The 72,089-nt window shown below is 33.2% G+C and overlaps 3 protein-coding genes across 9 annotated transcripts; 1 reads left to right on the top strand and 2 right to left on the bottom strand.

Annotated features, from left to right (window-relative positions):
* The first annotated feature begins 36,045 nt into the window (after positions 1 to 36,045).
* LOC132283896 (uncharacterized) lies at positions 36,046 to 40,404 on the top strand. The gene is made up of 3 exons (XM_059785934.1): positions 36,046 to 37,541; positions 39,195 to 39,737; positions 40,080 to 40,404. Exons 1-3 carry the CDS (start codon positions 36,636 to 36,638, stop codon positions 40,176 to 40,178), a joined length of 1,548 nt encoding a protein of 515 aa, XP_059641917.1. The 5' UTR covers positions 36,046 to 36,635; the 3' UTR covers positions 40,179 to 40,404.
* Positions 40,405 to 43,386: 2,982 nt separating this feature from the next.
* Positions 43,387 to 53,490, bottom strand: LOC132282273 (golgin candidate 6). Of its 6 annotated transcripts, XR_009471743.1 has the most exons (21): positions 53,365 to 53,486; positions 52,852 to 52,936; positions 52,639 to 52,691; positions 51,601 to 51,728; positions 51,462 to 51,514; positions 50,725 to 50,871; positions 50,548 to 50,621; positions 50,399 to 50,468; positions 49,959 to 50,012; positions 49,752 to 49,847; positions 49,202 to 49,252; positions 49,041 to 49,127; positions 48,778 to 48,891; positions 48,613 to 48,684; positions 47,246 to 47,431; positions 46,967 to 47,070; positions 46,751 to 46,799; positions 46,287 to 46,352; positions 45,350 to 46,117; positions 43,933 to 44,550; positions 43,387 to 43,635 (listed from the first exon to the last, which is right to left on the bottom strand). XR_009471743.1 is itself a non-coding variant. In XM_059783880.1 (20 exons), exons 2-20 carry the CDS (start codon positions 52,873 to 52,875, stop codon positions 43,999 to 44,001), a joined length of 2,748 nt encoding a protein of 915 aa, XP_059639863.1. In that variant the 5' UTR covers positions 52,876 to 52,936; positions 53,384 to 53,490; the 3' UTR covers positions 43,827 to 43,998. The 6 variants fall into 6 exon arrangements, 5 of the variants coding, with proteins under 5 accessions (XP_059639863.1, XP_059639864.1, XP_059639866.1 ...); XM_059783880.1 differs by lacking the exon at positions 43,387 to 43,635 and having other exon boundaries at positions 43,827 to 44,550; positions 53,384 to 53,490; XM_059783881.1 differs by lacking the exons at positions 43,387 to 43,635; positions 53,365 to 53,486 and adding an exon at positions 53,163 to 53,317 and having other exon boundaries at positions 43,827 to 44,550.
* Positions 53,491 to 57,216: 3,726 nt separating this feature from the next.
* LOC132286983 (homeobox protein BEL1 homolog) lies at positions 57,217 to 61,756 on the bottom strand. Of its 2 annotated transcripts, none has more exons than XM_059789432.1 (5): positions 61,326 to 61,756; positions 60,229 to 61,245; positions 59,241 to 59,623; positions 58,514 to 58,574; positions 57,217 to 58,294 (listed from the first exon to the last, which is right to left on the bottom strand). In XM_059789432.1, the coding sequence occupies exons 2-5, from the start codon at positions 61,093 to 61,095 to the stop codon at positions 57,611 to 57,613; spliced, it is 1,995 nt and encodes a 664-aa protein (XP_059645415.1). In that variant the 5' UTR covers positions 61,096 to 61,245; positions 61,326 to 61,756; the 3' UTR covers positions 57,217 to 57,610. The 2 variants fall into 2 exon arrangements, with proteins under 2 accessions (XP_059645415.1, XP_059645416.1); XM_059789433.1 differs by having other exon boundaries at positions 61,406 to 61,756.
* Between the last annotated feature and the right edge of the window lie 10,333 nt (positions 61,757 to 72,089).

The following is a 72,089-nucleotide window of genomic DNA, read 5'->3' as shown; positions in this document are numbered from 1 at the left end:
TAGCATATTGATTGTATTGTATGATAAATTAGTAGGTGATCATACTTTTGGACCAATCAGAAAATAACATTAAACTAAAAAGTTGAATAAGTTAATATATTTTTAATGAGAAATGATAGGTTTTTCGACCTTAATTATATATTCTTTCTCCAAATACAACGTGGTTGGATCCCGTTAAAACTCTTACAAAATTTCCGTAAACATCTCTTTCTCTTCGACTCATTTCTAACTACGTTATATTCGGAGAAAGAGTCGACAATTAAGGTCAAAAGATCTATCACTTCTTATTTTTAATTGTATGACATTTGATCGAAACTACCTGATTTCGAATATTTCACCCCTAATGCATTATGTACGGTCAAATATTGGCATTTTATATATGGGATTTATGAATACATGGTTATTAGGATTCAGAAATGGTGCTACCTTTCATTCATGTATGAGATACATATTCTGGTAAACATTTTAGTATCTCTTAAACTGAAAGCAAAATCTTCTATAAGAGTGATAGAATGATTTGAAGAAAAGGAAGAAGATGCTAAATACCGCACCAATAAGGCTATCAGAACCAAAAAAATAAAAAATAAAAAATAATAACAATAACAACAATAATAATAATAATAATAATAATAATAATTAAAAGTTTGTATGAATCAAGGGCTCCTGATTATCTTGGTGCCCACCCTAATAAAATTGGACTTGGTGGTGGAGTGTGAGCATCTATTAGGGGCAAAGGAGAGCACAGATAAAAGTGAGTGAAACGCCTTTGCTGCTATCCTCAGTTTAATTTGGCCTCTTTTTGGGAGAGACCGTCCTCGTTCAGAGCTTGTGTCAAATGCAGTAGCAGCGGCAACTTCAGAATCATTTACCTTGTTCTTCTTCATCTGGGAAATTTAATAGCACGCTAATTAATTGCTTTCTTCTGTCAAAGTGTTTGAACACTTGTGCTGATGGCAGTGCCTCGAGCCCATAGTGTTTTGATTTTGGAGCTTATATAGTAGTAGCACAATGAGGTGATGAGAAATAGAGTATGGCTTGTAGTATAGGTAGGACCAAGTTGTTTCACTAGGCATGGGGGTGGAGAGGCATGCCAGCTAAAATGTTTTGACCATATTTGATTCCTTAAGACAGCATAAATGAATTTTAATTTGTTTTATTATTTGGCAAATTGATTATATTATTAGAGTAAGCACAGCCTATACTAATTTATTTATAAATATGTGTGTGTGTGTGTGTGTGAAGGCTGCTCGTGAACTTGTATGTAGATAGACATTGCAACTCATGCATATATATATATATATATATATATATATGAAGGCTGCTCCTTGAAACCTGCACATTTTCATTTAAACTAATGAAACTACATGTCCGAATCTAGCAAAAACAAATCAATTAATCCTAGCAATAAATTTGTATGTAGCCACCCACAAATCATGGTCCTCGTCCACTTTACCAAGAATCCAAAGACCAACCTTGGAAATCAACAGGAGAGCTTCCCTATATACCTGTTCTAAAAATCAGAATGCATATAAACTATGGACTACACCTAGTTCTATCAACCACTTACTAAATCAATTAATCCCTAGCAATAAATTTGAATGTAGCCACCCACAAATCATGGTCCTCATCCACTTTACCAAGAATCCAAGTACCAACCTTGGAAATCCACAGGAAAGCTTCCCTATATACCTGTTCAAAAAACCATAATGCATATAAACTATGGACTACACCTAGTAATTCTATCAGCCACTTACTAAACCATCCCATGAAATTGAAGTTGTCTCAAGTTGGGCACAAGGGAATCGTGTACAGCCAGACAATTAAGCTGGCATGTCCCCCAATCGCCGCCAATCATGAATAAGAAATCCAAATCCCTTCTCTCCCAGATCAACCTTTCCCTCTCCACTGGTATTACAAAGACTCATACTTGTGCTATATAAACACCCAAACACCCCAAAGTCCCCAAACCAGAGCAATCCAGTGCTGATATACATTTCAATAAGAAGCTGATTTTCCTTCTTGTTGCCACCATGAAGAGTACTACCATCAGTGACGTCCTTGCAGCAGTAAACAGTGGATGTTCCGGCAGAAGAAGGCCTCTGCCAAAGAGAGGACAGATAAAATCAAGGATAGCAGCAAATGCATTTCATTCCATTGTTTCTGTGCTCTCCACAGCCTCTTCACATCTCCACCATTCTAACACGATCACAAAACGTTAGTCTAAATCAATCACTGTGTAATTGCTGTCTTCTTGATGATTTTAGTTTGAATCTTGTAATTTTAGTTTGATCAGTGGAATGGTTTATATGACCTTTTTTTCAATACACTCTTGACTTATTGCTTGCAGTCATCCAGACAGACACATGTTTCTTTTGCAAGCGAAGTGACTCTAATGAGGCATGCCTGGGAAATGTTTTGATTCTATGTATATTCCTTCAAAAATCAGAGTTTTAATTTGAAAAAAAAAAAAAAGGGCAATGATTCAAAGTTATCAGGATTATATGGCCACTGTACGTTTAATTGAATAAATGATTCATAATATTATGTGAATGGTAGTTTTAGCTTAATTAATTGTCACACGATCAACAAACTCATGGGGCTTGTATTATGGTAGTTTTAGCTTGTCCCATGATCAACAACTGATGGGACTTGTATTATATTACGCAAATTGCTGCAACTGCACATGGTTGAATCGAGCAAAAAAGAGCTATTTATGGTTTTTTCGCAAACTAAAACAATTTCCCAAAAAAAAAAAGAGAGAGCTATATAAGGTTGTGGATAAAGAAAAAAATTAGTAATTGAAAATAGAGAGAGGAGGACATCAAGTTTGTCAAACCAGCAATGGGTCTGTAAACTAACTCAAATCAGGGCAAGAAGACAAATTTGCATTACGAGAAGGCAGGTCAGAATCACTACATGAGTTGGGAGTTGTCATTGTTTGTGAAAATGGCTTTACAAAACCAATGAATTGTGAACAATCACAAGATGTGACTCAGAATAGAGGTTTCTATCAACGTAGTAGGAAAAGCAATATAATTATGGATAATGCTTGGATCCCCTCCTGCCCTATGAGGACAAGTTTGATCCTGCAATCTGATGTGGCCCTATCACAATTTGACACTTGTCATAATCTGATATAATATTATATGAAAAAAAAAAAAAAAGCAATTTGGATCAACTCGTTACAAACGGGCCTTTCTTCCCTCACTGGTCAACACGCACAGGCTCCATGGAAGAATAACCATCAAACGGGGCAGACGAAGCACCAGTATTCAATCTAAGCATCGCTTTCACTCATAGACTATTCGAAGAGGATTTCTCAGTTCCAAACTTTGCCTGGTAATAAAACAACAATACCAACTATGATTTGTGTTCTTAAATGGGTATTTTATAAAAATTTCAGAGAAAGTAGAGAGAGAGAGAGATATGTTTCAGTGGCAGAATGACAGAGACTTAGGAACTAGGAGAGGAAACAGAGAGAAAGTGGGAGAAAAACTCTGTAATCCATCAGAAAAAAAATGTTAGGTTTTTCAGCAAATTGAGGATTTTGTTGAGTATGATGTTGCAACGAAAAGGTTGGATTTTATTTGCTTGTTTAGCGAGCGAGAAACCCACCAAGGACAGCCATCGCCGGAAAAAACGATGACGAAGAAGAAGCGCGTGGGCGCGAGTGAGATCTACTCACAGGAGCCAAACAGTTCCTCTGGATGGGATAAATTGCTTCCTCAGTAATTGAACCAAAATTACTCAACTTGAAGCATGAGCCAGGGAAGGATCGCAACTGTTTGTGACAGTCGTTCCATTCGGCATAGAAACAAGGAATGATTTCCTTAAAAGATAAGCTTGAGACTCTTACACAGATCATATACGATTGATCCAAATGTTAAAAAAAGGGAAAGCCAAGAAGAGAGAGAGAGAGAAAAAAAAAAAATAAAAAAAATGAGTTTCTAATTGAATTCTATCAGGTACCGGGCTGATCCAAATTGTTATTTTTTTTTAAAAATATTATTTCCACTTATGACAGGTGTCAAATTGTGATAGGGCCAGGTCAGATTACAAGAACAAAACATGTCTTCATAGAACAAGAACCAAGCATTATCCAAATATGATGCGTTATCACTGTCGCCATCAACACCATCATCTCTCGCAATATATATGTATTTCTGTAAATATATACGTTTATGATTGTCATCCTGGGGAACAAGCTAGTGTGCTGAAGATCGAATCAAAGAGTACAAACATTTATTATAAATGAAGATGGCATCGAATGGGGACAATATATAACAAAACCAATAATTAACATTCCCAAGGAACCCTTCCTGGAACACATGAATAGAAAGAAATATAATATGAGCAATTGGTTCCTGAAACGTTCCCAAGTTGTAATTAAACTAATAACAAATCTAGCTGTCAAAAAAGAAACAAATTAATTTGAAGCACTACTAGGTCTTACCAGCTACTTAAAAATTTATGTATCTATCCACTTAATCTACACCAAAAACTCAGATAGCAGTCCCAAGTTTCTCAGGAGAGTTTCCATTTTCAACAATGTAGTCAAACCTGCAAAAACCATTGCAACATATACATTATAAGCTATGGATTGTATAATTGTATCAATCGGTCACAAAATCAACCGTTGGATTCAATTTGTCTCGAGTTGGGCTGAAAGGAAAGGAAACTTGGACAGCGTCATTTCGCTGGCATGCCCCCTCTCTATGATTAATCTTCCACGCCAACTGCTATCCACATTGTTGTGCTATATATAAACTCCCACACTATAATACTAGATAGCCTAAACAAAAACCAATTTGAGCAGTTTGAGTCATATATAATTTTTTTTTTTTTTTTTTTGGGTCTACATCAAAGAAAAAATCTTATATTGACATTATAAAAAGAAGGTGATTTTGCTTCAACCATGAGCTAGCAACAAGATCAGTGAAAGCTTAATTACGACTAACGAAAGCCTTTGTTTCTGTGTTCTCAAGCGCCTCTTCAAATCACCAAAGTTACATCAAACTTTGTCTGATATAATATTTCCTTTTCTATTCCTCTTCTCTTGTCCTTTTCATCTTGTAAATTCACTTGAATGGACTGGTTTTAGTCAGCCAGATTATATTAGAGCAGGTTTTTATAACCATATCTATTTACTCTATAAAAGTGTATTTTATTTCTATTTTTTATATACACTTTTTGTGTTATTGTACACTTAAAGATTTGACTTTTAAAAAAAGAAACCCATTCGTTTTATTTTTTAAATTCCAAAAAAACAAAACAGATTCCCTTTCTGTTCCCCTTCTTTTTTAAAAAAAAAATATTAAACAGTTTTAACCCTTTATTTAAAGACATTGTCACTTAGTTTTATTTAAAAAATTATAAGAAAATTAAACAGCTTCCCTTAAGTTCCTCTTCTTTTAAAAAAATAATAATAATAATAAAATAAAAATCAAATAGTTTATGAAAAACAAAGAAACAAACAAACACGTTTTCCTTTTTCACGTTTACACGGCGGTTGGTGTATGAAGTGTTGGAATTTATATATCCTGGTATAGCAAATTCTTATTTGGATTAAAGTGATATATATTCTTGACATATCTGAAATATTTATAATTTATATAATTGGTGAATTCAATGTATTGTGTTTCGATTCATTATATAATTGATAGTGTCCTCTTGATTACAAGAAATATTTATATATGTATGAGATGGCGATCAATACATTAATATAAATAGTAATCATAAATTGTTCATAGTCGGTAATTATGGATGGAATCATAATTAATTAAGACTTAGACTGAATCCGCTTTAGGTTGAGATATATTGCGAGAGCCGTCGTATGCAATTGCTCCCTATTACCGTCATGGCATTTGACTCTTAAGTATGAGAGAAGTATAGATTTTTTTGTTAATTAATAATTACTTTGATTTGTTCGGCGGATTCTTCGGGATCCTTAGACCGACACTTTGGGTAGTTATGTAATTAATAGTTAGAGGGTTATATTTTCAATATTTGCATCATTGCTACTTGTATTTATTTTGTATTGATTATGATTGATCACAAAGTAAATTCGAAGGCCTTCGTATGTTTTTAGACAAAATGATTTATTATATATTTATTTAAATTATTATTTTTTTGTCAAACAAATGTTTTATTGTGATCAAGCCAGAAATAATCAAAGGTACCAAAATAAATATATTAATTAAGTAGTCGGATTGATGGTATTATTTATCCGATAACTAATTATGCATAGAGGGATCAAAGTACAACATTGACTTAGAGGTCATTTATTATTTAATTGGAGTTTAATTAATTTCTTTTAGTGGAGTAGAAATTAATTTATGAATTAATTTAATTGGATCCATGGACCGGGCCAATTATTAATTCATTATAGCCAATAAAAATAATAAGCCCAAAGGATTCTCACTCATAACCCAACTTGATATTGGAATCATATTAGATTTGAGATATGTGAATTAGAGATTGAGAAGGATTTATAGTTTCCTTTTCCTTATCTTTATGTTGCTTATATATATACATGGTCTATGTATATTTTAGGTGTGATTTTTATGAGAAGGAAAAAGGAATAAATTTTCTCTCTCTAGAAAATTAGGGTTAGTGTTCTCATCTAATGGAGGCTCCCACAAGCCTAATTTTCCAAGGTCATTCATGGAGGCTTATGAGTGATTCCTAAAGGTAAGACCATTACCAAGAAGATGGATATCCATGGAAAAGGTGTCTAGCAAAAGGGATCTACAATAAGTGAGAACATTCACTTTAGAGGAGAGATCTAAGGTTTACTCAAACCTTGATGTAAGTATTCAATCCATTAATTGAATAATAAATCATATTTTTATTTTTGCATAAAACTTGTCTCAATGTGATGAATCAAGATCTATGAATCAAAATCCCTCGAAAAGTTTTTAAAACTAGCACGTTTCCCAATAGTGGTATCAGAGTATGATTTGATTCATTACTAGAAATCATGTTTTTATCAAAATTCATCATTCATGGATCCAAAATTATATTCATATATATATTTTTTATTGATGTATGTTGATGTATGATTTAATATGTTGATATATATTGATAGATAATGATGTATGTATAATTGTGAATGGATGATGATTTGTATTTGGGCCATGGATGAAGCTTATAGGTTCATTGAATGTAATTTTATCTTTGGATGAATGCAATTAAGACTTTGATTTAGCCGTTTGAAAGTTCAATGATGTAATTTATTTTTTCCATTATATTTCAAGTTGTAAATATTTTTAAAGTTATGTAATATTCATCAAATGATGCTATGAAGCTTCAAGAAGGTCCAAAAGGGTTAAATTATGCTTCAGTAATTTTCTGGAATTTTTTTGAATTTTTCTGGAATTTTTTGAGACTTAATTTAATTTTCTAGGAATTTTTATGATTTTTCTGGAATTTTTCGGCGTTTTTCCGGTGGCCGGAGCATCGCCGACAGCGAGAAGAGGCGTCGGAGGAGGCTGGAATCAGATGTGGTGCATAGAGGGTGAGCCTGGTGCGTGAGGAACACGCGCCAGGAGATGGCATTTGCATCACATGTTGGCGCGTGCATTGCACATGCTGGCGCGTGCATTGCACGCGCCAGCCAAAGTTGTATTACCTCCACGCGCGTGAAGGCGCGTGGAGGCGCGTCCCACGCGCCCCAAGCGCGTGCCAGCGCGTGGGGGCGCGTGCCTTCACCTGCTGCATGTCCCAGGCTCGTGTGGGCCCTTTCGGGCGCGTTCCAAACGCTGTTTTGCTTCTCCAAACGCGTACCAACTTCCTAAAGGTGTTTACAAGTGGTTGGAGTACGTCCGTACAATACTTAGAGTAATTAAATGTTAAAAGCATAATCCATTGGTCATTTAAATTGCTTTTGTCTATGGTTTATTTATTTTTCTGATTCATGGAATAATTAATTGTTGATAATTATTGTTCATGCATTGAATCCATGATATTTTATTAAATGACTTGATTTATATTAATTAAATTATAAAAATTAATTGGATTTGATTACTAATTAATTTGAGGGCACTTATTGGGAAACGAAAAATTATTTTTGAAAATTATTTTTTAAAAAAATGTGCCTCAAATTAAATATTAGTGAATCATTTAAAGTCCAAATATTTTCTAAATTTAATTAGATTAAAATCAAGACGTTTTACATGCATTATATCATGTAAATGAATAAAATGAAAACCCTAATTATGAATGATTAAAAATTGAGTGGGAGCGGGGATTTTTATACATTACCCCATGGCTTTCGTTATTAACACCATTGTAATTAGGTCTTCAAAAATAAGGCCCCACGCATGATTTGAAGAGTCTTAAAATTATAAGAATGGTTATCTCATGAAAATAATAAATTAAATGTTCATTATAATTAGATTTTTAAAAATAAGGCCCTACGTATGATTTAAAGAGTCTAGAATATAATGACAAGATATTTAATATTTTATTTTTCATTAGAGCATTAATAACGTTATATACTCAATCTAAAATTAATAATGTTAGTTCCCCAATGGAGTGGTCTACATTAGGTGATTTTAGAAAGGCTAAACATAATCGGGAATCATTTCATATATATAGACAAGGCATTTTCTTAAGGGATATGGAGATGATGAGATTTGCCCGCCAATAGCAATAATGAACTTCGCCAACCGAATAAGTTATTGGCGCATTGGTTATTCGATTTTTCATGCAATGGTTAAGGGACCCACATACTATTTTAATGGAAGTGTTCGCCTAATAGTAAATGAATCTCAACAATAGTAATAATGAACTCCTCCAACAGGATAAGTTATTGACATATTGATTGGTTTATTTATTATGCTACAGAGTTGAGGGACCCGCATTAATTAAAAGGGATTGTTTACCAATAATGATAATGATCTCTTGTTCGATTGAGATTTATTATATTATGTGGTTAACAAACTCATTTTAATTTTAAATATGCATGACAGTATTAATAATTCACCTTGCATATTGTATGAATGCATTTATATTCAGATTAATTATGTCTAATCCAGTTTATCTGCTTGCTTACATATTCAATGTAACTGAACCTCATTAATATTGACTGGGAAAGGAACTTAGATATTTTATTCACAACGTAAGGGTACAAATGTATTTACTACTCCTAAACCTAATTCTTTTACTTTAAGATACCCAAGAGAACATTAATACTTTGAATAAGTGAAATAAGGCAAATGAGATGAATTGGTGCAATATTTTAGAATTTACCTCGAATACGCTCCAAAGCTAACATTTACATTATTTTATTTTCTTCAAGCATCATGTTAGATGTCAATAAGATGTTTTGGTGAGATTAGATAGAGAGTATGCCAAAGTACTATATCAGACTTGAATAGCATCAAGATAGCCTAAGGAACTCCAGTATGAAATTGAATTTTAGAAAATGATTGTTTATTATTTAAAAATTAGCTGGAGATCAAAAGGGCTGACTTGAGTGGTAAGTTTCAAGTTGACATGATTATTGCCTTGTTACCAAACTCATTCGATTTTGTTAGAGTGAACTAAATAAGGAATCAGTTTGAGTTCACACTCGTTGATATTCTTATAGAATTGGTAACAGATGAAGGGATAATCAAGAGTATGGGCGTTCCTATGAATCTAACCTAGTCTATACCATCTTCTTCTAGGCCCAAGTGGACGGGCAAAACAAAGAAGAAAGATGATAATAGGACTAGGCTAGCACAAAATATAGGTATCTAAAAGGTTAAAGGGAATAAGGCAGTGTATGTTGAGGGCGAATGAAACTGTTTCTTTTGCTACTAACTAAAACACTATAGGACGAACTGTCTAAGCAATGACGTGGCATAGGAAAATAAATATTTAATCATTGAGCCATGTTATGTGTTGCATCTATTAATTCCTGATGGATAGATTCTGGAACCACTAAACATGTTTGCAATTCATCGTAAGGATTTCAGGAATCCAGAAGCCTTGATGATATGAATATATATTTATCTTTTGACCTGACGCCAAGGTTGTAGTTAGGTCAATGGGAGTATTACATCTGAAATTAGAGAGTATGAGGATATTAGTATTAGAGAACTATCTTTATGCACAGAAGTTAGACGCAATTTAATTTTTGTTTCACTTGTGGTTTATAAAAACTGTGTTGTTATTTTGTAAAACTGGTTTTATAAAATTGAATAGATATGCGATTGCTTCTGGTGCATTGAAAAATGGTTAATATACTATAATCATAAACTCTTAAGATTTGCAGGATATAGAAACTAATGCAGCATCTTCTAGATTGAATGTTAACAGAAAAATTGTTATTCTTGACTCATTGTATTTTTAATGTCTATTTTTGGGTTGTTATCAATCAAAATGAGATTCAAAGATTGGTCAAAGAAGATTAATTACCTAGTGAGGCAGGGGAGCCTAAACCAAAATTGTGAACCCTGTTTTGAATGATAGATAACTCTTAGGGCTTAATCAGCCAGATGAAATAGACATAAAGGACAATTAGAGTCAGTACACACTGACACGTGTGGTCTTATGAACATCCAAGCAAGATTACTCCCGTTTTGGATAAGTTTATCTGATGCAACACAAGTCTTAAACTCTTGGTATATTCTGAGAAGGTTAAGACTGATGTGGAGCACATATTAGGTAAACTTATCAAGACACTTCGATCTGATCGAGGATATGAGTATTTCTTGGGATAGTGCAAAGACTATATAGTCAATGAGGGTATTATATACCAGTTTTCTGCAATTGACGCTAAATGCATTTAGGTGTCAAATAGGAATAACAGAATTCCACTTAACATGGTTAGATCTATGATCAGTTATGCCACATTATCTCTTTCATTTAAGAGTTTAGCGTTAATGACATCGATGCACATTATGAACTGCATTCCATCTTAGTCTATCTCAAGGATACCGTTGAGCTGTGTTTTTGACTAAATCTTAGTTTGAATCACATGCACGTATGGGGTAGTCTTGCACATGTACGTTTGATATGGACAAGTAAGTTGGAAGCAGATCATAGGCATGCTAGATTTGATAGCTACTCTAAAGTCACTAGGATAGATTATTTTATGATCTCAAAGATAAAAGTTGATTGTTTTCACTCACTGTTTATTTATAGGAGAATCATATTATGAATCACATACCTAGTAGCATAATGTTAGAGAATTTGGTATGAGTACCAGATGTACCACATGTGAACACACTTATTATAGAGATTGAGAATAATATATGAATTCCCTATTGATGCGTTAGCATCATCTAGTACACAGATTCTTGCATCGGTACATTGATGTAGTGGGAGGATTATCATCCAATCCGACAGAATCATGTTTTTAGGTGAGACCATTATGGATATCCCTATTAAACATGAGTTGGACCCAGTAAGCTACACGGAAGCGTGAACCGATATGGATACAGATCGTTTTGGCAAGTTACTATGAAATCAGAGTTGGAATCTATGTATTCTAATAAATTCTGGAATCTTGTAAAACTTTCTAGTAGAGTGATACCTATGGAAGACAAGTTAATCTACAAAAAGACACCAGAAGATTTCTTAGTGAATAAATCATGAGTGTACAAGGGAATGTCATTATTTTTCTAATTCTATATATATTGATGACATCCTACTCATTTAAGATGATGTGGAAGTTTTGTCATCAATAAATAGGTAGTTGTTCAATTACTTTGAAATGGAGGATCTTCAAGATGTAAGCTATATTCCGAGGATCAAGCTTTTGCAAGATCAGGTTAAAAGGAAAATAGGCTTATCTTAATAATCCTACATTGATAAAGTTTTGACCAGGTTTGGTATGCATAACTCAAAGAATGAGTTCTTTCTTTATTGATATGGATTGCTCTCTCTAGTAAGTAGTTTTCCAAGACTAGCAGAGGAGATTGAGCAAATGAGACTGGAACTATATGCTTTGGCATATGGAAGTCTCATATATGCCATGGTCTATACCAAATAGGACATCCGCTACATAGTAGGGATAGTTAAAAGATATCAATCCAATTCTGGACTTAATAACTGGACTGTTGTGAAAAATATCATTAAGTACCTAAGGAGGACCAAGGATATCATACTCATTTATGGATGCGATGATATGGCCCTAGTCAGGTATGCTAGTTCTGATTTTCTATCAGAAGTAGATACTATGAGGTTCATAACTTAGTGTATGTTCACTTAATGGAAGGGAAATCAGTTGGTAGATTGTTAAGCAGATTTCAACTGCTGACTCAAACCTGCAGGTGGAATATATTGCAGCCTTAAAGGCGGCAAAGGAAGCCTATTGGTTTGATCTAACTGATTTAGAGGTTGTGGAGTATACTAGCCTGCCTATTGAGCTATGTTGTGACAATAGTGCAGAAGTAATCCAAACCAATGACCCAAGGTTCCATAGAGGAACAAGGTACACTGGGAGGAAAGTATCATGTCCTACATGATATTGTTTGGTAAGAATATGTACTCATGGCTATGACATTGCATTGGAGCACAACTTTGTTAATCCATTTACAAAGGTGTCATCGATCAATAGTTTTGATCAACACTTGGATAACATTGGAGTTAGATGTAATTTGAATTAGCTCTGAGGGCAAGTGGGAGCTGTTGGGATTTATATGCCCTGGCATAGCAAATTCCTATTTGGATTAAAATGACATATATTCCTGACATATCTGAAATATTTATAATTTATATAATTAGTGAATTCAATGTATTGTGTTTCGATTCATTATAGAATTAATAGTGTTCTCTTGATTAGAAGAAATATTTATATATGTATGAGATGGCGATCAATACATTAATATAAATAGTAATCATAAATTGTTCATAGTCGGTAATTATGGATGGAATCATAATTAATTAAGACTTAGACTGAATCCGCTTTAGGTTGAGATATATTGCGAGAGCCGTCGTATGCAATTGCTCCCTATTACCGTCATGGCATTTGACTCTTAAGTATGAGAAAAGTATAGATTTTTTTGTTAATTAATAATTACTTTGATTTGTTCGGCGGATTCTTCGGGATCCTTAGACCGACACTTTGGGTAGTTATGTAATTAATAGTTAGAGGGTTATATTTTCAATATTTGCATCATTGCTACTTGTATTTATTTTGTATTGATTATGGTTGATCACAAAGTAAATTCGAAGGCCTTTGTATGTTTTTAGACAAAATGATTTATTATATATTTATTTAAATTATTATTTTTTTGTCAAACAAATGTTTTATTGTGATCAAGCCAGAAATAATCAAAGGTACCAAAATAAATATATTAATTAAGTAGTCGGATTGATGGTATTATTTATCCGATAACTAATTATGCATAGAGGGGTCAAAGTACAACATTGACTTAGAGGTTATTTATTATTTAATTGGAGTTCAATTAATTTCTTTTAGTGGAGTAGAAATTAATTTATGAATTAATTTAATTGGATCCATGGACCGGGCCAATTATTAATTCATTATAGCCAATCAAAATAATAAGCCCAAAGGATTCTCACTCATAACCCAACTTGATATTGGAATCATATTAGATTTGAGATATGTGAATTAGAGATTGAGAAGGATTTATAGTTTCCTTTTCCTTATCTTTATGTTGCTTAAATATATACATGGTCTATGTATATTTTAGGTGTGATTTTTATGAGAAGGAAAAAGGAATAAATTTTCTCTTTCTAGAAAATTAGGGTTAGTGTTCTCATCTAATGGAGGCTCCCACAAGCCTAATTTTCCAAGGTCATTCATGGAGGCTTATGAGTGATTCCTAAAGGCAAGACCATTACCAAGAAGATGGAAATCCATGGAAAATGTGTCTAGCAAAAGGGATCTACAATAAGTGAACATTCACTTTAGAGGAGAGATCTAAGGTTTACTCAAACCTTGATGTAAGTATTCAATCCATTAATTGAATGATAAATCATATTTTTATTTTTGTATAAAACTTGTCTCAATGTGATGAATCAAGATCTATGAATCAAAATCCCTCGAAAAGTTTTTAAAACTAGCACGTTTCCCAATATGAAGAACATTATATAATCCGCTGGGATCTTGCCTCTCTCATCCTCTATCATTCTATCTCTTCTTTCAACATTTTCTTTTGTCATCTAACTCAACTTCAAAGCGTACCAAGAAAGTCAGTATTTGATTTATGTAGAGAACTTTAAGCTTATTTTGACTTAAGGTATGTTGTAATTATATTTTATATTACTTATATTTTTGCTTTTGATAATACAGAAAAAGTTTTTCGAGTCAGAATTATTCATCATGGTGTTCTCAATATGCTTATTGTTTAATATATTTATAGATATAAATATATGCTATAATATCTGACGAGCTTAGCACATAGTATGAATTAGTAGTTATTTATATATATATATATATATATATTATGTATACAAAATCAACTTCAATGGTGACATTATTACGTGGATCTTTCTTAGAATCAAACTCTGATTCCTATTTTAGTTCACGCTTGAGCATAAATTGCTTTATATTTTAGTAGTTATCTATATTTTTGTTTTTGGTTTGCTTATCTACTTGATTTGGATTGTTGCAGTATATCTGATTGTTTATTTTATTGAATATATATTTTATTGTACTTATAAAACATAATTGATTGATTGTTTCTTTTAATACGTTATTGTTGTGTTTAGAATAACTAAATAATAGTTCTATTTGCATAAACGGTTTCCAGTTTGATTAATTATTTAGTTGGTCATTTTAAATTAGAAAAAAATTGTGCTTTGATTTATTTTTTGAAGATATCTCATTCTGAAAATTAAACAGTATTTTCAGTATTATTCTTAAATAGAAAATTCATACCATGGTTTTTCTCTTTTTTTTCTCCCCTTTTAATTGTTATTCACTCTATCCCAATTACTTCAAACTATTCTTTTTAAATTGAAAAAATTACATTCTAGTAGGATTCATATAATGATTTTCTTTTTTTCTTTTTTTTTTTTGCCTTTATTACTGTTAGTAATTGAAATTCCTATCATTTGAAGCTTTCCATAATTGATTCACTCCATCCCAATTATTCTAAAATGTTCTTTTTAAATATAAAAAAAATACGTTTCAATAGGACTCATACATGGATATTTTTTTTTTCCCTTCTTTAATGATTAATCGATTTTTTTAAGTCATATCTTATAAGATAATTAACATTTCATTTAATAATATTAGGTAATCATGTATACATTAAAAGTCGTGTCTTTTAAAATAACTAATACAACTTTTTTATTTGAATTATATCGGCTTAGATGAAAACCAGTCATTTTATTTAGGAAAACGTGTTATACTATAATTATACAACTTTCAGTATGAATCACGTTCAAGTAAAAACACTAAAAACACTTAAATCGTCAATGCAATATTTAAAAACTAAAAATCTATTTTACCTTTTAATTTTTAACCATCCAAGCCCAACTAAAGCCCATCCTTACTTTAAACCCTTTTAAGGAAATATTATATATATAAATCACTTTAAAACACAAAGACGTTGAATTGGAGACAAATTTGGTTTTTCCTCAAAATAAAAAAAAAATTGTTCTTTTAAAAGTTAATTCCTTGTTCCTTTCTAATCGTTGAGATAGATTATACAATTTAAAACAATTTTAAATTGTCAGAAGAGTTCAGTACCAATTAGGAAAAAAAAAAAAATAAATAAATAATTAATTTAATTAAAAATCATTTTAATAAATAACCATTTTCCCTTTTTGATGAAAAATGACCAATTTTAAATTAGTTCATTCTTTCTCTCTAAACCTTTAACTTTCTCTCTTTATCTTTTCTTAAAAGCATTTATATCTTCCTCCATAAACTAAAAAAAATCTAACACGATGCACTTGGAATGGTTATTATATATTATAATAATAAAAGGTCAAAAATGTATGAAAAGTCAACGTTAGTTATTTATTTTATTGATTTATTATTACTATATATATTTGTTTTCACTTTTCTTTATATATAAATAACTTTAAAATAACCTAAATATTAATCATGTTAGTGGATATTAGCCTATTGAATGTTACTGTAATACTATCATAATGCATCATGTTTTTATTTCTTTTTTTTTTTTTTTGGTCACTCTTTTACAAAATTAGCCATTTATTAAAATTTATAAAAAGTATCATACCTCATTTCAATCAACTAAATCATTTATATATTCCTGATTTTTGAATTTTGTGGGTCATTGAATACAATATTTAAGTGGTACAAATTTATCACCTATTTTTATTTTTGAGAGTTTTGAATTCATTTTCCTAATTTCTGCTTATCATGTTCTTTTCCGTATCATTAATGATAACTTTGGCCTTTTTTTCCTAGAATTTTCATCATCTTAAATTACCTTATGCTTACTTATTATGTGGAACAATTCAATGATACACGAATATGCATGAAACATAAATCTATTTTTTTTTTACTTTTTAACATGCTAACCTAATTATGTTTATATCCTTGATGAGTACACTACTAATTTCAAATAAAAGGGGATAAAAATTACAAGTGAGTGAAAAATTTATACTTTACAATTTAATTTTTTTATCTCGTAGTTAATAAAAATCTTCTATTATGTTGACTTATGTGTACTTTTTTTGTGCATTAAATAATAAAGCATTTATTAAGGTCTAGAATAGTTTATTAATTCTTATTGTTAAAACCATTTTCTTATTTTATTTCAATAAATATATAAAGTATAGAAAAATTTGTAAGTAGAAAAATATCATCATCTTTGTAAGGTAGACCGTTTAATTAGACACCGATTTTATATGAAACACCAACTTAATTTACATTATATTTTCTATTATTAGATTATTAAATGTAACTGGACCATTCAATTAGACACATAAATTTCACATGAAAACAACATCTTTATTTACTTTATATTTTCTATTATTAGGTGGAACAATTCAATGAAACACGATATTATAGAAATAGTTATATACTTTATGTTATGAAAAGAGACAACTATATTCGGAATGTAAGAAATTTAATAAAGAAATGAAATCGAGTGGCAATTGATATATTATGTATAAGGACGATAAACTTCGTGACCATGATTTTAAGTCAATATTAAATAACAAATGTATAATTGTTTGCAATACCTTTAATCCACTTATTTATTTATTTATATTTATTAGCTTTAATTACGTGCAACTGCACGTACTAATTTCTAGTATATATATATATATATATATACCAATAATTTATTTTACAGGCCCGTGTTACTGATATTACAGGAATAATAATAACTCCAAACAAAACAAAAAAATCTATGCTGAGCCACTTTCTGTTATATAAGGATATACAAAGCCAATTTCCAGGGAAATATAGTGAAAAAAAAAAAAAAAAAAAAAAAAAAAATTAACGTTCCATTTAGGAGCACCCAATTTCAAATAAAATAAAATAAAAGATTATAAACTTTTCATTTATACTGCTAGCTAGATAATTGATATGAAATTCTTATGATAACACCAGTTACAAAAATTTATAAAGTGGAGTCGTTTCACACATCAAGATATTGTCAAGTTTTATTTTTAATTAATGAAGCGGAGTAATTTCATCTCAATTCAATGTGTTATTTTTTTAATCAATGAATTCTAATTCAATCATTTAATGTGTTTTCTTTTCATCAACCGATCAATATACTATTGAAATTTATGTTTATCAAACAAGTGATTAATCAGTTAAAATCATATCCTTTCAATGCACATGAAAGTAAGCAAAGATAATTTTTTTTATAAAAAAAAAAAAAAATCCATATTCAACGTGTTTATTCTTTTGTTGTATCTTGGAGAACGGATTGCCTATTTTGAATTAAAATTGAAAAAAAAAAATATATATATATATATATATATATAAAAGCTAGTAATCTACATTTTAGAGAATTGAATCAACACTTAAAAATTTGAAATTGAAGAAAAAATTTAATGCAAAATTTTATTTTTTTCAAAAAAAATATTTAATTTGATATTAACATTGAAAAGATTTAGAAAAAGTAGAGTTTGGACTGCAAGAGTTACACTAATTCAATTATTAATAATATATTACATTTTCTGTATTTTTTTTTTTTAATTATGTGAATTTACAGTTGTTCTTCATTTATTATTGAACACTTAAAGCTCTGGATGCATTAAAGAAATCCGATTTTTTTTTTTTTTTTAATTTTTATAATTGAAGGAATGAATATGCTCCTTATAATCAAAGAACCCCAAAACTAACAACATAAGATTAACTAACATCAACTTCTGCTAAAAATTATGAAAAAAAAAAAAAAAAATCAAAATAAGACACCTTATATATATATATATATAAATGTTAAGTACATAGTGGGCCTAGGCCAAAACAAACCCAAACTGGGACTACAACAAAGGCCTAATGGGGCATACAAAGGGAAAACCCTTAATCAAAGCCACTAATAGCCACAATTAACAGATGATTAACCGTTAATGGAGGGAGGGTATCATAGCTCCAGTCCGGCGAGCCCCATTAGCAGTGATCCAACGACTTGGCCAGAGCAGTTTCAGTCCAGAGGTCTTTGAGGAGGTCGGCAACATGAAGGCAATAGTACTTATTCCTTTTCACACCCACACGATGTGATAACCTGTTCCCAATGTACGAGAGAAATTATCCGGTAGTACTGTTAATCAGAAAATAAAATGCAACGTAACTAAAAGTAACGCAATGTAACTAAAAAGTTGAAAAGTTGCATAACATCTCTTGATTGACCTCGGCACATATTGTGATAAACATTTTAGTATCTCTTTAGCTGAAAGCAAAATCTTCTAAAGAAAAATATTATATATTATTAATAGTTAAATGAATTGATATTCCAACCAAATACATAATTATAATAAAAGAACCTAACACTATAAAATTTACCAGCATAACAAAACTCACAGCATAATCAACTAGCACGAGACTAAAAAAATAAAATAACACACCTAACTAGTAAAAAAAAAAATTAAAATTATAACTTTATTTGATTAGCATATTGATGGTATTGCATGAAAAATTATTAAGTGTCAAAGATCATATACTTTTCGACCAATCAGAAAATAACATTCAACTAAAAAGTTGAATAAGTTTAACATATTTTTAATTGCATGACATTTCGTGATTGATCGAAACTACTTGATTCCGAATATTTCACCCCTATTGTATTATGTGCAGTCAAATATTGGCATTTTATATATATGGGATTTATGAATACATGGTTATTAGGATTCAGAAATGGTGCTAGCTACCTTTCATTCATGTATGAGATATATATTCTGGTAAACATTTTAGTATCTCTCAAACTGAAAGCAAAATCTTCTGTAAGAGTGATAGAATGATTTGAAGAACAGGAAGAAGATGCTAAATACTGCGCCAATAAGGCTATCAGAACCAACAACAACAACGACAACAAAAATTGTATGAATCAAGGGCTCCTGATTATCTTGGTGCCCACCCTAATAAAATTGGACTTGGTGGTGGAGCGTGAGCATCTATTAGGGGCAAAGGAGAGCACAGATAAAAGTGAGTGAAACGCCTTCGCTGCTATCCTCAGTTTAATTTGGCCTCTTTTTGGGAGAGGCCGTCTTCGTTCAGAGCTTGTGTCAAATGCAGTAGCAGCAGCAACTTCAGAATCATTTACCTTGTTCTTCTTCATCTGGGAAATTTAATAGCGCGCTAATTAATTGCTTTCTTGTGCTGATGGCAGTGCCTTGAGCCCATAGTGTTATGATTTTGGAGCTTATATAGTAGTAGCACAATGAGGTGATGAGAAATAGAGTATGGCTTGTAGTATAGGTAGGATCAAGTTGTTTCACTAGGCAAGGGTGGAGAGCCATGCCAGCTAAATGGTTTGACCATAATTGATTCCTTAAGACAACTCAAATGAATTTTAATTTGTTTTATTATTTGGCAAATTGATTGTTAGAGTAAGCACAGCCTATACTAATTTATTTATGTGTGTGTGTGTGAAGACTGCTCATGAACTTATGTCATTTGCATTTAAATTAGTAAATCTGTATGTCTAAATGTAGCAAAAACAAATCACTAGATCAAAGCAGTGAATGATTTATGTATCCACCCACTGGCTACTGTCCTAAGCCACATTACCAATAAAACCAAAACTTAACCTTGAAAGCCCGAGCTTCCTTGTATACCTGTCAAATTTGCATGGATGCATGGTCAAAGGAGCTCAAAATCATGAAGCTAGCACATTAAAGTATTAAACACCTACTTCTATCAATCACTCACTAGATCATCTTAAGAATTCAATTTGTCTCATGTTGGGTAGAAAGGAATCTTGTAGAGTGAGACAATTAAGCTGGCATGTCACCCCAATGACCACCGATTTTAGCCAATTTTGCACCATTAGTCATAAGAAAAACAACCAATTTTATTACATTAATTCGATGTTTGATTTAATGTGTTACTCCTGAAATAAGTTGTTGACAACATCACATTGAAATTGTTTCAAGACGTCAACACCTTAAATTCAATCTGAAAATAATATAATCTATCGAATTAAGTTATTCAACATGTTATAATTGTTGGGAAACGTGCAATATTTAAGAACTTTTCGAGGGATTTTAATTCATAAATCTTGATTCATTACACAGACAAGTTTTATGTAAAAATAAAACATGATGTATCATTCAATTAAAAGATTGAATATTTATATCAAGGTTTGAGTAAACCTTAGATCTCTCCTCTAAAGTGAATGTTCTCACTTATTGTAGATCCCTTTTGCTAGATACCTTTTCCATGGATCTCCATCTTCTTGGTAACGGTCTTACCTTTAGGAATCACTCATAAGCCTCCATGAATGACCTTGGAAAACTAGGCTTGTGAGAGCCTCCATTAGATGAGAACACTAACCTTAATTTTCTACAGAGAAAAAAATTATTCCTTTTTTCTTCTTTTCAAAAATCACCCAAAATATACATAAACCATGTATATTTATAGGCAACATAAAAATAAAGAAAAGGAAATAACAAATCCTTCTCAATTTCTTATTCATATGTCTCAAATCTAATATGATTCCAATATCAAGTTAGGCTATGAGTGAGAATCCATTGGGCCTATTATTTTATTGGCTACAATGAATTAATAATTGGCCCGGTCCATGGACCCAATTTAATTAATTCATAAATTAATTTCTACTCCACTAAAAGAAATTAATTGAACTCCAATTAAATAATAAATAACCTATAAGTCAATATTGCACTTTGACCCCTCTATACTTAATTAGTTATCGGATAAATAAAGCCATCAATCCGACTACTTAATTAATATATTTATTTTGATACCATTGATTATTTCTGGCTCGATCACAATAAAACATTTGTTGGACAAAAATAATAATTTAAATAAATAAATATATAATAAATCATTTTGTCTAAAAACATACGAAGGCCTTCGAATTTACTTTGTGATCAACCATAATCAATACAAAATAAATACAAGTAGTAATGATGCAAATATTGAAAATATAACCCTCTAACTATTAATTACATGACTACCCAAAGTGTCGGTCTAAGGATCCCGAAGAATCCGCCGAACAAATCAAAGTAATTATTAATTAATAAAAGAGTCTATAATTTTCTCATGCTTAAGAGTCAAATGCCATGACAGTGATAGGGAGCAATTGCATATGACGGCTCTCGCAATATATCTCAACCTAACGCGGATCCAGTTCAAGTCTTAATTAATTATGAGTCTATCCATAATTACCGACTATGAAAAATTTATGATTACTATTTATATACATGTATTGATTACCATCACTTACATATATAAATATCTCTTGTAATCAAATGGACACTATCAATTCCATAGTGAATCGAAACATAATACATTGAATTCACCAATTGTATAAAGTATAAATATTTCAGAATGTCACTATAATCCAGATAGGAATTTGCTATGCCAGGGCATATAAATCCCAACAGCTCCCACTTGCCCTCATAGCCAATTCAAATTGTATCTAACTTTAATGTTATCCAGGTGTTGATCAAAATTATTGATCAATGACACCTTTGATAATGGATCAACAAAGTTGTGTTCCAATGCAATGTTTAAGCTACAAGTACATTTTCTTGCCGGATAATATCATGTTGAACATGATACTTCCTCTCAGTGTATGTTGTTCTTCTATAGAACCTTGGGTCATTGGTTTGGACTACTTCTGCACTATTGTCGCAACATAGCTCAATAGGCAGGCTAGTATACTCCACAACCTCTAAATCAGTGAGATCAAACCAATAGGCTTCCTTTGCCGCCTTTAAGGCTACAAAGTATTCCACCTGCAGGTTTGAGTCAGCAGTTGAAATCTGCTTAACAATCTACCAACTGATTTCCCTTCCATTAAGTGAACATACACTAAGTCATGAACCTCATAATATCTACTTCTGATTGAAAATCAGAACTAGCATACCTGACTAGGACTATATTATCACATCCATAAATGAGTACGATATCCTTGGTCCTCCTTAGATACTTAATGATATTTTTCACAACAGACCAGTTATCAAGTCCAGGATTGGATTGATATCTTCTGACTATCCCTACTATGTAGTGGATGTCCTATTTGGTATAGACCATGGCATATATGAGACTTCCATATGCCAAAGCATATAGTTCCAGTCTCATTAACTCAATCTCTTCTGCTAGTCTTGGAAAACTACTTACTAGAGAGAGCCATCCATATCAATAAAGCAAGAACTCATTCTTTGAGTTATGCATACCAAATCTGGTCAAAACTTTATCAATGTAGGATTATTAAGATAAGCCTATTTTCCTTTTAACCTGATCTTGCAAAAGCTTGATCCTAGGAATATAGCTTACATCTTAAAAATTCTTCATTTAAAAGTAATTGAACAACTACCTCTTTATTGATGACAAAACTTCCACATCATTCTAAATGAGTAGGATGTCATCAATATATATAGAATAAGAAAAATAATGACATTCCCTTGTACACTCATGATTTATTCACTAAGAAATCTTCTAGTATCTTTTTGTAGATTAACTTGCCTTTCATAGGTATCACCCTACTAAAAAGTTCTACAAGATCTCAGAATTTATTAGAATACATAGATTCCAACTCTGATTTCATAGTAACTCGCCAAAACGATCTGAATCCATATCGGTTCACGCTTCCGTGTAGCTTACTGGGTCCAACTCATGTTTAACAGGGATATCCATAACGGTCTTACCTAAAAACATGATTTTGTCGGATTGGATAATTATCCTCCCACTACATCAATGTACCGATGAAGAAATCTGTGTACTAGATGATGCTGACGCATCAATAGGGAATTCATCTATAATTCTAAATCTCTGTACTAAGTGTATTCATATGTGGTATATCTGGTACTCATACCATATTCTCTAACACTATGCTACTAGGTATGTGATTCATAATATGATTCTCCTATAGATAAAAAGTGAGTGTAAACAATCAACTTTTATCATTGAGATCATAAAATAATCCGTCCTAGTAACTTTTAGAGTAGCTATCAAATCTATCATGCGTATGATCTGTTTCCAACTTACTTGTCCATATCAAGTGCACATGTGCAAGACTACCCATATGTGCATGTGATTCAAACTAAGATTTAGTCAAAAATATAGCTCAACGGTACCCTTGAGACAGACTAAGATGGAATGCAGTCCATAATGCGCATCGATGTCATTAACGCTAAACTCTTAAATGAAAGAGATAATGTGGCATAACTGATCATAGATCTAACCATGTTAAGTGGAATTCTGTTATTCCTATTTGACACCTAAATGCATTTAGCATCAATTGCGGAAAACTGGTACACAACACCCTCATTGACCATATAGTCTTTCCACTATCCCAAGAAATACTCATATCCTCGATCAGATCGAAGTGTCTTGATAAGTTTACCTAATATGTGTTCCACATCAGTCTTGACTTTCTTAGAATATACCAAGAGTTTAAGACTTGTGTTGCATCAGATAAACTTATCCAAAACATGAGTAATCTTGCTTGGATGTTCATAAGACCACACGTATCAGTGTGTACCGACTCCAATTGTTCTTTATGTCTATTTCATCTGGCTGATTAAGCCCTTCGAGTTATCTATCATTCAAAACAGAGTTCACAAGTTTGGTTTAGGCTCCTCTGCCTCACTAGGTAATTAACCTTCTTTAACCAATCTTTGAATCTCATTTTGACTTATTACAACCTAAAAATAGACACTAAAAATACAATGAGTTAGGAATAACAATTTTTCTCTTAAAATTCAATTTAAAAGATGCAACATTAGTTTCTACATCCTGCAAATCTTAAGAGTTTGTGATTATAGTATATTAACTATCTTTCAATGCACCAGAAGCAATCGCATATCTATTTAATTTTATAAAACCAATTTTACAAAATAACAACACAATTTTTATAAACCACAAGTGAAACAAGAATAAGATAGTGTCTAACTTCTGTTCATAAAGATAGTTCTCTAATACTAATATCCTCATACTCTCTAATTTCAAATGTAAAACTTCCACTGACTTAGCTACAACCTTGACATCAGGTCAGGTACAAATATATTATATATCATCGAGGCTTCTGGATTCCTGAAATCCTTACAACGAATTGCAAAAATATTTAGTGGCTCCAGAATCTATCCATCAAGAATTAATAGATACAACCACATAATATGGCTCAATGATTAAATATATATTTTCCTATGCCACGTCATTGCTTAGACAGTTCGTCCTTTAGTGTCTTCGTTAGCAGCAAAAGAAACAATTTAATTTGCCCTCAACATATACTGCCTTATTCCCTTTAACCTTTTGGATACCCATGTTTTGTGCTAGCCTAGTCCTATTATCATCCTTCTTCTTTGTTTTGCCCGTCCACTTGGGCCTAGAAGAAGACGGTATAGACTAGGTTAGTGTAATACCCCGTAATTTTAAAGAGTGTATTTAAATTAATTTTGTGTTAGGTTAATTTTCTTTTAATGTGTAGATTTAATCACCTTGTAATTATATATGTTAGATTAGTTAATTAATTTTATTTATTTGTGCATGTAATATTGATTTATGTTCTATATAGTATAATGATTAGTTTTGAAATTTTTATTGGTTATGTTTTAGATTAATTATTATTATTTAATTAAAGTATTTAATTTGTATATAATAATAATAAAATAATAATTATTATAAAGGTTTATTAATAATAATAATAGTATTAAACCAATGTCATGATGAAATTAGAGATTAGGATAGGATTTCATCAATGTTTATGGGTGGAATTGAAGCCATATGGTTGGGAAGGTGGTTAGTAAATGTAAAAATGAGATATTTGTAATATTTATATTATATAATTTGTATATAAATTAGCTAGCCTACCTTAGAAGGAAGGAAAGGGAGTTAAACACAAATTATAAATTCTAGTGAGCCATTGTAAGAGTGTGGAAAGGAAGAGAGAGAAAGAAAGGAGCTTGGACCGGTGTAGGGAATTTACCCGACTACGCGCAACCGGCGGATTTATTTTAAATCCATAAGGCAAGTTATTATCTATTTTTCCCCTTTGAATCTATAAATTAATTGTTTAAATTATTTAGATTATGATGGAGCATTGAGAGCATGCTTAGATTTTAATAAATGATTTTTTTTAGTTTATTAAATTAATGAATTTTTAATTATTTAGGATGGTAGATAATTAGTTATTATCCTATGAAGTTTAAAATAGCTAAAATATTTCCTTAAGGTGTTAGGGATTTTTTTTAGAATTTTTAGGAATTTTTCGGGCATTTTCTGCAATTTTCGGCGAGCCTCCGGCGAGGTTTCCGGCCACCGGCAGTGAAGAAGATGACCGGAGTGATCCGGTGTGATGCGGCGCATGGTAGGTTAGTGCGCGCGTGCATCCTGGCCATTAGTAGAGTTTGATTGATCCGGTGTATCGCGGTCCATGTTACCGCGATACACCCGGATCCGTGAGCGTTGGATGGAGGGAAGGTAGGTGGATCAATCCAGTGTAGCGCGCCCACATAGAAACGGTACAACCGACCAACCAGCATACGCCGCGTCATCAGGATGCATTAGTGCGCGCGTGGCAGCGCGTGCGCGCGCGTGGGAGGTTCTAGAGGCGCTTGAAGGCGCGTGTAAGCGCGTGCGCGTGTGGGAATAGTTGAGGCGCGTGTGGGAAGCTCTGGGAGGCGCGTGGGGGCGCGTGAGGGATCCCTACAGCTACTGGAAAAGTCTAGAATACCCCTAGGGACTGTTTTGTAAATTCTAGAATCTTAAACTTGGATTTTTAGGTACTGTGTTGGTATTTACGGGTTTAACGGGCCACGAAATTATTATTTTAATACCCATTAATTATTCTTATGGCCAATTAATCTCTTCTAAGCATCTATTGGCTCGTTTACGGTACGGATATTAATGTGATTTATTTAATGACATTGTTAAATATAAATAGTGTTAATATCTTACTAAATGGTATCAAACATTACTGTTAAATTAAATAATGCCATGTTTTAGTCATATAAATTATCCAATATATATTATGGGATATTTATACTGTTAATCATATATCAACCATGATTATTATGCTGTGTGCATTTAAGGAAATAAATGGACTGTTTAAATTATGTCGCATTTATATTATATGGATGTGTTGCCATATAGAACCATGTGAGCTGGCTAATAAGTTTAGACTCATTTATACCTTATGCATTCGTTGCGATAGACAGATGTGTGGTTGTCGGGGTATGTGGTTTAATATTATTGGCATGTGTTGCCTAATTGACACACTCGGTATATTTATTAATATTGTTGGCATGTGTTGCCTAATTTATATGCTCAGTATATTCATCAGTACTTTGCGAGGTGTTATCACTATGTAGTTCGTTATAGTCTGTGTTGTCAGTACCGTGCACCATGTATAATAGCTGATTTCCCGGGTAGGGAAAGGCGACACTTAACCACCTAGTGTGAGTCTAAGTGATCACCGTCTATTCTGGTTGAGGTCATGTTATACATGGGATAGTTCCCTTAGGATGTATATAGATATAGTACTCAACCGATTCATAATGATTAATTTATTTGATTCTCTGATTTGGGTCATAGTAGAGAGAACTTGCTCGTGGGGTTGACCCACCATTGTTGTTATTTCAGGATACGGTCAGTACCCGTTCCAAGGTTGAGGTTAGCAGTGTGGGACCACCATCCGAACTCATCTACTCTTACGATCTAGTTCAGGGTAGAAGTTTTATGTATTACTTCAGTTTCAGTTTTTATTTACTTTTGACGTTGAACTCTCAGGGTTATATTTAGGGATCCTTGACATAGGATTTCCAAGTTGTAATGAAGTACGGTATTAAATAAAGGATGGATGGATGTTGTATTATTTAGTGTTCCTTTCCTGTCTAAATTCTTTTATTATCATCATTTTGTATTCCATGCTTGTATATTGCCAATTGTTTTTGATATCCCTCGTTTTTCGTGTATAAGCCTGATCAACTTATGCGTGGAAAATGTGGGGGTGTTACAGTTAGATTGATAGGAACGCCCATACTCTTGATTATCCATTCATCTGTTACCAATTCTATAAGAATATCAGCGAGTGTGAACTCAAACTGATTCCTTATTTAGTTCACTCTAACAGAGTCGAACGAGTTTGGTAATAAGGCAATAATTGTCAACTTGAAACTTACCACCCAAGTCAGCCCTATTAATCTCCAGCTAATTTTTAAATAATAAACAATCATTTTCTAAAATTCCATTTCATACTGGAGTTCCTTAGGCTATCTTGATACTATTCAAGTCTGACATTGTACTTTGGCATACTCTCTATCTAATCTCACCAAAACATCTTATTGACATTTAACATGATGCTTCAAGAAAATAAAATAATGTAAATGTTAGCTTTGGAGCGTATTCGAGGTAAACTCTAGAATATTACACCAAGTCATCTCATTTGCCATATTTCACTTATTCAAAGTATTAATGTTCTCTTGAGTATCTTAAAGTAAAAGGATTAGGTTTAGGAGTAATAAATACATTTGTACCCTTACGTTGTGAATAAAATATCTAAGTTCCTTTCCCAGTCAATATTAATGAGGTTCAGTTACATTGAATATGTAAGCAAGCAGATAAATTGGATTAGACATAATTAATCTTAATATAAATGCATTCATACAATATGCAAGGTGAATTATTAATACTGTCATGCATATTTAAAATTAAAATGAGTTTGTTAACCACATAATATAATAAATCTTATCGAACAAGAAATCATTATCATTATTGGTGAACAATCCCTTTTAATTAATGCAGGTCCTTCAACTATGTAGTATAATAAATCAATCAATCAATATGTCAATAACTTATCCTGTTGGAGGAGTTCATTATTACTATGTTGAGATTCATTTACTATTAGGTGAGCACTTCCATTAAAATAGTATGTGGGTCCCTTAACCACTGCATGAAAAATCAGATAACCAATACGCCAATAACTTATTCGGTTGGCGAAGTTTATTATTACTATTGGCGGGCAAATCCCATCATTTCCATATCTATTAAGACAATGCCTTGTCTATTTATATGAAATGATTCCCGATTATGTTTAGCCTTTCTAAAATCACCTAGCGTAGACCACTCCGTTAAGGAGCTAACACTATTGATTTTAGATTGAGTGTATAACGCTATTAAAGCTCTAATGAAAAATAAAATATTAAATATCTTGTCATTATAATCTAGATTCTTTAAATCATGCGTAGGGCCTTATTTTTAAAGATCTAATTACAATGAACATTTAATATTTTTATTTTCATGAGACAACCATTCTTGTAATATTAAAACTCTTCAAATCATGCGTGGGGCCTTATTTTTGAAGATCTAATTACAATGTTTTTAATAACGAAGGCCATGGGGTAATGTATAAAAATTCCCGCTCCCACTCAATTTTTTTAATTATTCATAATTAGGGTTTTTAATTTATTCATTTACATGATATGATGCATGCAAAACGCCTTGATTTTAATCCAATTAAATTTAGAAAATAACTGGACTTGTAAATGATTCACTAATATTTAATTTGAAGTACACTTTAAAAATAATTTATAAAAATAATTTTTCGTTTCTCAATAAGTGCCCTCAAATTAATTAGTATTTACATCCAATTAATTTTCATAATTTAATTAATATAAATCAAGTCATTTAAATAAATATCATGGATCCAATGCATGAACAATAATTAATTAATAATTATTTATTCTATGCATTTCATACATCACATAAATAAATAAATGATAGACAAAAGCAAATAAAATGGCCAATGGAATCAGCTTTTAACATTTAAATACTATTCTAGTTGTTCTGGCGACTATCAACGGCTTGTATATACCTGTAGGGAGCTTGAACGCACTAGGAGAAGCAAAACAGCACTTGGAATCCGCCCGGAGGACCCCACATGCGCTGGCACTCACCTGGGGGTACAACAGCACGTGGCACGTTCCCTCACGCGCTCGCACGCGCCTGGAAAGCGCTGCGGCACGTGTGGACGCGCCAACACGCGCGCGTGGAGGTTAAAGCTTGTTCTGGCGCGTGTACATCACGCGCGCGTGGAGGTTAAAGCTTGTTCTGGCGCGTGTACATCACGCGCCAGCAAGCCACTAGTTTCTGGCGTGTGAGAACGCGCCGGATAGTTTTTCAATTCTGTTGCTTTGGCGCGTGACCATCAAGTGCCCCTCGATTGGATACTCTTGGAGCACACCCTTGCCGCGTCGCATGGGATAATTTCCCTTTTTAGTGCTGATCCATTGGTTGTATAACCTGTTGCATGGAATGTTGGTGCACCTCATTACACCGGATCAGCAACCTTACTCCGGCACTGCCCTCATCGCCGGCACTCTCCTGTCACCGGAAAAACTCCGAAAATTCCAGAAAATATTTAAAAAATTCCAGAAAATATAAATTAAGCCCAAAAAATTCCAGAAAAATTCTGAAAAATTCCTGAAGCCTAATTTAACCCTTTTGGACCTTCTTGAAGCTTCACAGCACTCTTTGATGAATATTACATAGCTTTAAATAAATTTACAATTTGAAATACAATGGAAAAAATTAAATTACATCATTAAATTTTCAAACGGCTAAATCAAAGCCTTAATTACATTCATCCAAAGATAAAATTACATTCAATAAACCTATAAACTTCATCCATGGCCCAAACACACATCATCATCCATTCACAATTATGCATACATCATCATATATCAATATATTAAATCATACATCAATATATATATATATAATTTGGATCCATGATGATGATTTTCATAAAAACATGATCTCTAGTAATGAATCAAACCATGCTCTGATATTACTGTTGGGAAACGTGCAATATTTAAAAAAATTCAAGGGATTTTAATTCATAGATCTTGATTTATCACATAGAGACAAGTTTTATGAAAAACAAAACATGATGTATCATTCAATTAAAAGATTGAATACTTACATCAAGGTTTGAGTAAACCTTAGATCTCTCATCTAAAGTGAATGTTCTCACTTATTGTAGATCCCTTTTGCTAGACACCTTTTCCATGGATCTCCATCTTCTTAGTAATGGTCTTGCCTTTAGGAATCACTCATAAGCCTCCATGAATGACCTTGAAAAATTAGGCTTGTGGGAGCCTCCATTAGATGAGAACACTAACCCTAATTTTCTAGAGAGAAAAAAATTATTCATTTTTTCTTCTTTCCAAAAATCACCCCAAAATATACATAAACCATATATATTTATAGGCAACATAAAAATAAAGAAAAGGAAACAACAAATCCTTCTCAATCTCTAATTCATATGTCTCAAATCTAATATGATTTCAATATCAAGTTGGGCTATGAGTGAGAATCCATTGGGCCTATTGTTTTATTGGCTACAATGAATTAATAATTGGCCCGGTCCATGGACCCAATTTAATTAATTCATAAATTAATTTCTACTCCACTAAAAGAAATTAATTGAACTTCAATTAAATAATAAATAACATCTAAGTCAATATTGCACTTTGACCCCTCTATACTTAATTAGTTATCGGATTAATAAAGCCATCAATCCGACTACTTAATTAATATATTTATTTTGATACCATTGATTATTTCTGGCTTGATCATAATAAAACATTTGTTTGACAAAAATAATAATTTAAATAAATAAATATATAATAAATCATTTTGTCTAAAAACACACGAAGACATTCGAATTTACTTTGTGATCAACCATAATCAATACAAAATAAATACAAGTAGTAATGATGCAAATATTGAAAATATAACTCTCTAACTATTAATTACATAACTACCCAAAGTGTCGGTCTAAGAATCCCAAAGAATCCGCCGAACAAATCAAAATAATTATTAATTAATAAAAGAGTTTATAATTTTCTCATGCTTAAGAATCAAATGCCATGACAGTGATAGGGAGCAATTGCATACGACGGCTCTCGCAATATATCTCAACCTAACGCGAATCCAGTTCAAGTCTTAATTAATTATGAGTCCATCCATAATTACCAATTATGAACAATTTATGATTACTATTTATATACATGTATTGATTACCATCACTTATATATATAAATATCTCTTGTAATCAAATGGACACTATCAATTCCATAGTGAATCGAAACATAATATATTGAATTCACCAATTGTATAAAGTATAAATATTTCAGAATATCACTATAATTCAGATAGAAATTTGCTATGCCAGGACATATAAATTCCAACAATAATACCGTGCTTTGTACCCAAAATGCACTGCAGATGATTCTCTTTCTGAGAAATAAGTTATTTGATCGTGTGCTGCAGCATCAAATGTATAAATATATTATGGAACAAGGTTGCTTGGTCCATAGACAATGACACAGCCATTTGGCATTCCCAAGGAAGTCTTCCTGAAAGCATAGATAGACATTGCAACACATGCATATATATATATATGAAGGCTGCTCCTTGAAACCTGCACAATTTTCATTTAAACTAATGAAACTACATTTGTTCAAATGTAGCAAAAACAAATCAATTAATCCTAGCAATAAATTTGTATGTAGCCACCCACAAATCATGGTCCTCAACCTCATCCACTTTATCAAGAATCCAAATACCAACCTTGGAAGTCCACATGAGAGCTTCCCTATATACCTGTTCTACAAACCATAACGCATATAAACTATGGACTACACCTAGTTCTATCAACCACTTACTAAATCATCTCATGAAATTGAAGTTGTCTCAAGTTGGGCTCAAGGGAATCTTGTACAGCCAGACAATTAAGCTGGCATGTCCCCCAATCGCTGCCAATCATGAATAAGAAATCCAAATCTCTAATCTCCCAGATCAACCTTTCCCTCTCCCCTGGTATTAGAAAGACTAATACTTGTGCTATATAAACACCCAAACACCCCGAAGTCCCCAAACCAGAGCAATTGAGTACTCATATACATTTCAATATTATATCAGTTGAAAGAGTCTGCGAAAGAAGCTGATTTTCCTTGTTGTTGCCACCATGAAGAGTACTACCATCAGTGATGTCCCTGCAGCAGTAAACAGTGGATGTTCCGGCAGAAGAAGGCCTCTGCCAAAGAGAGGACAGATAAAATCAAGGATAGCAGCAAATGCATTACATTCCATTGTTTCTGTGCTCTCAACAGCCTCTTCACATCACCACCATTCTAACACGATCACAAAACGTTAGTCTAAATCAATCACTGTGTAATTGATGTCTTCTTGATGATTTTAGTTTGAATCTTGTAATTTTAGTTTGATCAGTGGAATGGTTTATATGACCTTTTTTTCAATACACTCTGACTGCAGTCATCCAGACAGACATGTTTCTTTTGCAAGGGAAGTGACTCTAATCAGGCATGCCTGGGAAATGTTTTGATTCTATGTACGTATATTCCTTCAAAAATCAGAGTTTTAATTTGAAAAAAAAAAAAAGAGGCAATGATTCAAAGTTATCAGGATTATATGACCACTGTACGTTTAATTGAATAAATGATTCATAATATTATGTGAAAGGTAGTTTTAGCTTAATTGTCACACGATCAACAAACTCATGGGACTTCTATTATGGTAGTTTTAGCTTGTCACATTATCAACAACTCATGGGACTTCTATTATATTACGCAAATTGCTGCAACTGCACATGGTTGAATAGAGCAAAAAAGAGAGCTATTTATGGTTTTTTCGCAAATTAAAACAATTTCCAACAAAAAAGAGAGAGAGCTATATAAGGTTGTGGATAAAGAAAAAAATTAGTAATTGAAAATAGAGAGAGGAGGACATCAAGTTTGTCAAACCAGCAATGGCCTGTAAACTAACTCAAATCTGGGGCAAGAAGACAAATTTGCATTACGAGAAGGCAAGTCAGAATCACTACATGAGTTGGGAGTTGTCATTGTTTGTGAAAATGGAGGTTAGAATCACTACATGAGTCAGAAGCATTTCAAGAATAGAGGTTTCTATCAATGTAGTAGGAAAAGCAATATAATTATGATGCGTTACCACTGTCGTCATCAACATCATCGTCTCTCACAATATATATGTATTTCGATCTGTAAATATATATGTTTATGATTGTCATCCTAGGGAACAAGCTAGGTAACCATGTGCTGAAGATCGAATCAAAGAGTACAAACATATATTATAAATGAAGATGGCATCGAATGGGGACAATATATAACAAAACCATTAATTATCATTCCCAATGAAGCCTTCCTGGAACACATGAATAGAAAGAAATATAATATGAGCAATTGGTTCCTGAAATGTTCCCAAATTGTAATTAAACTAATAACTGTCAAAAAAGAAACAAATTTGAAGCACTACTAGGTCTTATATATATATATATATATATATATATATATATATTTGTCGTCTACATCAAAGAAAAAATCTTATATTGACATTATTAAAAGAAGGTGGTTTTGCTTCAACCATAAGCAACAAGATCAGTGAAAGCTTAATTAGGACTACAAGAAAGCCTTTGTTTCTGTGCTCTCAAGAGCCTCTTCAAATCACCAAAGTTACATCAAACTTAATTTGTCTGATATAATATTTCCTTTTCCATTCCTCTTCTCTTGTCCTTTTCATCTTGTAAATTCACTTGAATGGACTGGTTTTAGTCAGCCAGATTATATTAGAGCAGGTTTTTATAAACCATATATATATATATATATATATATATCAATAATTTATTTTACTGGCCGGTGATACTGATATTACAGGAATACTAACTCCAAAAAAAATCTATGCTGAGCCACTTTCTGTTATATAAGGATATACAAAGCCAATTTCCAGAGAAATATAGTGAAAAAATAATAATAATAACGTTCCATTTAGGAGCACCCAATTTCAAATAAAATAAAATAAAAGATTATAAACTTTCCATTTATACTGCTTGCTAGATAATTAATATGAAATTCTTATGATAACACCAATTACAAAAATTTATAAAGTGGAGTAGTTTCACACATCAAGGTATCGTCAAATTTCATTTTTATTTAATGAAGCAGAGTAATTTCATCTCAATTCAATGCGTTGTCTTTTTCATAAATGAATTCTAATTCAATCATTTAATGTGTTTTCTTTTCATCAACCGATCAATATACTATTGAAATTTATGTTTATCAAACAAGTGGTTAACCAGTTAAAATCATATACAAGTGGATGGAATCTTAATTCCACAAGTCTCCTTTCAATGCAAATGAAAATAAGCAAAGTTAATTTTTTTTATAAAAAAAAAAATCCACATTCAACGAGTTTATTCTTTTGTTGTATCTTGGAGAACGGATTGCCTATTTTGAATTAAAATTGAAAATATATATATATATATAAGCTAGTAAGCTACATTTTAGAGAATTGAATCAACAAATTTTGAAATTGAAGAAAAAATTTAATGCAAAATTTTATTTTTTTCAAAAAAATATTAAATACAAAATTTGTACTATTTTTTTTTTTCAATTTTAAATCCAAATCACTTATTCACGGTTCAAAAACAATACTAGAATGCATGACATAACTACACGTGTTATAAAAATAAAAGCATCAACTACACTTCTGACTTCTTTTTGTTTCCTATTTACCCACAAAAAGAAAATAAATTAGAGATATATATATCGATATACAAAAAGTATATGAACTTTGCGAAACATTCACGTGCATGTTTATATTCCAGCGGCTCCATAGGTGCAATTAAGTGCAGCAAAAGCAAATGAGGGTGAAAAATCACGGTTTTCTAGACTTTTTCAATCACATAATCTATAAAGAATTACTACGCATTTTCTAGAATTGATTGCACTGAGATTACTACAGTAGTCTGTCACGTGGACTGGTTTTATGTTGGGCCCATCTACCGACAAAGCCACCAGCTATGCCACCCAGCTTTTTATTGTTTCTTGGGCTGCTCTTTGGCATCCACTCGGGGACTCTCTTTTATTGTTTGGGCCAGGCCTAACAAAGATTAGGACTTGGCCCTATGTGGGATTAATTTAAGACGAATTGAATTCATAAAATATACAGTAATTGAAAATAGTACCAATCTATTTATTTTTTCATTTGTATTTATTTATATTCACAAATCTCAGTATCATTCTCAATTTAACAAATAACTGGCCGTAATTTCTTGATAGAATTACTCATTTGAATTACCATCCTATATACTTCTTCTTTTTTTCATTTTCTTGTTCCTATTTTTATTATTCAATCAGTGACTGAGTACAAAACACTCTTTATTAAATCATTTTAGAGAACTATCTCAAATGTAAAATTGAAAGAATTAAATTATACTTGTATTTTAAGCCATCCAATCTATTAAAACTAAATAAATAAAAGTAGATAAAAAGAAAAAAAGCCTTCATGTTGAATGGCTCCTATCAATATCATTTTTGTGAACTTAATAAATAAATAAAATTCAAATCCACATTTCATACACTGAATACAAAATATGTGAAGTGGGTGAGACCTAGCGAATTCTTATCTCTAACCCAATACACCATCTACAATCTAGATACCTCTCTCGATTTTAGACTATACTTGGGTCTATCCCATTCTCCAATCCCACGCTCATTACATCATTTTACACCAACTTTGCATCACTTTATTTGCTTTGAGACGTACACATTTGTCTTGTATTTCCCTGCTAAACTTTAACTGCATTTCACTTTCTTATAGATGTATCTTACTTCTGATGTGGGAAATTCTAATTGTCTCTAATTCAATTCATAACAATCAAATATTACAAAAAAAAATTTATTTAATTTTAAAATTTTTATACATAAAATAAAAGAAAGATACAGGTAACTTCTTCCTGTGACAAAAATGCATGCCCTCACTTTCTTTCCCAAATCTCTCCTTTCCCACCCTCCAATTATCGGAGCATCCCGATACATAACCTTTTATTGGGTCATCTAAATCCACCTTCATCTTCTTCTCTCCAACATATCCTTTTGAATCACACATTGAAGAAAACACTCGCATAGATCTACTGTTTTTTGGGTCTCTCCGAAACACCAAACCTTTCTCAAAAAGCCTAAAACCAGTTTGAAATTCATTTTCCTAATCTTGTTATTGTTGCTTCACAGTTCACACCATGAAAGTCACTACCCAGAAAGATTCAGAAAAAGTAATTTGGGATCAAATGAAAAGCCCATCAAGCACACACATATCACAGAACAGAGCACTACCCAAACTCATGGTCTTTCTCATACTCTTCGTCTCACTCACCTACCTCGTCTACACTTTCAAGCTCATCTCCTCTCCGCCAAATTGCCACGAAGACAACATCTTCACTACTCTGCATTTATCATCAGCAAAACCCAATTTCAAGTACCAATCAAACCCATCAATCCATAATCAGCCGACCCATTTGGCAGCGCCGGAGGAGGAAGCAACCCACAGGAGAACGGAGCTCGAGCACATCGTCTTCGGCATTGCGGCGTCCGCGAAGCTCTGGGAACAGAGGAAAAAATACATCAAGCTATGGTACAACCCGATCCGAATGAGGGGCATAGTCTGGCTAGACAATCCGGTGGAGACCCATTCGGATTCGGACCTACCGCAGGTGAGAATCTCCGGCAACACGACGAAATTCAAGTACAAGAACCGGCAGGGGCACCGGTCGGCGATTCGGATATCGCGGATCGTGACGGAGACGCTCCGGCAAGGGATGGAGGACGTGAGGTGGTTCGTGATGGGCGACGACGACACGGTGTTCGTCGCCGATAATCTTATTAGGGTTTTGAGAAAGTACGATCACACCCAGATGTATTATATTGGGAGTTTGTCGGAGAGTCACTTGCAGAATATATATTTCTCGTATGGAATGGCTTATGGTGGTGGTGGGTTTGCGATTAGCTACCCATTGGCGAAAGCACTGGCGAGAATGCAAGATAAGTGTATTCAGAGGTACCCGGGATTGTACGGGTCGGATGATCGGATGCAAGCTTGTATGGCTGAACTCGGTGTGCCACTCACCAAAGAACTCGGCTTCCACCAGGTCTGTGTTTTCTCTCTCTCTACTTTACTCATTTTGCATTGCTTTGATTTTTTTTTTTTTTTAATTTGTTTTGGGTGTTTTTGTTTTCTTGTTTTGGTTCTTTAGTGTTTTTTATTTTTATTTTTTATATTTTCTCTCCCCCTCTGGGTCAGTTATTTGATTTTTTTTCTTACTTGGTTTAGTTTGAGTACAATTTTTTATTTCTAAAGAATAAAAAATCAGAAAATTGAACAAAAAATGGCTTGATAGTATTTTATTTATTTATTTATTTATTTATTTTGTGGTTTTTGGGCGTTTTTGCTTTTTATGTTTTGGGTAATTTTTCCATTATGTATTGTTTCGCCGAAAATGCATTTTTTGAACAGATAATTTGGCCCATACTGACAAAGCTGTGTCAAGTAAAGTTTTGGAACATTCTCGTTATCAGTGGCATTTTCTCTATTCACACGACTCTTCTTGTTAAATGTTTTCAATATTTTGTTTCGGGTGTTTTTGTTTTTTTGTTTTGGGTAATATTTTCATTTTCTATTGTTCTGCCGAAATTCATGCTGATACAGACAAAGTGCTTTGTGTCGATTGGGTTTAGCCTTTTAGGGAGCAAATTTTTGGGCCATTCTCGTTATCAAAAACATCTAACAGAGTTATTACTAATAAGTAGTAATTATATGTAAGAATAAAATTTGACCTGTAAATACAAACATATAACATACTCACGCGCGTGTGTGTGTTTTTTATTCTATTTTTTGGTACTAGTTACTTTGCATTAACTTCTACAAGAACAAACTTTTACCAGCATTATCTAGTAGCAGTAAATTAATGGTACAAGTTACTAGAATAGTATGTAAAGAATAGAATAAGTCTGTTAAGAACTAGTTAATATTAAATATTATAGGTAATATTATATGTGTGTGGGCATTTATGCTCGTTCGATTTCTGAAGAGAAATATATACCATTTTGAGCTAAATTATTGGTGATTACTTTTGTATCGAGTATAACCTGTTACAAACCATTGTGCACTAGTATTAATGGAACATAACTTTTTGTTGAGGATTGGGTTGCTAAGGTCAATTCTTTGTGAATTGTTGGCCCCCCAAATAGAAAGTTATAAAAGTTTAATGCAGACTTTTAGAAATTTCCAGTAATATTGTTCCTTGATGATGGTAATCTATTCTATAAAGTCACTACTGGGCCACAACTTGATGGTCTGAGGCTCTGAGCTCATTCTGGCCCGCGTTCAATGCGGTCTAGTTGTTCAACCGTACCTATTTATTGACACAATAAGATCGATATGGATCCTCTTAATAGAGATCGGTTGACACGTGTTCAAAAGTAAAAATCTTAACTCTCTCTTTTTTAATATTTAAAATTTCATAAGAAAATATGAGTGTCTCACATGGAGTAACACTCCATTACTTGGATTCTTGACCAAAAGGTTGTGGTGGTATGATTTTTCCCTTTTTTTTTCTAGAAAATGATGCTTGGTCAGAATTGGGACCATGTGTGGTGGTATGAGTGCCGGCTTCTTTTTTGTTTTTTTAAAGAAAAAAGTGAAGCTGAATATTTGATAATGTCATTGTGCATGATCATAGTCATGAAAGCTTGTGACTGAATTCTAACAGTGATCAGTCTCTTCTTGGTGGATGGCAATTCAGTATGATGTGTATGGGAACCTATTTGGACTCCTCGCGGCACACCCGGTGACACCATTGGTGTCATTGCACCACCTTGATGTGGTGGAACCAATATTCCCCAATATGACCCAGGTGCAAGCCCTTCAACAGCTTATGATTCCAATGAAGCTTGATTCAGCAGGTCTCATGCAACAGTCCATTTGCTATGACAAAGCAAAGAAGTGGACCGTTTCAGTGTCGTGGGGCTTTGCAGTTCAAATTTTTAGGGGTGTCCTATCGCCACGAGAGATAGAAATGCCCTCAAGGACATTCTTGAATTGGTATAGAAGAGCAGATTACACGGCCTACGCATTCAACACACGTCCAGTTAGCCGGAACCTGTGTCAGAAGCCCTTTGTCTTTTACTTTTCAAAGGCGGGATTAAATTCTTTAGGGAATCAAACGGTGACTCAGTATGATCGGCATCAAGTTCCTCATCCAGAGTGCAGATGGAAGATGGCGGATCCTGCTGAACTTGACAGAGTCGAGGTTCATAAGAAACCCGACCCACATTTATGGGATAGGGTAAGCACCATATCTGTTTTTTACATTGTTTACTTTGAATTTCTATTAACATTCTGCATTACAACAAAACCTAATTTTAGTGCGAAAACTCAATTCAATTTGGTTTTGCAATCACTGGATGGCCATATATAAGCCAAGAGAATTTATGACAGTTGTCTTCGAATGCAAAATATAGTTTTTGTGTGATGGGTAAATTCGTTGCTTATATTTTAATTAATCCCTGACATTGTGAGTAATATAATCACACGCGAAACCATATAACATATAATACACACTTTTAGTTGGTATATATATCTTGTAATGTGAGTTTCATTGGCTTTTTTTTCGATTGCTTTTGTGCAGTCTCCGAGGAGAAACTGTTGCAGGATCTTGGAATCTAAGAGAAGAAGCATGGTGGTGGATGTGGGTATATGTAGGGAAGGTGAGATAAGTCAAATTTAATCATAACCCAAAGCATTAGAGCTTCTTTTTCTTTGTGTTCTATCTTTCTTCATGTTGATTATTAGCTTTAATCCTTTGTTGTAAATTTATGCCTTCAGAATTCTTGCAAAGGTCTCCTCTTGGGTTAGAAAATAGGTAGGTTAGTATTAAAAAAATGGAATTCACACTTTTATATCATACAATGATTAATCACAATGTAGTTTCTAATTAAATAATTTCTTATCTATTTGGGGCTATTTAGGTGTGTGCATGTGTGGTGTTGGGGGTGAGAATTGTTAAGTAGCGTTCCTTCAACGGCAGCATGTGCTCCACTTAACTTAGATGCTCAAAGACATGGTTAGAACTTGAGGATTTTTCTCGTATGGAACACATGCTATGAAAAATGCTTAATAGTACAAGAATCAAATTTATTTATTGGGAGAGCATGTGATTTGAGAACGCCATTGACCCTAGATCGAAAAGGAATTTATAGTGTGTGGATCACAAACTTAAATTGAAAATACTCTAATAAGATACATCAAGGTGACCGGCAATGGCATATCTATTTCGTGTTTGTGACAATTTGCAATTTCTATGGACAATTTTGACTTCAACATGCATTAGCTTATATTGCAGCCTGAAGCTTACTCTTAATATGTAGCAAATCTTGTTAAACCTGCACATATGTTTGAGACTATTATCAAACCAAAGTGTAGTCTTTGTCTTGTGAACCTTAACAAATTGATCATGGTAGGTAACCAAAATCAATCTATATGTGGACGAATGTTGAAGTTTGTATTCGACCGACCCTTTTGGATTTATGGAATATAAGGTTTGGTGGTTTATGTCGGTTGGGCGACAAATTTCATTTTTATTATGGCTCTATCATGACCATGTGTGTTTAATATAAATGCATGATGTTTCTTTAGTTTTAATCAAAATGTGGCCAAGGTGACACAAGATTTATTAGTCGAAACAGGCCTACTTAAACAGGTTTAAGTTTATTGATTGTTTCTTGGTGGTTTCAAATGCCCTTTTTTTTGGTTTAGGAAGCAACTACTCATGTCTGATTACTTTTTAGGCTTTTCGTTTCGGCATGATTCTGTTCAACCTATATGGCATAATATATGATTAGGATGGCTTACACCGACATTATTTTTGTTATGTTTTCATTAAATTAGGGACTCTTTTTTCTGTCATTTAGGTGTGGATGGTCCGGTCCCTTCATTTTTTACATGGCCAAATTGAGTCATTCAAGAGCATTGTAGTTTTTCACTCCACCTTTTGGATGAGTGACTATATCGATAATGATTAATGTTACGTACCAGGCAAAAAGCAGTGGATAGAAAATATTAAAGATTTTTTTTTTCAAAAAAAAAAAAAGAAAAAAAACACACTCAACACCCACTTTTGTCGGACTTGAACCATTGAAGGGCGAGTAAGTATCTAAGGCTCCAAGGCCCTGGTAAAAGTAAAATAAAAAACAAGACAAAAACTAAGAAGTTTTTTTTATATTTTCATTCTAATTTATCATATCTTTCCTTACTAATTTTATTAAAATGAGAAATAGAAGAATGATATGGGTAAAGTGGAAGTCTGTGAAGGTGATGAAAATAGCAAGTCTATATGTTATGATGGTGTTTTGACTCTTCTCAGAGTCTTTTTGTATGTATGGTGTGAGTTCACAACTTCACATTAGAGTGTTAATTATGCGTGCAATATCATGGATAGCTACACGTGGCTTCACAACTTTCCATTGCCAGTTAATGGGAGAAGAATGAGGTGTCTTCATCCCATCCAGGGATGGAGGAAGCTAAAGTGGATTTTATTGGTGATGTTACAATGCTTATGGTTAGGGATGATAAATTCTCCAACTCCGTTGGAACCCCGTCCCGTCCCTCCTTCCCGTTTATAGCGGAGATGGGAACCTTTTTATGTAAATGGGGATAAATTTTAAAAATTTGCAGGGGCAAGGATGGGATAAACTCGCCCTTTTTAGATATTAAATTACTAATATATTCTTACATTTAATAATTTATTGTTAAATTAGATTTATTATATATATAAAAATAAGAAAAATTATATTTTTTAAAAAAAATAATATATATTAATCGGGACTGGGACTGAGGATAAGAGGTCGGGGGCGGGTATGGAGGTGGTGGTAAAATTTTAAGCGAAAATAAAAACGAAGATGGAAATTAAAAAATTCAGTGACGACCCCGCCCCGCCCCCATTACCATCCCCACTTATGATCCACCACTATCACACCTTCCAATTTCCAATTTTTAGGAGTGGGGCAGTTGGCCGACTACATTCATCTACCACACCACTATGATTTGTTGGAGACAAATTAAACCCTGAAATAAAATTTGTGGAAGAGAAGTTTTACACATGTCACAATGATTGTGGATTCAGCCGTTCAACGGCCACATGTGAACGTTGACACATGATGCACCAGCTAGGGCCGGCCCTAAGTTACAAGTAAGCTGGGTTGATTGGATTGTATGGGCTGCATTAAAAATAAGTCAGATTAGGCTGCATTTTCCTTCACTCGACCTAAGTTTATATATATATATATAAGTTACAAGTGGGCTGTATTAAAAATAAGTTGCTTTACATGTAGCCTTCACCAACTGAACTGCAATTCATTTTATAAATAAAATATTTTTCACATTATATATACTACATATATGGGCACATAAAAATTTTTGGGGACCCTCCAAAATTGGGACCCCTTTACAGTGGCACCTCCTAAGCGCCGATCCGGCACCAGTTCATTCGAGTCGTAGATGCACCAGTTCATTCGAGCCGTATGCGCACTACGTACGGCTCGAATGAGCTCGACGCTGAATGCATAGTGCACCGGTTCATCCAAACCGTATGTGCACAATATATAGCTCTCCAGTTTAAATTTGTATAATTTTTGTCCGGCTCACATTTGTGTGGTGTACTTTTCTGTTCAAAAATCGAGACCAATAACACAAAACATGTTACATTCTAGTTATTGCCAACAAGGGATGAACAAAGTTATTCGCTGAGTCTCGTGGAATAAGATAGTTATTACTCCATTTCGTTGAGTAACATTTTCACAAGTTGATTATTTATCCTCAACTTCTACTTTCCGGTTAAGGGTGTTCTTAAATCCATTCACTTGATCAAAAAAATGGAAACACATAATAAATGAGTTCAGGTAAGGTGTTGGAACTGCAAGATTTTAAAACACTATCTTAGGAATTGGATATTTTCAGAAATTTCCCTTTCGATTTGTCATTATTTTTTATCCTTGGATTTGAACCGGCAATGGAATCGTCAAACAATGTATAAAGCTAAAAAATCATTACCTAAAATTTAAGAATGAGATGTGAGTAAAAATGTAGTGAAATTTCTCGAGAGATGACATTGCTGGCAAAATTTTCTCTCTGCCTAGTAATTTTCCTCACTTCTGCTCCATTGGGTTGAAGGTGAGGCAACCACACCCCTGTACATTTGTGTGAAAAAACATAATAGATAAATGTCAAATGCTCTATGTAAAACAAAATGATTTTTATTCAGTGCACCTCTAGATTTTCAATATTTGCTACCCAGTATATAGTTTAATTCACAACTCTAATCCTTTTAAAGGGTGAATTTTGAAATCATTACCCAAACTATGATGATCCAGGCAGGTCCTAAGTAAAATAATTTAAATTCAACTTTAGAAGATCACATTGAACATGGGTTTCGATGTCATAAATTAAATACCAGATGTACAAAGAGCCAACACAATCAGCCATACCTGGGCAACGGTGGAAGAATACAACGCAATGACTTCAAACATAAAAACTGTAACACAAATCTACCACTAGTCTTCCTCCTCTTCACCATCTTCAGGAAGCCCGACTTCATCTCCTATACCTTCAAGCAGCTTTTCTACATCCTCCCCCAAATCCAACAACCTTGCACTTAGCTTCTCCACTCTGCTCTGCTCTTGCCCAAGACAGACAAGTAAATCGTTTAATTCTGCCTCACTCTCCTTCTGGGCTTCTTCCCTTGCTTCTGCTTTTATTGCCTCAATATCTGGAGATGCCGTGGCTCCCCCACTCTTTAAAGCTTTCACTTCCTTTTCTAGATGGAAGTTTGCCTGTTCCAGACTGTTGTAAGCATCGGACAAGCTTTTCAGATCCGACTCCATCTTCCCAGCTAAATTTTGGTACATGGAAGCCTCAGATTCTATCTTGGCCTTCTCAGTCTTGAGCATCTCTACCCGTTGGGTGGCCTCTTGAAGATCTCTCCGGAGTGTCTCGGTCTGGACTCTTTCTGAGCCCCCAGTAGCTCTGTGCTCATGCCAGGAAGAACCACCTCCACCTATCTTGGCCAAATCCTCAGCCAAAGACGAATTCCGACTAAGAAGGTCCTTTGAAAAAAAAAAGGAGGGAAAACACCATGTCAAAAGTATTTCATCCCACATCTAAAATGCAAGCATTTTGAAGTTGTCTTTTGTAAATATCCAGAAGATGGGAGGAAAAATACACTTAAGGCACCATGCCACAACTGTGACATGGCATGCAATGATTAATTTTAACATTATTATAGCAAACAAAACTATGAAAGGTGTGCGGGAAGGCTTACTACAAAATGGAAGGTAATTTAAGTATGACGTCAAAGCGATTAAAAGATTGAACAACACAGCAAGATTACAATACCCAACAAGAAGAGCTCTAGCCCACATCACAAGAAATTCATCCAAACTCCAACTAACGGATAGCATCGGGAGAATAGAGGCAACTATAAGCTAATTTTATGATGGTATCATAAAGGTTAGCAAAATTTCTTACCCTTTCTGGGTGAATTTAGCATCGTCTATTATTCATGCAGCAACCAGTAACATGTTTGTTAAATAATCAATTACTAGGTCAGAAAGAATTTGTCTGTCTACTGTTTGAACTGAATTGAGGCCTGCTGACTTGGGTTTCTCAAGGTTTTCCAAGGAACAGAGAACACCAGATGAAAAGAAAGAAGTCATCAAGGACCTACTAGTGAGAGAGCTACAAACACTACGACCTAGGCCAATCATGTTGCATAATTTGGACATTGGGAATTTAAAAATAAATAAATAAAAGTGTAATGCTAGACCATCATTTTTCGTTCAGAAAGTAAAACTTAATATGAATTAAGAAATTATAGGAAAACACTAATTATCCAAATGACCATACCTGTATCTCGGAGCACTGCTTCTCCACAAATGATTTCAGCCGCTTGATATAGTCTTCAGCAGTTTCCCCACCCTTTTGTTCTATCTCCGCTGGCACCACAGCTACCTTGCTCTTTGGATGACTGTAAGTCTCCACAATGCTATCTCTAATATCTGCCTCCAAACTCTTAACAAAATTAACAAACTGAGCATCAAATATCGACCCAAGTAGTGGATGATCTTCATTCTTCTGATTAGTTAACTGATTCTCGTCAACATCTTCAATCTCTGCCATACTAGCAGCAGTTGATCTTGTCATTGGTTTACGGGGCTGGGATGGTTTAGAAGAGGAAAATAGAATGCTTTTCTGCATCTCATCAAACTTCAAGAAGTATGATGTGAGACCAACTTTCTGGCTTAGAGCGTCAACTATGGTAAAAGCATCCTTTCCACCGTCACCAGATTTATTGTAAATGACACACTCTCCCAAAAGAACTGCTGCCAGCCCTCTACTGCATACAGTTGTGGATGGATTTGATACCAACTCAAGTAAATATGTTAGATGAGGACGTGAATCTAGGAAACATAGCACTGCACTAGGGCAATCATAGAGCCAAGTGACTAACAATTTCAGGATAATTGGTTGAACATACAAAAACCCTGATGTGCTTGATTTTCCATCTTTATTTTCCATGGAAGAAGCAAGAGCCAAGTATTTCACCATACGATGCATTAATGGCTCCGGCGCTCCTAAGGAACGCATCGGTGCCTCAAGTTCAATTCGCAGAACCTGCATTAAATTATATGTTTTAAAAAAGATGGGGGAAAAAGAACAAGTAAAGCCTCAAAGAAAGTTTAACTAAATTGCTGAAAATTATTTTCTAAAGCAGATGTTCCATGACAAGATCCTAATAGTAGTACAATCTAAAAAAACATAAACAAGGAAATAAACTGCATACCCTATCTTTGCATTCTATGTTGTCCTTCAGCACATGAGAAAGGACACTAGCAGCTCTGCAACAAGTCTGCATTCAAAAATATTAGCCAGATGGTTCTCACACACTAAGCAACAACAAAACAGAGAAAAAAACGAGCTGTTTGTGATGCAGACAGGAAATTATGATCCTATGAACAATTTTGAATAACCAGACAAAACGAGTAGCAACATTGATTACTATATATAGAAATATATTTCCCAAAAAGAAAATAGAGTTTAAGTTCTTCAAACTTCTCCTATTTCTCTCCTTTTCGAATGCATCAAAATACTAAATGGGGGATTAAATACTCTAATACTGAGTACTATCCAACGCATGAAAACAATGGATCACCAATGCACTCCTCCACAATAAAGAAGAACCACTCAATGGCCAGATGTTTAATGTCTTTAAAATTTTAAAATGACATAAGAAAAGTATAATTTTACCTCAAGGTCACCGTCATTTTCACTCATAGTAAGACCATGTAGAAGCATGCTGCAAAGAAACAAAATCTTGAAAAGTTAATCATCAGAGCCAGCGAGTCCTAGCCAGAAAAGCTGAAGAACGCACATTCTCAGTTCAGCTCAATCAAGTCATAAAAGCTCAATATCTTCTTAGTTTAAAAAGAAAAATACAGTGTAGAATGAAAGGGAACAAACAACCTTCCAAAGGACATGTTCACATCCTCCTCAACCGGAGCATGAAGTGTTGACTGCGGTTGTGGAATTAATGTGGATGCTAACATTGTTTGACCATCAGAGTTATTCTGCTTCAAATGAAATGTAGCAGGCATATAAATATAATTGAAAACAATTTCAATGCACATAGAGGCACACGGGAAAAAAAAGAAGGAACAGAACAAAAAGAGTATATGAAAAAGAATGTATGAACAAACTGAAATTATAACACGATGACCAATTCAGAACAAATGCATTACTGACCTCACAGAAGCTCTTAAAAACATAGTCAGCTGCAAGAAATTCTTGCATGCTAGAAGTTCGCAAGATGATTCTAAGGATAGAATTCAGAGCAGGTTCTACATTTGGCTCTTCTCCAAGAATTTTACTTGCAAGGGCATCACGATTCTTAGGATGACCAGCAATCAGATCACCAATGCATCGAAGTGCCTGACATTGTTACAAAGCCTCTCATGAATATTAGCAGCCCCAGAGAATACTTAATTTTGCTTGCCATCCTATTTTCAGCTAGCTGAAAGCCAGAATATCTTTATTGTACTATGTAGGTAAAGTTATGGCCAATAAACATTCTTTATATCTCACGACATGTTTTAATGTAAAGCTCATGCATATGCATTCAAATCAGTAAAGCATGGCCTTAGTAGCACACTTGATTCCCTTTTTTTCCTTCCCCTCCACAACACCAGCGCCCCCCCCCCCCCCCCCCCCCCCCCCCCCCTCCCTCTTTTCTCTCCTCCTCTTGGAGATTATCAAAGGCTAAAGAGCCTTCACGAAACCATTTAAAATAAGCAGGAATATATCATTGTGAAGGACCAAGGGAGAAGTAAATAAACAAGTCAAGAATAATAATAAGAAGAAGAAGAAGAAGAAGAAGTTAATTAGCACTTCCCACCCCTCTCCAACACACATACACAAGTTCAAATGACATTTTGCTTTACTGATGGGCATTATTATTGTCATGATCTTATGATTGAATCCTTTTTTTTTTTTTGGAGAGCAAAAATACTACCATGGACTACTAACAGTAGGCTTCTTGTTATGTTTTCAGCCATTAGAGACCTGCATAATTCACACAAACAATCTACTCAATATGCAAGGATGTGCTGGAAGGCTGACCATGAGGAGAGACTGACATTTTCTTCATTCGTCAGAGCAATGGTACCAGTAATACAAATCATTTATAATATGCAGAAGAAAGAAAGGTACATGGTGTGCCACATACTTCACATCTGTCATATGACGGGGATGGCCTCATTTGAATTACTCAATCAGGACAACGTATGCTAACTAAAACCGCATTTTTTTCTTTAACCGTGTAAAAAAGTACTCATAAAATAAAACCTTGTAAACAACTATACATTTTAAACATTTTGGATATATAAGAGATAAAGATGTTCCACAATGTAGATTGTGCAATCTGTAGCAAAAATCCATATTGGCTTTCTCAAGTAACCTAGCATCCAAGCTGGAGTTGCATGCATTCCATCATTAGAAGTGTAACTTTTTAACACACACAAACTGGATGCACAAGGTCATGCACACAAACACAAAGCCAGAAAGAAAGAGATAAATAAGAAGAAAACATCTGATGAATCAAAAGCAGATCTTACCGCACAACGCACTGCAACAGAAGCCCATTGGCTTTCAACTCCTAACATTAATAGATGGTCAAGAACTTTTTTCTGCAACCAATAAAATAGATTAATTAGAGAAATGTTAATAAACTAAAAGCTTCTTTAGGTATAAATTAAAGCATATAATAATTCTGAACAGACCTGAACCAAGACTGTTTTGTTGGTCAGCTTATTGGCATCTTTTCCAGTCTCAGTTTCCGGACCTTCAACAATCAGCAAACTAATGGTTTCTAACGCACTGAGTAGATTTATCGTCTACTGGCATGATATGAGTTTGAAAGACAAGAAAAAATGACCAGTAAGGATTATGTGATAGCATATATAAATTCATATACATGGTGTATACACAGGCACACAGTAGTTACAGAAACTGACTAAAGTTACAAATATATTGAGTGCCTAACCTTTTGCTGGGTAAATTTGTATGTACTTCCTCTGAGCTTCAAAATTGATAATATGGAATCAAAGCCTAACGTCTCCCTCAAAAGTACCTATAGAATACCGACCACGGTTAGCAACAGAAAGAACTGCACAGTTATAATGAAAACAATAGAAAGCCCAAAACCTGATTGGATGCATTGTTACATAGGAGATTGTTCAACAATTCGAGACAGTCCTGTGCAATGACAAATATATCAGCAACATTATCAGTCATATATTTAAACTCCTCACAGTGCACTTCAAATGCTTGAAAATATGAATGAGAATTCAACACAATCAGAATTAGATGATGGTAGAAGATTCTTAAGGTGCAGATGGTGCACGCAAGATGGTTCGCAAGAGCAGCAAACCATCAAGCATAAACCAAGTTAAAATGTAGACAAGGGCATTACAGGAATCACTAGAAGTAGAAACTAAGGTGGAATCTTTGGAAGTTGGAATTTTTATGTAATTCGTAGTACTTAGTACATTCACTTTGAGCAGTTTGAAGTGAACTACTCAAACCTTAGTAAATATTAAAGTGGCATAAAAGGAAAGATGACCAATACCACTAATTCTTCTCAAAAGATCACTTGCATAGCAAGAGAAATATTAGCCAAAAACCTAGAAAGGAAAATGGCAGAACCATAAAACAAACAATTATATAAATGAACAAATTGCAGTTCAGTAATCACCTGCACAACGACACCACCTTCTGAACCCCCTTCCTCTTTTACAATACTAAAAATCTTGTCAAAAGCACCTTCAAAGACCACGATTTTTTGAATTTCCTAACATTGTGAATATCAGTTAGTGAAGCAGAACCAAAAAAGGGTACCAAGAGTTTGAGATTGGATCAGAAATAGAAAACAAAAATGACAACAAAAGAATGAAGAGCTCACCTCAGCTTCACGTGTCAAGTAAGTTAGGAGTAACAAGGCTTCGTTTCGTATAACCTAGAAGGTAGCCACACATTTTTCAGCATCCAACAACAAGAAGAACAAGACAAAAGGACATAACTTCACATTTTTTGTTTGACAGGAAGTTCCATTAGGCAAAATCCAGTTCAGGAATTTTTTTAGATAAAAGTAAATGCCTAATATTCAGGACATTGAAAAAGAAATAAACAAGGCTACTGAATATATACATCCACAATAACTTGTGATAAATTTTCTATTATTGGTATAAAAATATAAATTATTTGGGAATGGCTAATGTTTAGGACATTGAACAAGAAATTATCAAGGTTATGTCCAGAACACTCGTAAACTTTTGTCAAACTATGGTGTAAAACTATAAAATATTTGAAAATAAAATTAAATAAACAGCAAAAAATTCATACCTCACGATCCATAAGCATATCCATAAGCCGAGTGATACCACGAGGAATGGTCAGAATGGCTTCCTGTAACCTGAACAGGAACTCAGTAAATTCTATTCTACCATGATCCAAAATTTTAAAAAGAAAGAAAGTGGCCATGGAAAGAGTACCTATTTGGAGAATTTGTAAGAAGGGCCGTCAGAAGTTGAAGTGTATAATACCGTACATAGAAATCCTCCTCCGACTGCCAGAAACATACTTAACAAAATGAACAGGTATAGGCAAAATAAAATAAAATTCAATAGATACATTATTCAGGTTCAAAGATCATAATATCTAATTCTCACCAACAGACTTAGAAGAAGAGAAATGCTTTCTGCTTCCCTAGAAAGCAAATCAGTGTTCATTAAAGCTGGTTGAACCTCATTCTTTGGCCCTTTTACATGATTAATTGGAGTCAAAGCACTAGCAAGAGTTTCAAGAGCACCTCGGACCTGCAAGCCTCCGAAGCAACATCAGTCATTTTATGATATATAAAATGGGATGGGTAACACATTATAAAGATTGTACACTACAGTGTAAAAGCAGAAAGGACCACACTATTTTCCATTAGCAGCATTAAGAGGTGGTCTGATGCAGCAGGATGGGTAACCACAATAATTAACACAACTCAGTTCCTTGAAGCTTCTCTAAGTGAGTATTAAAGATAATAGGATTTGTAAATGGACAACGGGATTAAAGAGTATCCAAAAACACTGTACTCTGCAAGAAAATTTTAACGTGGTATACACTAAGAGTGTTTCTGAAAATGCTACATTTCAGATGTTGATTATGCATTTACATGATATTAAATGTTGAAGTGAAGGTCTTCCTCTTCTTAACATTTATTTATTTTTTAAAAATTACTTTAAAGTTAAAGTAACTGGACCTTAATATCGAATCGCCATACAGTGGAATGCTTATGGTTCAGTTTCCAGTTTATTTGTTTAAAACAGAGACCATGACATTTATTTCTCAAGAAAGGTACAAAACTAAATATGAAAAAGACATTAAGTCAACAGACTACTGGTAGAAGGTCTCAAACCATTTCAACATCATCTCGCTCCTCCTTTAAGACACTCAAAAGTACTGGAAAGCCTGCAAAAGAAGTGAATAGATTATTATATGTAACAAGCATGTAAGAGAAAGCATCAAATTTTATCCAAAAAGAAATAATTACTAACCCATTGCCCCAAAAGCTAGCTGGGCAGCATGACTTTCTGCTACAACAGATTGAAGTTCGGTAATAGCAGTCCTCCTATCCTCCGCCAGGACACCATTGCTTATACGGTCGAGCAAGCGTTCAACATAGCTAGAGATACAAATAATTGAATAAAATAAGTCCAACAAAATTAAGAATTTAAGAACAAAATGTTTAGAAATAGAAGTAGTATAGAATAGTGGCATATATGGACAATAGCATAATTTCTTCGATAAAGAACAAATAAATGTACATCAATGAAAAAAATTCCAGCTTGATATATTATAAAACGCGTAAAAATGACAAAAGGCTTCATAGAAGAAAACCCCCCTGGAAGTAGTAATAGAATTGACCTGACAGAATATTCAATAAACTATTGGAAATATTTTTTATATATATATTTTATTTTGTGCCCCCCCCCCCCCCAAAAAAAAAAAAAAAAAAAAAAAAAGAAAACATATCCTTCTTCTCTCTCTTCTCTTCTCATAGTACACATACAAGAATACAAAATGTTTTGAGGACTATTTAGAGTTTAGAAAGAAAAAAAATATATGTAATAGTCAGCACCAATGTTTCTTTCTTGAGAATTAACACTAGAAAAATAAAATAAAAAACGAAAATGATCCAGAAGAGTTCCAATGCCTAATCTTCTATTCTTCAGTGAAGTAAGGAACGGCATCATTCCACCACAACTAGTATTGACACCAAAACACAAAGTTCTGTATATGTTCCAAGTTATACTGCATTTGGGCACAAATAAAGTTCTCATAGAGTTAAGCTAGTGGCATGTATAGACCAATTCAATTTTTATAAAGGCCCGGAGGTAGCTAGTACGTTTTTTCTCTCGTTTCAATGAAAAAGAACAAATTGTTTAGAACTGCAAGTAAGCCATAGCTTGAACTGTTAATCAACCTAGGATAAAGGCACAGAAAATACAGGTCCTGCATTGCATAATCATTTAACCAATACCCAGCTGAAAACTCTTTAACTATAACAATTAGCATGAACATAAAAAATTTACCTATCTTCACTTGAACCAGAACCCTCATTTCCAAATACAAGCCCAACAACTCCCTACAACAAATTTGTAAGTTAATCACATGTCAACATAAGATAAAAAAAAAAATATATTCACACCGCGACATTTCATGTCTATATTCATATGAATTGTACTCTTCAAAAGCATATTTTTATGCCATTAACACAGGGTAGTAAACTAGTGAGAGCATAATACCTTGTAACCAGACACTAAGTCCATCTTGCAAAGAACCGAACCACTTGAATTCAATCAAACCGACAAGTTCTCAACACAATAAGTCCTGCAATAATATAACATAGAATTCTCGAACAATTAAGAAAAAGATATTCAACTTTGATTCCAATTACATATTGATTTAATTAATAATAGATTAATTCAATACCCAATACCGGAAAGGATTGAAAAATCTCATCAGATTTATAGCTCAGGTATCTATATAGAGCCACATATGTGTTTATATGCATAAAAAAATAAATTTGTATAAACGTAAAGAGATGATCACGCACAATAGTGGTAAGGAATCGGAATCGAAGAGAATTGAAGATTAAGAACAAAAACCCTAATTAACGATATCACGCAAATGTGAGACGTAGCCAAGGTGAGAGATGCAAAATGTGGTTGCAATCTTAAAACCTTAGGTTTACAATCAGATTACAAGAAAGAAATCAAACATAGATAGAGAAATTATGTTTCGTTGATGCAATATACCTCAGAATAGCAAACTTACGCCCTATATATATTCGATCCTCAAGGCAGCGCCAAACTGCAGAACTGGTTCGTCCGAAAGAGAGAGGGGTCAGAGTTGATAGTTGAGACAATATGTCGTGTCTTTGCAAATTAACACCTGTATAAGTGTGAATTGCAAAACGCTGAGTCGGTGTGACTCGGCGAGTTGGACGGGTCGATCCATGGCAACTCCTCTCCTCGATATAAAACTTCTTGGATCATAAATAATTAGTGGTAAATTATGAAGAAAGCTTTGTATATAAAAAAATAAAAAAAAGTAAAAATTTCGTTTCACTCCTTTGGGTTCCTCATGCTAAAAATGAATTTAACGTTAAGTTTGATTATGGCGATTCACTAAGTAAATAAATTAATTTTTAGGTTTATTGTTGACACCCATTTTGACAAATTACATGGGCAGTGAGGTGGCAACCGTGACATGTATTTGAATGATGAAGTGGCAGTTCCGTATGTGATTATATGATAGGATAATTGTATTGTGCTCAAACTTTACGTGATTTTTTTTTTTTTCTTTTTTGTTTCAAAATTTTAAGTAATTGTTATAAATGAAAAGTTTGAGTACAGTGTGGGCCTTTGGCCAAAAAACAACCCATAGAGGGACAAAAAAGGAAGAGACATATTATCATATTTTTCAACTATTGTGAATTTGTGGATTTGTGGAAAAGAAAGCTTATACATGAAATAAATGAATCTTTATTTTAATGTAATTATGCTTTCTTAAACTTTCCCTTCCTAATTCTACTTTTCCCATTTAGCAATCTTATTATTCTTATTAATCTCTTTCCCTATACATCTTTCCATTTATCTCTCTCTATATCTACTTCCTTTCCCCTATTCTATTTTCACAATTGTTACTATTCATTCACTATTAAAAGTCCTTTTAATGAAGGCAAATTGAATTCTCGGAGTAGTTTATATTATCTTTCTCCTATAATTGCCTGTTAGTTATTTTTTAAAACAGACTACAATTAACTACACACATTTGAACCACATTGTTGGTTTTGGCACGCCCACACTACCAAATTTCTAAATCAATTTTAGCTAACCGATTTTAAAGTCAACACTCATATAATAAACGAGTTATCTAAACACTTGTGAATATAAATTCATGTAAGTTGGTATAAGTTAGTGAACATGTTTATATAAATCCATGAACATATACGTTCATTAATAAAATTGTGTAAGTTTGTATAAGTTCGTGAATTAGGTTTAGCAAAATTCAACATGAGTTTAAATTGAGTTCAAATGGTTCTTCTTATTATACAAGCTTAGTCATAGTTTTTTCAAAATAATGAAGAGTTGAGTCCGAACTTGTGTTTTTTGAACTTGTCAGATTTAAGCTCAATCCTACCATTAGTTTCATCATATAAGTTTTTTAAAATGCCAAATTTGACCTTTAATGAATGAAACTGAATAATTCTTGTAAAATGATAAATTAATCCATATAATAATATTAATATATATAACTTTTCAAAAATAGCAATAACGAGGATAATATAGTAATTGTACATTACAAGTCATTTTCGGTTAACCCTCTTAATTGTTGTTGGAATGATTTCCTCAATTCCATGGTGATCGATTACTCCAAACCTTAAATAATTAAATAACTAATGTTGTGTTGGGTAAAAAAGAAAGAAGAGGTGTGGAGAGAAAATAAAAAGAAAAGAATAACTTTCTTTGTTCGGCAAAGATACAAGGAAAGAAAAATAATTATTCCTCCTATACAAATTTTTATCCACCTAAAAATGGGATGAAGAAAGGAAGAAAGACAAGTATACTGTTATAAAAATTTAAAATTAAATACCATCCTAAAGTATACAAGTTTTAAATTACAATATTATCCTTTATAAATTACAATATTATAAATATTATTTGATATAATGATTAAAATAATTACAACTAGCATAATAAATTATGAGTTTATTCTTTTCTCAATTATCCAACCTAACAAAAAGAAGAAATATACAATCTTTTTCTCAAAAATGTCTCATCCATCCTTTATTTTCTCCCTTCCATTTAATTTTTTTTTTTTTTTTTCTTACCGAACAAAGCATAAAGAATAGTTATGCTTTGGTTATTTGATTGTAAAAATGATTGAAGTAACCAATGGCCAATAGCTTAACGGAACCAAGCTCGTGGGCCGGGACCAATAGATCTCCTAAGCAATCCTAAAAGACAATTTTCATATTGCAATTGCCAATATGATTTGTATTTGTAAAGGCATAACTAATATTTTTATAGAAATAGGTATCTTTGTAGCTCATCAACAAAAAAGAGTAAGAGTTTTGACAATGGAATGATTAATAGAATTGAACTCATTTTCTCCGAAAACAATCCTCTGAAACTACCTAATGGATCGAAGTGTAAGAATTCATTTTTCATTTTTTTTTTTGAAAGGTAAATACCGTATGAGTAAGGCTGCCCTAGTCTTTCATCCAAGTTGAACCAGTGTAAAACTACCCATTTTCTTCAAAAATCCGTTCTCTACTTTGATTTCAAACACATGGTATATCAAGAGGCTAATAATACTGTGCTAGGTCGATGCATATGAAAGGAGTTCAAGACAAAACACAGAGTCATCACAAATTATGAAAGATCATTACCCAATGTTGATCACGGTCGTAATGCTGGTAAAAAAGGACGGAAGACTTATAATTATCTCACCTTTGCTAATTTAAATTCGATCTATAGTCCCATTTTATTTCTTCTTCCATGATGCACGTACTGTTATTGGGTTGATAGATTGACGGGAGTCACGGGACTAATGGATTTTTTTCAATACATGTTCTTTCTGAAAACAAAAGGAAACAAAAATTCTAAGATTGGCTCATTCATCACACTTCATGCAAAAAATTTCCATGACATAGCAATCCAATAATACATTAATCATTATTCATGTCTCTTTTGGTACTATATATTGGTACACTCAATGTCCTTCCTTGTATGTTTATTGAACCAAACTGAGCCTTAATTGACCATGCTTATATATAGTTGTACCAATTTAAAATATATTTGAAATGATCTGTAAATGCTTCAAGTAATTAAAATTGTTTCACCTATTTTGCTTATCTTGACCAAGGTAAGCAGAAAAGGACTGATAAGATTTACATGCATATATATATATGATAACAATATAGGGGTGTGTTTGTGTGTGTAAATAACCCGAAATTAATAGTGCATTATTAAGAAGTTTCTGATCTTGTAGGGACCGTGTCTGCAATGGAGAAGTAACATTGCCTGCATATTCAATTTAGGCGGGCAATAGCACTTTCATGGTATAAACGGCATCACAATATATATCTATCACCTACCGTTCGAAAAAAATATATATATATAGCTATCACCTTCTATACTTGTAATCTTTAAAAAGGCAGTTAAATGAAAGCATCTTCCAACCAGCAAAAAGTGGTGGCTATCATAAACAATCCCACACTTGACACAAATGAAAAAGCTATCAATTCTTTCGAGCACGAAATATTATCTTTTGGAAAATGGTTAAGGGACCACAACTATATATATATATATATATATATATATATATATATATATTTATCATAATAATTTTGTAATATCTAAACCAAGAGTCTTAATCAATATTCTAGCTCCAAAAATGTGGACCCTAACCAATTTTCCAGCTTAATTTAATTGTCGCCGTGAGAAAAAAGAAGAAGAAGAAGAAGAAAAAAAAATCTTCATGTGCCCCAACAACAAACGGAACTTTGCTTCAAACTACAGCCACAAAATGATGTAATCAGTTAGCTTGGGCTATCAAAAGATCTCCAATATTGTGTATGTGTGTGTATTGAGATTTGAGAGGGAGAGAACCTTGCCAATTAATATAATATGTTAATTTGTTCAGTTACATATATAATCTACCCAAAAGAGGAAAGAAATATCTGTATATACTAATTTCAGCATTAACCACTGGCATTTCCAATAGTCCAGCCTAATTGTGATCAAAATGATCTTCCAATTAAGCAACAAAAACATGTAAAATAACTAGCTAGCCATGGAAGTGTGGAGTGTATTTTCAGTGTATCTAACCCCCCAATTAGGTATAGCTTTATATATATATATATATATATATGTATCAAGTATTTTTATCTATATCGATCCCATGTAGTTATCTGCCATCATTTGACAAGTACGTACTCCGGCAAACATCACCGGCCAGCTGATCATCGCTCAATTGATCTTTCTGCTTTTATTTCTATCCGGCCAAGTCGTGAAGCAATTGTGCACCCATCAAGTTCCTATAAGGCAAATTCTGTCCCTCCGCGTCCAAAAGCGAATACTGAACTGGCTGGCAATCTTCAATGTGGTCTCTATTGTAGAATAGAGAATTCTGTGATGTGGGTGAAAATGCCAAGCTCACCCCATTATTCCCACCATTATGCTGTTGCAAACCCAATGTCAAAGTGGAGCCACCAATGTTACTACCCGCGCCACCAAAATTACGATGCTCATTTTCGTTATTACCATAAGAAACAGCCCCGGCTGAGCGATGACTGTATGAGGAGAAGTCCAATTCCATGGCACCAAACGTGCCCGTGACACTGCCAAATTGCTGGTGGTGCAAGTTGTGAGGCTGCTGATTTTGAGGGCTCTTACTACTATTTTTAGTACCGTCGTTTTTCTCTTGGTTGTTGATGATGGAAGAGAGGCACTCTGAATCTATTCCAACGAGCTGGTCAGATTTCAATTTCAGATCTTGATCAGGATGCTGTGTCCGAGGACTTTGCTTTGGACCATAATTGTCAAGCATGGCTGTAATTAGTCCATCCGAGGACGAGGCCATGTTGCTGTCTAATTGCTCCTTTGTCTCTTCTAAGTACATCTCTTCCACCATCGGCTTCCATAGCCTCACTCTTGCGTTAATGAACCAATTAGATACCTGAACAAGCACATACATAAAAAAATAAAAAAATAAAATAAAAATAAAATAAAAAAAAACATATGCATTTTAAATAAATAAAAGCATGTATTAAAAACAAAGTGACCATAAAATATAAATACATTTAAACTGTGGATTCTAGGAAGATTTATATGCCCCATTGAGAATATAAACATATTCATGGTGAATTAAAATAGTTACAGATAGATGATGACATGCCTGGCTTCTTGAGAGACCAGTTTGTCTGGCTAATATATGTTTATCAACATCACTTGGGTACCTGCCAAGTTTCATGAAGAACACAGTACTACTTAGAATTGAGAGGAGAAAGAGATGGGTCCTATATATGTAACTTGCAACAGAATCAAATCCACACAAATATAGCAGAAAGGTCCAAGCAAATTCAGCAAGGAAAATTCTTACGAAAAAAAAAAAAAAAAAATCAGAAAGGAAAAAGAATATGCTATCTAATTCAAAATAATATGAAAATTATTGGAATCTGAATAATGGTGGACAGAGACTACCAAAGAATTGGCTTGTTTTTTTTTTGCAGACGAATGATTGAGACAGAGGTTACATATATATATATATATATATATATATATATATATATTTTTTGAAAGGTCATAGGTTACATATATATAGCAACTAACAGTACTAAGTTCAGAACTGCAAGTTGTTTTTTTGTTTGGAGAAAACTTTGATATATGCTAGCAAAAAATCAATTCTCTGACAAGTATATACATGAAAAAATGCTATTCGACAAGAAAAAATCAATCCCAATAATAAAAACAAAAGCAAATTAATTAACCAATAAATATTTATAAAATGACATCACGTGAAACCCATATGAATGGCATTACTCATCTATGTACTGGTGTGTGTGTGGGTGTGTGTGATGAGGACTTCATCAGTGTAATAAAACAAAGAAGGGGAAGATATTTACGGGTGGAGGAAGTGCTCGAAGAGCCAAGCTCGAAGCACCGACACAGCTCGCTCGGGTAGGCCACGTTGGGGTCTCCATGGATGACTCTCCATCATGCTCATCTGCTGGAATACCCTATGCTGCCTCAAAGTCTGATCAAGAAGCCTAAGCCTAGGAGTCTCGCCCCGTGTTGTTCCGGGTGCAGCAGTGTCTTTCTCTCCCATGGCCTTCTTGGTGGACTTGATCTGACCCACAATCCCATCTCTCAAACATCTAAAATGCCTTGACATGGCTTTAGAAGCCAAGGCCGAGTACACCATTGCCGCCCCATTTCCCGCCACAGCCTCAAAAGACGAAACTACAGCCTTCATTTGATCTCGATAGTGCCTGTATCTTCTATCCACCTACACCACACACACAAAAAATAAATAAATAAATGGTACATAAGAGAACTATACTTTAAAATTAGGCCATTACGGTTTTCAGAAAATAGTTTAAAAAAATTATTAATCAAATGAATTTTTATTTTATTTTTAAGTTATTTGAAATCAATTCCATTTTCAGAAAACTGAACCAAATAAAATTATAAAAATTAGAAGTTTTTCTGATTGAGGTTTGAGAATTACATAAGAGAATACATAGGAAATTGGAGTGATAGAATGAAAGTACGTACTTAAGAAGGCTACTAGAAAGTAAATGAAAAGGGATTAGAGGTTTCTGAAATTAAATGAAAGTAGCCGAATGGATCATGACCATGTGAACATTAATGGAAAGGCCCTCAGTCGCCCAATTAGCTCAAGATTTCAAGTCTGAGAGAGCCGAATCAACCACCCTTTACCAGTACGTTAGTGCTGTGCTTCAACTATTTCATATCTTTTTATAGGAGATGTATATGTGTGCGTGTATTGTGAGCAATAAAAAGATGAAGTAAAAGAAAATATTGATCTGTGGAATGATATGACATATTGACATAGAATCAAAACACACACAAACACACACATAAACATACCTCTTCTAGCATGGAAAATAGCTTTGATTTTCTCTTCTGCAATTCAAGGAATTCAAGGGTGTTCAAAGGTGACTTTTTAGAAGACGAACCACTTGCATTCTCATCCATCTGCCACTGTGTGGTGCTCTTGTGGGGCTTTATCTTTGGTGGGTCATGACCAGTACTTTGCTGCTTTGTTCCAAGGTTACAGAACTCATTCAGAAGCTCCTGAGCAGGACCCAAGTACTTTGAGTTCCTCATCTGAAACTGACCTAAATTCTGAAGATTTGCAGCTTTTCCCAAAAACCCATCTTGCACCATATGTTGTTGAATATTATTCATGGATGGTGATTTACCAAAGAACCCAATATCTCTAGAGCTTGAAGGCATGAACTTTATGTCATCTTGTTGTCTCAGTTCAAAAGACTGTAACCCAATAGTGGAAGGATTGGTGGAGCTGAGAGAGAGTGAAAGGCCTTGACTTGGCCTTTCATTACCTTCACGAGGAAACACACTACACCTCATAGATGATGAATCAGTATTAGTAGTGGCATGCCAAGCTGTTGACTGATCTGGTGCCACCATTAGGTGGTTGTGGTTCTCTTCACCTCTGAAATCACTACCCTTGTTGAAGTGATCATAAAAATGATTGCTGGTGGACTCAACGTCCACTGTCATCGAAGACGAAGGCTTGCCGGAGAACCCTTGCTGCAGATTATTCTTCGGTGGAAACCCTATCATCTCCATGCTTGTGGCCAAGTTGTAGATCTCTGATGGGTTGGACTGATCAAAGCTCTGTAACTGTTGGTTCACCGCATGGGTGGTCTGGATATTAGGGTTGCTAGTTGAAGACTCTGAGTAATAATAGCCACTGGATGAAACCACCATGGTCCCTATTTTAATTCTTTCTTTCTTTCTTTCCTTCTGTTTTTTTCTCTTCACCACAACTTTGCCAAACAATCAATTCACAATCTGATGTTGTTTTTCTTGCTCTTTTCTGCTTCTGTAATCTGGTTAGTATTGAAGATTTCCGACTTTCTGCAATTAAAAATCCATCAGAATATCACAAAGCAAAAATCAATCAAATAAAGTTCACATATATTCATAACACATCTTACCTTTTTGTCCAAAAATCTTGTTTGCTTCATTCTTTACACACACACAAAAACACACACACACACAGAGAAAGAGAGAGTACCGATTGTAGGAGAGTGGACTATGTTGGTATGTGAATCTTGATATATGGAGGTGGTGGTGGAGGTGGTTGTAATGGTGGCGGAAGGTGGAGGTGAGAAATGGGCCTCCTTTTGTGGTGCCAGAGACTAGTTATACTCTTAATGAGCCAACATGATATGGTATGCCATGAAAGCCAACCTAGAAAGGAAGATCAGATATCTCCTCAGAAAATTGAAGATCGGATGTCATACAAGTGATGATGACTTCCAAGCTATGATCATCATCATTTCATCTCTTCTCTCTCTCTCTCTTCTTTTTTTCTCTCTCTCCTCGATCTCATATCTCTAGTGGGTCAATGCAGCATGATATAAATACATCCAAAATAGACTTCCTACAAATCAAACCCTACCTCAATTATTTCATACCCCCATCAATTAAAAATTGATTAAAATCAACAAATTTTATTTTAAAATATCTGTCCTAAAATAATAATTAAATTACCTACCAAAAAATACTAGTAATTTGTAAATATGGAGAGTATATTACATGAAACTACACTTGGATAGGACCATGAAATGAAAGAGATTTGCTTCCTTTGCCTGGTAGATATGCTACAAGCCGCCATATGACACGTTTTATGTTTATTTTGCAAGAATTCAAAACCCTCCTAAGTTTAAAAGTTAAAACTTAAAACCCATCACATAAATGACCATATTTTACATGAATATGCATATATAAATATATATAGTTGAGAAAAAAGAAAAAGAAAATACATATATATATATATATATATATATATATATATATATATATATATTATGATATTGGAAAGGACACCAACCCCTGTTTTGCAATCTTAAACTGGAGTTGTTTCCAGGCTTTTTCAGATGGGTTTTACTTTTCAGTTCTTATGCTGTGGTGGGCCTGAAAATTTGATCAAAACCATTCACCATATATAACACAGTTTTTTTTTCTAGAGAGAGAAAGTGAGGAGAGAGACAGAGATAAGAATAGATGCTTGTGTGTTGTGCAAAAATGTTCCCAAAATTAGAGTTTGTGGAGCAGATGAGATGAGGTGGTCCAATACTCCAATACTTCCAACTAATTCTAATTAAACCACCTATTAAAGCACTCCATCCATCCCTTATGCTCTCTCTCTCTCTCTCTCTCTCTCTCTTTATCTATTTCTCTTTCTCTCTCTCCAAAATGGGACCGCATCTTTCCTTTTGTATTTCCCAAATGTGCCAAGTCCAGACACCATCTCAAGAAGTCAGAAACACACACCCATTCACATAGCGGTCGTGTAAAACAAACGCCTAATGCTACCTTGGGCTTAAACACCTCCACAACTTTAATATTTGTCTCTTAAAGTCAGTGGTCCTTCCTATAACAAAGCTTTCTCCGCCGCTTGCCACTCACACTCTCTCTCCCTTTTATATATATATCAACATATATACATGTATATATTTATATATATATTTATTAGATAATGCTGAAGTCATCCCTTTTGGCTTTTCCTGGTCGGTGTTTTTACTATGAAAAATAGACTAGTAAATAAAAATAAATAAAATAAAAAGATTTGAACATCAGTTGGACTAATTAAGTGGCTTCAACAAGAAAACGTTCAATATTGGTGATTTTTCTTGATGCGTAAATAAAAATGTATTTAGAGCATTAAGTATTTTTGTCCAAAATTGTCTTATAATTTCTCGGTTTTATGCGCCCAATATATAAAGTTTATTAAGAATGAGCAAGCCCAATATACACAACTCTCCTATGGAAATTTTTCTGTTATTGGGCATTATAATATTATATATATTCCGGTAAATTAATTGGGTATTATATTGAATGTACATGGAAGGTATGTTGCCATGTTGGTGTGTACTAAGCACCATCCTTACACGTGTATTAAATATATGTTTGTATTGTCCAAATGTGTGAGTGTATGATATATATATATAAAACAAAGTGAATTATATAGCGTACGATCATCCTGTAAAGTTATGAGGGCAAGGTCACCCAGAATGGTCGGGGGATATGACAGTTGTTTCTCAAGTACCGGTTTACATTTTGATGTAGTTTTTGAAACTTGTAACAATGGATTGTATTAATGATAGTACTCATGCTAGCTAGGGTGGTCCATCATTTTTTTATTATATATGGACACCGTAACTTGATTAGGGATAACAATTCGTATTAATAGGTCATATTCATATCTGTGTTAATATAAGGGTATTATACTAAATAGATAAATTCAAACTTAATCTATTTAATAATCGTGTTAAGATTCTCAACACTAACCCAACCCGTTTATTAAATAGGTAAACGCGATAACCCGTTTAATGACCTGTTTATCAAAACAAGACATTTAATATTTAATCAAATATTAAATAATAGAAAAAATTTGTCATAATTAACCCAAATATTCAAAATAAAAAGAAAAATCATAAGACATAGACAAGATTTATGTTGAAATGATTTAACTATTATAGTAATTGGGTTTAGACAGGTAACATATTACATAAATCATTATGGTCATATTCACAATTATAATATATTGAGTCAAATGGGTCATAAACAGATTACGCGGGTTGAATCCCTCAATCATAACCCGACACGGTTAAGTAAACGGGTTAATCGTGTCGACCTTTTTATAACACAATCCGTTTATGCCAAACTCAAACCCTTTTAACTCGTGTCGTATTATCGTGCCGTGTAATAATTTGTCACCCCCAACCTGGGTGCATCAACTTTTCTGATGCTCATTAATCATCGGTTGGATCGATCAATTGAAAGTTGTTGAAACTGATCAAGTCTACAAATCAAGTGGTTCTAATTATGTTAAGCCCAATTAGTTGGTGAACAAATACTATTCACTTGGTCGATGTAAAATAATTTTATGCACATTTAAATTACAATGTTCATTTGTTGAATCCTCCAAATACTTGTTGAATAGCTCCAGTTGCATCTATAAGCTCAACATGCAAGTGATTAGTGAAGGACTCTTTTGTACGGAGTATTACTTTTTAAAAGCGACTCTTTCTCCATTTTGAAAAACAGGAATAATAGTAATTATATGAAAAATATATATATTTTTTCTAGGTATTTTCTAATTAGTAATTTACATTATAAATTCCGAATGAGATGTTTAGAGATATTAGAAAAAAATTTAAGTTTCGTTCTCAAAGTTGTTAGTATTTTCATTTTCCGTTGGTTGAGCTCGAAATTTGTTCATCAATATAAAATGATGTGCTCTCGACATCAATTTACAAATGAAATCATTTTCAAGAATATGATTTTGAAACAAACCAAATGTGTCAAAATTATAGATCAAGGGCGCAGTCGGCAAAAAGAAATAAATTCTTACTGAGAGAGCAGATTTTAGGGTTTCAAATTAAATTGTTAATTAATAAAAATTGATAAAAGAAAATCCAATGCAGGCACTCTCAGAACCACAAAGGTCATTTGCAAATATTAAAGGATTATGTGATTGTTCTTGGTCCTTATTTCATTTTTTACAATCTTCCAGATTACAACCATATTATCTAGAGTCTCAAATGCACATCCTAATATACATGGTCTCTAGTGCATTTCATAAAATATTTTAGTGATATCAATTCCAATTTGATAAAATATTTTATCAGGGGCATGTCAACCATCATTATCAGACATCAATTTTCTTGATATAAGAGCTCCAAATTTTTATTTGTTTATGTAGTTTTTAACTATTTTGAGGTTGCTATAGATCTAATCTGATTCAAGTCTTAGACTCTCAATACTCTCGTTGTGGTCAGGCCACCTTACCTACCCGCAGACGTGACACCGGATCAAGGACTGAATTTGACTCTGATATTAATGAGTGGGCACTACCCATTTACCCAAAAGATCAAACTGTTGGGCAATGTTACATATTTCCCATTTATGCTCAATCACTTTTCTATTCGAATCTAATGTGGGACAAATGACCCCTTGTAACAGTAAACCAATATTTTAGATCAAATTTTTCCTACCACTTCGGTTTGCATTGAATATAGAATATTCATCAGGCAGGTAAGAAAATACCATATATCTTTTAATTAATAATAGATTGTTTTATTTGAATTTGGATTCTCTCGGGCTAAATTTCTCTCCAAGACTTCACAAATCTCAATCTTGTGGTCTAGCTTCAGCCATTTCATTGTGTGGTCAAAATCTATCACTTACAAATTTAGGTCTAACAGAATTCCCAACATGAAATTTGACCTGATGATAATGTAACTCAAGATTGACCGATCGAAATATGAGGAGTGAAAGGATCCTTGTTCAATTCATACTACACACAAACATATCCTCTCTTTTTCTTTGTTTTTTTTCTCTATGGTTTTACTTAAATTAAACTAAAATGATTCAATGTGAATAGTTATTTAATCATTGTCCCCATTGTAGTAATAGTTTGGTACTTTATAATTATATGGCGGCCACATAAATTTTCATGCCTCCTAATTCGTTGTCATCCATATAAAAGCTAGGCCAACATGTATACATTTCTTCATTCCAATGTTTAAATCAATTCTTTCTTTTTCTTTTCTTTTTTTTATCCCAAAAAAACCATTTGACACACATCAGCAACAAAGCATAGAATTTTCATGCTTTCATCAGTAACCTTTAGGTATATTCTTGCTCTTTTTTCCCACCTTTGATGAGTGTGACATTCGCAATTTGGCCAAAGTCTGCTTCATAATACAACATATAGACGGCCCACATTGGAAAATTCTTATTCTGATCTTCCATTTGGTAGGGTCACCTCTTACTTATAGAGAGAGAGAGAGTGGAAATTAAACTGTAATTTATTAAAAATGACTTTCTTTGTTTTCATGGTTGTTAGAACTACCAGTTGTTTTTTGTAACATCAAAATCTTCACCCATTCCTGTTATCTTGAATGAACCTGTCAAGCTCCCATTGAAGGATTTAGAAAAGGAAGTATATATATATATAAATAATCCCAGAAGTCATATTATGGAACCGACGGTCATGATCAATTTGTTAACATGTCATGCATGATACAATTAATACTAGAGAGCAGTTAAGTGACAAAAAGAGACTTTAGCCATTCTTTAAAAATGCCTGTGAAAGTGAAAGAATGGATTTGATATCTCAAACAAGAAGCAACCACAATAAAAGCATGTTTTCTTAGCTAGCTCTTGCAAGTGAATCTTGGAAAGTGATTCCATTTATTTGCATAATTTGTATGGCTAAAAGTTCTTTCTATCTAGGAGATCATAGGGCTGATCATTCACATGGGATTTGGGATAATGTTTTATATAAAATTAACAATTTCCTGGTAGAAACAAAGCATGTTAGGTCCAAATGCATGATTTTTTAATTATGATGGTTGATCATTAGAGATTTTTTAATTTAATTTTTTATAAAAAGAGTCAGTTTATATATTCTTGTTGAACCGACAAAGCCTAGTATATTTGGGTAATCTACAATTAAACCATAGGCTTGGTAACAAAAAAATAAAGTTATGGTTAATGAAATTTTATAGCCCAAAAATATTACATAAAGTACTCAAGGTTAGAAAAAGGTGAAATTGGATTAAACTCAGAGTAAAAAGAGAGAATGAAAATGACATTTGCAATTAATATTCAGAATATATATATATAAAATTGCTTTCAACCATAGTCTCGGCTTTTATAGTTTCGCGGATATGGCTTGATCATCATAAATGGAGTGGCATTGACACCAATCATCAGCCTTGATTATATGAAGAAATTTCATATGTCAAGAATTGACTTTAAAAATAAGTTTATTGTTTCATTTTTATTTTCATTTTCTTTAAAGAAATATCATAACAGGAAAAAATAAAATAAAAATATTAATAAAATAAAGAAAGAAAAGATGAAACTTCAATTTGGATCTAATTAAAAACGACTTACAAATTCTAGATCTGATTTGTGGAACAGAATTGAAGGCTGAAAATAATGCATTGCCATGTTTATAATTAGGGTGATGGCTCCTACTAACCGCTGAAGGGTCCACCACCACCACCAACTCTAATGCGCGCCAATTTACAATTAAGACAAAGGAAGACTCTTAACATATATGGCCAAGAAGGTGGGTTAAGTTTAGGTTGAGATCCTGCCCTAAAATCCAATTACTAAACCTCTAGACTCTAGTGCAACTTATAGCATTAATATAAATAAATAATATATATAATTTTACAAGTTCTCAATATATTCTTTGTGAATATATATATATATATATATTCATAATCTCTATCACAAAAATTTATTGTAAATTCATTTCACCTTCTCAATCCACATAATTTTGTGATTAGAAAGAATACTTCTTAAATTAGGGTCATGTCAAATTTCTTTTGGTTTCGGAAATTGTGTCACCTCATCAAGAGACTTCAGTTCTTATCATTGAATTGAAATGAGAGTCTGATTAAGTATAAATGAATAAGCCTATAATATTATTTAGTAATTTAAATTTTTTAAATAAATAAGTAAACGCTTACCCATTACATCTATTATGGGGCTAATCCCATCTTTCTTGCTTGGCTGTCCGTCGGTGAACTAGGAGTGACTTCACATGATTCACCCAAAAAAAAAAATGGGTGTCTGTTGTAAATGGACCAAAAATGGAACTAACGACCAATTCTTTTTAAGGATTCGAGAAGAAAAAAGAAAAAAATTCTTTCAAGGAAAAGTCATTTTAGACCCAATCCTGTCAATGAATAAAAACAAACCAGGTTGGTGGGACCCACCAACTAGAGGACTAAGGCTGGGTCTCCCACGTGGTCTATGGACTTGACCGCATTTCATCAACTCTTAGATGTTAAATAAATTTTAATGACTCGACAAGTCATTTGTGCAGTTTAATTCAAAATAAAGGATCCGTATCCAACCATCCGGTATGATCAGTAATGCACTGTTATTCCATTATGATATTTGCTGCTTCAACTCTAAATGGACACAGTGATTCCAAGCTTTTAGGGCAGAAAAGTTTTAGTCAGGAAAATGTGTGTGTGACCGAGGGCAATGAAGTCAACACAAATGATGAAAACCCAAAGACAGAAAGCCCTTTGGCCTTTATATAACACACACACACACACACACAAAACACACAATGGTTGCATGTAATTTTTTTTAAAAAAATTCTTTACTAGTGCGTGCACACAACTTTATTATTATTGGGTGGTTTTTCGACAATGTGTTAACTGGACTTGCACGAATGGTAGCTAAATAAAATAATCCCACATTAGTTGCCAATCATGTACAACAAGTTTCTTATAAACTTTTCTAGTATTGTCATTGGATGATTACGAATAAGTTTCAATATAACAGACAAAATCTGATTTTCCTTCTATATTTTACTTCTACATTATCTTAATTTCAATTACATAACCTGATTGATCAAATAGGACATTGGCTTTTTAAAGTGGAATTAGCAAAAGGTAAATAAGTAAAACAAACCACCCTCCATTGTCACCCAAATTCTATCTTAAACAGTATGGAGAGATGATCAGGATAACCTCACGCACCAAGTTAAGTCCATAATAAAGTCATAAATATTATCTGAATTTTTCAATGAGTCAAAGCATAAAAGTTACTATTTCTATTTTTGTTAATCAATTAGAAATTGTAACTATTACTAGTACTATAACTTATACATCACATCTGACAGTTGGGTTATATGTTTTTTTATTCGGTAAATATATCAAATTTATGGAATTTTGATGCTTCGCGCCACTAGTAAATGTCTGTGTCTTTGTTTAAGGTATTTGTTGTAATAGCGTTTTGAAAAAAATCGAACGAACGTATGAGAATAATGTTTTGCTGTGAAAATATCGACAACAGAAAATATGCACAGTTATAATTTTTGGTCATGAACAATTGCCAAAATAAGAAAAAAACATATTTTTAGTATTTTGGTTTTGGGCTACTGTTCACGAAGTGTTTTAATATTGTGTAAAATAAAATAAGACTACACCAAATATATTTTTATTGCCAAAATTGACATTATAACAATCTAAAAATAAAAATAACAAAAACAAAATGCATATCAAACGGCCCTATGGGTCACTGAGACATCCAATTAAATAATTATGTATTTTTATAATAACTCTTAATCATTATCAATTATAGAAAAAATATTTTACTTATTTAAGACATTTCAAAAAAAAAAATTAAAAAAAAATAATAATTCATTAATTAAAGGAAAAAATTAATTAATTTTGGATGCACATGCAAAAAAATACAAATAATTTAATTAGTAATACATAATTTTATAAAATAAAAAAAAAAAAAGCAATTTACAGATGAAATAAACTCTCCTTTTCAAAGAAGTCTGTGTAATTAAGTAAAGAAGAAGAGAGATAACTAATATGGATATAATAGGAAAGTAACATATAAAGTGCACAACTTTTACGACAAAGTGAATTTTCCTATATTTTTTGCATGAAAAATTTGGAAGAAAATTTTCAAATGTGGGAATCCTACTTTTTTCCAAAACTTTTCTTCAAAACTTTCATTTTCCCTCTAACCAAATTTTCAAAAAATTTAAATATATATATATATATTTTTCTTTTTTGGTTACTTGACGCTAACTAACCCTTAAGCAATGAAAGAGAGAGAGAGAGAGAGCAATGTAAGACCATGTCATACCCAAATTTTTCTGTAGGAGCAAGTCTATTGGAGTTGAATTGGTAACAATTTAATTTATATTGCAAGCAATGTTATATTGCCCGCATTGCCACAACAACGAAAGGAAAAAAAAAAAATTGTGTTGGATTCACCGTCTCACATTTCTTATCTCTTGATTGGTGCTCCTATTTGACTTTTCCAATATATTTGATGATCATATGAAAATAAAGTTGTCTGTCGTACAGAAACCTTTTAAGCTTCCTTTTCTTTTTTTTCACTTTTCTTCTACCGGTGTCTATGCGATTCTTGATCTACTCTGATACGTAAAAGTGTACTTACTTTTCAGTGCAATTAAATAGAGAATAAGACAACTATACAAAGTATTGTATTTTTGATTTAATAATGTTGAGCGTCTTTAACATAATATTGTATTTAATATATATATAGAGAGAGAGAGTATTTTAAGCAATTTTCTAAGTGCCCTATAGTTTCATTTGTTGTTGGGAAAGTTATCCTAATTTGCTATGTTCCATTGTAGTCGTTGGTCCAGTCCAACTCACTGATTTAAATTATAGGCCCAAATCCTTCATATGCACACCTCTCTTTGTTAGGCATTGGTAGTTTCAAGACTCCTAGAAAATCTAATAATCCACCTGGTCACATATGTACCGAATTATTATTGAAAAGTTCTATAAGAGTGGTCTTTTTAAGAGATTTGAACTTCTAGTTTACAAGATGTGAGTTGAGTTGAGTGTGATAGGTTCATTTTCTGTACATAAAAATCAATTTTTTTTTAATTGACAAATTAGTCAATAATTCAAAATCATATGCATTAGAGTTAACACGAGTGATTGAGCAACTTTATGCAACAAAAATAATGTTAAACATTTAAAAGACTATATTTTTCTTACCTTTACCATATTGTATACAGAAAATTAATATTGTTTGTAAGTGTCGTGTTGTATCAATGTTGTTCCATTGTTGAAGCCTTTTACGCACTCTCCTCCCCTCTAATCACTAACTCTTAACATTTTTATCTTAAAAAACCAAAAAAATAAGTATTTGGCATGAAATTTGCATATAATACTGAACAAGTCGGACGTACCTTTAGACATATTGGTCCCCTGCTGTATTCTGCCACCATTAAACCCTAAGGACCTAAACATTGTTAAAAGGAACAAAAATAAAAATAACAACTCCATTTCAAAAGAATCCATTACAAACTTCACAAGATTTACAACTTGTCAAAACACCATGGCCCTTTCTCCCTTTACACCACACATCCATTCCCACCTTGTAGTTTTCTAAGCCACACACACACACACACAGTCGCACATACATAAGCACTTAATTTCAAGATATTTGAAGTGTTCTGTTTTCTCTTCCCTCACACCCCACCCCACCCCACCCCACCCACAAAATAAATAAACATGAAAAAGAAAGAGGAATGCCGTACTTTGAAATTATAAGGCAGCTTTAATGCAGTAAGAGCATTTGCTTCTTTTGAATTGAAATTGAAGAAACTAGACTACAATGTCACGTGTCATCAAGAGCTTTTTGGAGTGTTAGACTTTAATTCCTCATTAATATAACTTCTAACAATTCTTATCTTAAAAAAAATAATAATAATAATAAAAAGATATATTTGAAATTTTACTTCTATTTTATGTGCATTTGGTGATCTATATTACTATATAAAAATAAAGTTGTCATTGTACCGTTATACCTTTTCAGCTTCTTTATGATTTTTTCACTCTCTGATTTTTTTCTCTTTTCTTTTATTCGAATACGTAAAAGTATACCTACTTTTCAGTGTAATTGAATTAAGAATAAGACAAGGACGTAAAAGTATTGTGTTTCCAATTTAGTAGTGTTAAGAGTCTTGGGGGCGTCCTTAACTTAGTGTGTTTTGCATCCTTGATTGAAAAATGTACAAAATCATGAATCTATTTAGGAGTGTTGCTGCAGATTGTGGCCTATCCAGTTCTTTAGGCTAATCCCGTCTTTCTTGCTTGGCTGTGCGTTGATGAACCTGGAGTGACTTCACATGATTCACCCAAACAAATGGGTGTCTT

Source organism: Cornus florida, unplaced genomic scaffold (genome assembly GCF_030987335.1).
Source record: "Cornus florida cultivar Cherokee Brave unplaced genomic scaffold, ASM3098733v1 CherokeeBrave_3.0.0_Hap2_Chr11, whole genome shotgun sequence".
In the NCBI taxonomy this organism is placed as follows: Eukaryota; Viridiplantae; Streptophyta; class Magnoliopsida; order Cornales; family Cornaceae; genus Cornus; species Cornus florida.
This window is presented reverse-complemented; position numbering and strand designations above follow the sequence as displayed.

Coding starts and splice junctions, on each gene's coding strand:
- LOC132283896 (XM_059785934.1), top strand. CDS start 36,636: ATGAAAGTCACTACCCAGAAAGATTCAGAAAAAGTAATTTGGGATCAA. Junction 37,542..39,194: donor AAGAACTCGGCTTCCACCAG/GTCTGTGTTTTC, acceptor ATGGCAATTCAG/TATGATGTGTATGGGAACCT. Junction 39,738..40,079: donor ACCCACATTTATGGGATAGG/GTAAGCACCATA, acceptor GCTTTTGTGCAG/TCTCCGAGGAGAAACTGTTG.
- LOC132282273 (XM_059783880.1), bottom strand. CDS start 52,875: ATGGACTTAGTGTCTGGTTACAAG. Junction 51,729..52,638: donor TCTGGTTCAAGTGAAGATAG/GTAAATTTTTTA, acceptor TTGTATCTCTAG/CTATGTTGAACGCTTGCTCG. Junction 51,515..51,600: donor GCTAGCTTTTGGGGCAATGG/GTTAGTAATTAT, acceptor CTTCTTTTGCAG/GCTTTCCAGTACTTTTGAGT.
- LOC132286983 (XM_059789432.1), bottom strand. CDS start 61,095: ATGGTGGTTTCATCCAGTGGCTATTATTACTCAGAGTCTTCAACTAGC. Junction 59,624..60,228: donor TATTTTCCATGCTAGAAGAG/GTATGTTTATGT, acceptor TGTGTGGTGTAG/GTGGATAGAAGATACAGGCA. Junction 58,295..58,513: donor CTGGTCTCTCAAGAAGCCAG/GCATGTCATCAT, acceptor GTGCTTGTTCAG/GTATCTAATTGGTTCATTAA.